The sequence below is a fragment of the Macaca nemestrina genome, chromosome 10 (assembly GCF_043159975.1).
Source record: "Macaca nemestrina isolate mMacNem1 chromosome 10, mMacNem.hap1, whole genome shotgun sequence".
Lineage (NCBI taxonomy): Eukaryota > Metazoa > Chordata > Mammalia > Primates > Cercopithecidae > Macaca > Macaca nemestrina.
The window spans coordinates 23695262-23756209 of NC_092134.1; the positions used below are offsets into that span (position 1 = coordinate 23695262).

A 60948-nucleotide genomic window follows, 5' to 3' on the forward strand; every position below is an offset into this window, starting at 1 on the left:
TACCATCTGTGCCTCCCGGGGACGAGCTGGCAACCCAGCCGCCGGTGCCCCCGCTGCCCCCGCTGCCCTGCCACCCGCCGGCCTGCCGCTTCATGGGGCACTGAGGGGTAATCAGATTCTGGGGAGGGGGCCCTGGGGGTGACCCCTACACCCCAGCTCACTCCCCAGAGCCAGGGGAGGCCGGCTTCTGAAGGTCTCAACCCTGGGGCAGTTTCCATTTTGCACCCGGGCTTGACATAATCATTTGTTATTGTTTAAATATTAGTTTTATTACTGAACAGTATTTAAAAATCAAATTTTATCCACAATTCCAGATTTCTGAATTATCTTTAAAAACTAAATAGAAAGGTTTGGATGGTGGGCCCACCACCGTGCAGGGCAACAGCTGGCTGGAGCTGGGGGCGGGGGGCTGCCGTGTCCTCCCTAAGCCTGGTTTGGTGGCTGCCTGCCTGGTCCCTGGAGGCTTGTGAGTTTGAGACCTCTGAGCAGGGAGAGGTTATCAGAGTGATGCTGAGATGCAGGCAGGGAACAAGACCAGGCCACAGCCCCCGGATGCTTCTCATGGGACTGGGAATAATATCTCAGGTATGAGAAGGAGACCGAGGTCCAGAGAGGGGAAGCCACTCACCTAAGTCACACAGCATTTAGAAATGCTGTGCTCTCCTCAACCACATGGGGCAGGTGGGGAGGTAGGGAGTCCCAATCCTGGCCTTGCCACACACTTCACCGTACTCCTCATCAAAGCCGTGACTCTTGCATCTATGTGCCCTCAGTCCTCCTTGGAGCCAACTCTGGTCAAAACTCACTACTGGCATCAGCAGAGGTACTAGCGTCTCCCAGGGCCGGCGAGGACACATTAGCAGCCCTCATGCTCTTTTTCCTGACCTTGGGATGCCCCACCTTGACCCAGCACCCTCAGCCATTCAGAGCCTGGGTTGGAGTCCCACCTCTGCCACAACCATACTGCGTGAGCCATCTCTGTGCCTCAGTTTCCTCATCTGCAGAGTGTAGGTCCTTGTGGCTCTATCGGGGAATGATCTTGATGGACCAATGTCCACCCATCAAGTGGTGGATGTACCTCTTTGAGGCAGATGGTAGGAGATGGTAACGTGGGGTCAATGAGAGCCGCTCTGATGCCCACCAAGGACAAGGCCAGCCGTGTGCACAAAACATTCCCTGCCCAGTGAAGTCAAATGGGGGAATGGAGCAGATGTGGCTGTCTTAGCAATAGAAGGCAGGTGCTCGGTTTGAGGGGAGTCTCTTCCTCCAAGGTCATGTCCTCCAACTTCCAGACCTGTGATCATTACTGGCTGACATTGTGGTCGCAGGTAGCCCAGCCAGATCCAACTAGTTGCTTAAGTCCCTCAGGACTGAAAGGGGTGGCTCTTCCCTCCAATCTCCCTCTGGGGACAGGACATGGCAGCAAAACCCAGCCTTGCCTAGTGATGAAAGGAAGCCCCAGGCTTTGGAGTCAGTCCTACTGGATTCAAATCCTGGCTTGGTCACCTCTGAGCTGTCGCATCGCCTCTCTGAGCCTCAGTTTCCCCCTCTCTGATAATAACAATAGTTCCTATCCCCTGGGTGCTGGGTCTAAGTACTAGGTGCCAGGCTACACTTTATTTATTTATTTGTTTATCTGAGACGGAGTCTCGCTCTTTTGCCCAGGCTGGAGTGCAGTGGCACGATCTCGGCTCACTGCAGCCTTGATCTCTGGGCTCAAGCAATCCTCCCACTTCAGCTTTCCAGGTAGCTGGGATTACAGGCACGTGCCACCATGCCCAGCTAATTTTTTTGTATTTTTGGTAGAGACGGGTTTTGCCATGTTGTCCAGACTGGTCTCCAACTCCTGGGCTCAAGAGATCTGCACGCCTTGACCTCCCAAAGTGCTGGGATTACAGCATGAGCCACAGCGCTCAGCCTGAGCTACGTTTTAGATGTGCATTATTTCCTAGTATTTCTACTTTACTGATGAGGCACCTGAGGCTCAGAGAAATAATGTGACCTGCCTAAGGCCCCACAGCTGGAAGTAGTCAGGCCACGGATCAAAGCCAGATCTGAGTCCAGAGTCCACAAAATACTGATTGCTAGGAGGATTAAATGAGAGCATGGGTGCTTCTGGCAGAGTAAACAGACACCATTATTTCAATGGATGGGGACACTGAGGCCCAGAGAGGGCAAGAGACCTGCCTACAGTCACCCAGCAAGCCACCTTGTCCTCTTTCATTTGGTTTTCTCCTTGCCTTCCCCTCTCCACGTCCTGCTCACCTCCCTTATCCCACAAATGCTTACCTCCACATCTGGGGCCAAGACAGCAAGGGTAATAAAGGAGAGCACTGTGCTTGAATCTAGAGACCTGTCTCAGGGCCAAGCTTCTGCACCTGATGACTGCATGACTTGGAGTAGGGACTTCCTCTCTGGGCCTCAGTTTCCTGCTATGTAAAATGGGGTTCGCCACACTTTCCTCCTGGGCTCGCCATGAGTATGGGTGGAGGAAGTGACATGAAAGCCTCCAGAACCACGGCCAGCATGCCGAAGAGGGACAGGAGCGCTCTGGTCAGTCACCTCACTTCCCTGGGGCCTGGCCCAGTTCCTGGCACATAGAAGGTGTGCATTTAACGTTTGTTGAATGAATAGTGCTCATGAGGAAGGGGCTGGATCGTGCCTGCAGCCCTTGGCGGCTGTGGAGTCTGGCAACTTCTTTCTCTGGGCAGGGAGGATGCTCAGGTGCCTAGGACCGCCTCAGTGCCCATTGAGCATCCAAGGGGGCCGCCATGGCCTCAGCCAGTGCATTACCCAAATGCCTCAAAATGGATATTTTCCTGATCAGATTTAAAATATGCATAACAGCTCGGGTGCAGTGGCTCACGCCTGTAATTCCAGTGCTTTGGGAGGCCGAGGTGGGAGGATCGCTTGAGCCCAGGACAACGTGCCAGCCTGGGCAACATAGAGAACCTGTCTCTACAAAAAAAGTAAAACAAATAGCCAGGCATGGTGGCATGAGCCTGTGGTTCTAACTACTCAGGAGGCTGAGATGGGAGAATTGCTTGAGCCCAGGAGTTCAAGGCTACAGCGAGCTGTGATCACGCCACTGCACTCCAGTCTAGGTGACAGAGGAAGACCCTTTCTCTAAAAACAAAAAAACAAAACAAAAGAGAGAGAGACAGAGAGATTAAAAAACAAACAAAACACCATATAACAGACCCTGTTAATCTGAGTGAGGGAGCATGGAGGTTTGGGCTCAGATGCCTGTAAAAGAGGACCAGTTAGCATTCCGTGTCTTACCCCCTCTGTGCAAGTAAGTGGCTCCCTGCTCTGTAAGCCTGAGTGCGGTGAGAATCGATGTGCTCAGGCCTCTCCTATGCCCTCCGTAGGTCTGGAGGGAGGCAGGGGCTGGTCTGGGAGGAGAGGGAGCCCCTCCCTCTCCCTCGGGCTGTGGCCCCCTAGTTGCTGCCCTGGTTTTTGGAAGGAAACAGAAACCCCAAGAGAGTCCAGCAGCTGAAGTCACGGGCCTGTCACTCGGCCACTTTTCTGCAGCCTCGTTTGTCGCATTACAAGGTTTATTGTGGAGAAAAAATAAGACAGAAGACTCTGGTTTGACTTGATAGCTTGAGCCAGTGTACCCGGGACCCGGGGCCCCTTGCCCTCGCCCTGTACCAGGCAGGATGGTGTCTCACCCCCCACCGGCCAGTACAGAGCCCTCTCACTCTGAGTGACGAAGATGGGCCCTGGTCAGACCCTGTGGTGCAGGTGGTCTCATCCAGCCAGACGGACAGGGTTCAAACCCGAGCACACTCCCTTGGGTGAGTCACTGGGCCTGTCTGAGAGCAGCCGTCTGCTTCTCTGCAAAACAGGAAAATAATTCAGGCCCACAACCCAAGACACTCTGAAACCCAGGACCTTGGCATCAAAGTTCATTTGTCAGCAAATGCAGCAGGCTAGGGATGGTGGCTCATGCCTGTAATCCCAGCACCTTGGAAGGCTGAGGCGGGAGGATCGATTGAGCCCAGGAACTGGAAACCAGCCTGGGCAACATAGCAAAATCCCATCTCTACAAAAAGTAGAAAAAGTAGCAGGGCGTCGTGGCGCACACCTATAGTCTCAGTTACTCAGGAGGCTGAGGTGGGAGGATTGTTTGAGCTTGGGAGGTCGAGGTTGCAGCGAGCGGTGATCTTGCCACTGCACTAGAGCCTGGGCAATAGAGCAACACCCTGTCTCAAAAAAAAGGGCCAGTGCCACAGAGGCTTACATACTATTTATGGCCTTCACTCCACTTAGTGGGACTCTTGATACCTTTCATATAGAGTCGCGGGTGGGTGGTGCTGCCCCAGATGCCATGTGGAATGAAACATGGGCCGGGGGGTCTCCCTAAAACCTGCAAAATCCTCAATTCCACGTCACATCTGGCCCCAGGATTTTGGACAAGGAATTGTGGTTCTGTTGTACCTCGTCTGCAGGGTTGCTGTGGGAATGAAGTGGAATGATGCCTGAGGGGTTTAGCACCCTGCCTGGGATGTTACATTTGAGGAAACTGAGGCCCAGAGCTGGGGGTGCAGGGGAGTCCGTGCTGGAAGTCATACAGCCAGCAAGTGCAGAAGCTGAGCCCGAAGACCGCTGTCTGGACTGCAAGTGCTTTTCCTGTGACAACCCTGCTGCATGGAGAAAACCAAACAGCAAGAAAGAGGACAAGGCGGGTGCTGTGTGACCTGAGGCAGGTCTCCTGCCCTGAGTCTTGGTCGCCCCATTCACAGCAAACGAGGTGATGGACTGTGTGATCTCCAAGGGTCCTCCTGACCCTGACACTTTTGGATTCTAATTACAAACAACTGAAGCATCCATTGGCAGACCATTGCCCTTGTCTGTTTCAGTTTTGAGGACATGAGGTGTGAGGTTCGGCCCAGTGCCAGGTTTTCCTTGGATGTGGGGAGGTGGGGGCTTCGGGCACAGTGCTGCGAGACCACACATCGTGTTCTTTGGCAGGTTGCTCCCTTTGCCTGTTTGTTGTGTAGGTGGGGGGTCTGAGGTGTTCACAGCCAGGGCTGAGGGGGCGGGAGGGATGAGCTCGGCCGGCACCGTTGGGGCGGATGTGACAACTCAATTCTGTCAATTAGGCAAGGCGGGGAGAGGGAGCTCAAAGAGGTCACCAGTCACCTCCCTGGGGAAAGAGTCTAGACATGGGCTAAGAGCAGGGTCCGGAAGTCACACAGAACTACGTGCAAATCCCACTCTGCCACGTGACCCTGGGCAAATAACTTCCCTACTCTGGCCTCAGTTTACTCACCAACTGAATGGGGATAAGCACAGCAATTAGCTCAATGAACTGAAATGATTCACAGGGATAGAGCACACAAAGCACTTAGCACCATGCTGGGCACATAGTAGGTGCTCAGTAAAGGGTTCAAGACCTCCCAAAGCCACGTGGAGGGGCTGGATTCTGAATGATCACTGTAGAAGACAGGGTGTTCCGCAGGATGACCGGCTGGGTCTCTTGAGCAAGTCATATCATGGAGAAAAAAAGGGGTGTGTGTGTGTGTGTGTGTGTGTGTGTGTGTGCACGGCTGTTGTGCTAGATTAAAAGAGAAGCCAGGGCTGTAACAGCCAGGTGTGTGGTATTAGACAGGGTGCCGGACACCTGGCCCAGTTGGAGGAAATGTGACTATAGCCTGGGCATTAGAGATGAAACATATTGACAGAGAAAGGTGACTGGAAACCAAAAAGGTAGGTAACAAAATAGCATGTACAGGATGATCTCACTTTATCGAACAGCATGTACACATGTATACACACACACATACACACACAGGGAAAGGTGGCAGCTGTTCATAGGGGTAATCTCTGTGTGGTAAAAACACAGTACTTTGATGTGATTTTTGCTCATCTATATTTTCTTTCTACAGTGTATAAACACTGTTTTTGTAATAGTAAAAATATTATAATTTGAGAACTAAAGAGCTCAGACTCTGGAACCAGAGTGCCTGGCCTCAAATCCAGCTCTCTGCCCCTTCCTAGAAGACAGGAGGTGCTAAGAGACAACCAAAGAGCTTGTCCAAAATTAGCTGGAAACCAGGAAGGGCTGGGGAAGGAAGCACCTGCGAGGTACGGGCCCGAGCCAGGTGTCTTCTGAAGGGCGCTAGCTGAGGAAACAAGGAGGAAAACAGCCGTGGAGGAGGAAGGAGCTGACTGGGCCAAGCACAAGCGAAGGGCAGGGCCGGCTCCCCACCACGCTTACTGACCTGGAGCCAGCCACCAATGCGACTGGCTGCCAGCAGGCCACAGAAACGTTCTGGGTGAGGAAAGACTCCTCACCAGGCCGGGTGTGATGGCTCACACCTGTAATCTCAGCACTTTGGGAGGCTGAGGTGGGCAGATCATTTGAGGTCAGGGGTTCGAGACCAGCCTGGCCAACGTGGCAGAAACCCCGTCTCTACTAAAAATATAAAAATTAGCCGGGCGTGGAGGCTCACGCCTGTAATCCCAGCTACTCAGGAGGCTGAGGCGGGAGAATCGCTTGAACCCGGGGGGCAGAGGTTGCAGTGAGCCAAGATGGCACCACTGCACTCCAGCCTGGGCAACAGAGTGAGACAGTGTCAAAAATAAAAAAATAAAAAGGACTCCTCACTGACAGAAACGACATCAGTGCAATCACAGCAGCTACTCTATCTGGAAGGAACCACAGTATTTCCTGCCTGCCTCCCAAAGTGAGACCCTTGCCAGAACCAGGGAATTCTCTGAGAACTTCAGGCTGCAGAGGCTGGGAGCGGTTCCAGCTAATGACTTGAAAGGCACTGCAGTTTCCCAGGCAAAGAGGGCGCCGGTGCTATGTGACTGCCTCTTTAGAGAGGAAGCAGGGAGGTGGGAAAGCCAGTGCGCATTAGGTGTGTTTCTCCAACACTGACCCAAGGGGTCTCAACCCAGGGGCTTTGGACCATCTGGGCAGGGCGTCTTGAGCCAGCTCTGTGCACCATTCTGAAGTTGTGGGGCTCTGGGAGACACCCTTATCTTTTAGCATAAGACAGTTATGAGTATTTATTGAGCACTTACCATGTGCCACGCACTGTGTCAAGGGCCATCTGTGTATTTTCTCATGTGATCCCCATGAAACCTCCATGAGGTGGGTATGAGTCCCACTTTCCCGATGAGGAAGCTGTGGCCTCCAGAGGTAAGCTGTCTTGCCCAGGGTCACGTGGCCGGGGGTGGGCAGGGCTGGAGTGCTCAACCACCACAATAGCATGCAGAGATGACCTTGGAGTCATCTGGCTTGGTATCTTCAGCCCTGTTGGCTGCATTTTATTACTTTTTAAAAATATTTTTTAGAGACGGGGTCTCACTCTGTCACCCAGGCTGGAGTGCAGGGGCACCATCATAGCTCACTGCAGCCTCCAACTCCTGGGCTCAGGCGATCCTGCCGCCTCAGCCTCCCGAGTAGCTGGGACCACAGTCGTGCAGCACCACGTGGTGCTTGGTCACACTTTAGAACCACCTGGGAGCTTTGAAAAGCTATCTATTCAAAAAGATACCGCTGAGACAGATGAACTCGGAACAGCTGGGGCGGGGTCAGGAATTCGCGGGTCTTTTAGAAGCTCCCCAGGTGGTTCCGAGGTGCAGCTCTGAGAGCGAGAACCACTGCAATAGGCAATGAAAAGGGGTGACAGCCGCATGTGCCAACTGTCTACAAGGTAGCCAGGAGTGTGACACCAGGCCCATATGGTGGCCACAGTGGTGGCTGGGTTGAAAGGCTGCTCTGGCCAAAGCACACCGGCAGCCGCTTCACTGGAGTGTCGAGTTGGCCCCTGCCCCAGGAGTGACATCCTGTCCCCAGGGGATGAGAGAGAGGGCTGCGAGGAGCAAACAGGCTCTGGGGGTCTCAGCCTCTGCCCCCTGCACCCATCTCACAGCTGCTGTGGACATCTAAGGAAGACTGGGGAGGCTTCCAGGCCCACCTCCTACAGGCTGGAGGCTGGCTGTCAGCCAGCGCCATCACTGAGGGCACAGCAGCCTCCGGCCTGGTTGCTCATTCAAATCGCGTGGGGAGGAACACATGCAGGCCCGAGCCCCACCCCGGTCAAGTACATCCGAATCCAGAAAAACAAGCCCGAGCACAGAAGGCTAAAAAATCGCAGTGAGCCTGCACACCGAGCCGAGCCCATCAGACACACATAGGGGCTAAGATGCTGATGAGCTGTGTGGCCTTGGACAAGTTACTCTATCTCTCTGAGCTTCGGTTTCCTGGTCTGTAAAGCAGGGATGAGACTAGCAATGACACTGAGATCGGGGCAGAGATGAGAAGGGGTGATGCGTAAACACGCCTAGCCCACAGTGAGCGTTCAGTATTAGTATTACTGCTTTATGCGGTGCGTTTTGAAGGGAAGGGGCAGGGAACAGCCATCAGGGAACAGCAATCAAACTCGGGCCATTTCTACAAGTTAAGCTGGGGCAGTTGTCCTCCCTTCACCCACACGTTCCCAGCAGTGACCCCAGGCAGGGCCCAAGGCTGAGCTGGGGGTGGAGTTCCGCTCCTGATACTCTCACCTTCCCCATGAAAACAGCAGGGAAGGGCGCCAGCTGCCCCCTAGTGGCCACGGGCAGACGCGCACTGAATCGCTTTCACTTCATCCTGAAATCCCTGCGCAGGGCCCCCACCTTTCCACTCGGCCTCTTCGCAGGTCCGCCGCTCCGAGGTTCTGGCTGGCAAGGCGCCAACCACAAGGGTTTCCTGATGGACACTGGCACTTCAGAAAGCACCAAGCCGACTGCAATATAAAGTTCAAACAGGGCCGGTGGGGGCTGGGGGGTGGGGGTGGGGAGTGCCAGGCACCCGGGCTATGAACATTTGAGTCTGTTTTCTCCATCCAGCCAGTTCATTTCAGAAAGGAAGGCATGCCCAGGAGCGGTGGCAGGTTCTACTTTCCTGTCTTACACAGGTCTGTGCTCTCGTGGGTGCTTGGGATTCTGGAGCTAGGAAGCTCAACTTCTCCCTCTGCAGCAGCAGCCTGGAGTTGTGCTGATGGACTGAGAGCCGTGTTCCAGTCCCTCTCCAGCAAGGGCCATCCAGGAAAAGCCACCTCATCCCCAAGACACACAACAAAGTGACCCCAAACCCTTATTTCCCTCCATTGCTGAAGAGCTCCATGGAGGAAACAGCTGGAAAGGGGACAGGGACAGAGGAGGAAGGTGCTAGTGGCCTGGAGTCTCCCTAGTCTACTGCTGACACAAAATCTTTTTATTCCCCCTTTGCTTTCTTTTCCACAAACCTCTCAGGTACAGATTGGAAGAAACTGCACATGGACCCTGCCTTATTTAACCAGGCCCACCACCTCCAGGACAGCCCCTGGGGAAGCCCTGTCCCGCTAGGTAGAAGGGAAGGCCGCAGCAAGTGCTGAGTGAGCTACCCAGACAGCAGGTGCTCTGGGAGGGAGGGGGGAAAAGGGGTAGGGGAAGGCTTCCTGGAGGAGGAGGGAGAGACCTGGCTCTGAGAGACAGGGGCGGTCTCTGCAGAGGGAGATAGAAGGCACATTTCTCCGGGAACCGGGCCCCAGCATCTGAGCATCCGACCCAGGTGGCCAGGGAGAACACAGGCCAAGGCCAGGGCCTGAAGCAGATGGGACCGTGGGAGCTTCGGGAAAGCAGCCCGTCTGTCTCAGGTCTGGAGCCTCAGAGGACCCTCCTAGGCCTCCTGCTCAGCTGGCTTCAGAGGATGCAGAGCGCAGACCATGCCTCCGTAGGTCCCACCGCTGGGACTGTGCAGAGCTCGGCCGGCATCGCCAAGCGGCTGGGGCCTCTCCAGCAGTGTCAGGAGCTGGGCGCCTGCTGGGCAGCACAGGGGCAAATTGCAGCCCCCAGAATAACCCAGAAAGGGGCATCTGGGTGCGGCTGCAGTGTCGTGGGCTCCTCTCAGAGGCCATCCAGGGCTTGCTGGACTCGGCTGTCCAGGGAGGTGGCTGAGTGGATGGAGACACCGGGGGCACCGATGCTGGTTTCCCAGCAGTCAAAGCCACAGCTGGTCAGGGCCTGCTTTGTGGCCTCCACCTCTGGCTGCTCCAGCCCTGTGGGGAGGGAAGGCAGGTCACCCTTGAAAACGCTGCTCTGAGGGAGAAGCTCATCATATTCAAGGCAAAAGCCTGGGCCTTCCTGCTGTGCCTTCCTGGCTGTGACCCCACCTGAGCCAACAGGCCCATGAGGCCCACGGTTACCTGCAGCCCCTCCGCGCACCGCAATGCCCAGCGTCGTACCCCCAGGGGTTTAGGGAGCAAGAATTAAAAACATGGGCTCTCAAGTCACAGGACTTGGCCTCGCCTTGTACTGGCCATGTGGCCTCAGACAAGTGACCTCCCCTCTCTCAGTCTCAGTCTCCTCATCTGGGAATGGGAATCGTGATGCCTCCCCCATGCAGACCCCAGGGAGGCTTAAAGGAAATAACGCAGGTAAAGTGCCTGGCACAACACCTGGCACAGCGGGCACACTCCAGAAATGTCAAGTTCCACCATTGTCATGGGCTCTGAACTAGGAACCAACAGTCGGGGTCGGCTGGAGTGAGGATGTGGCCACCTCCTGAGGCCTGGGAGCCATCACGGAGGGTGAGGGGATGCCTGGAGCCCAAGGGGGTTCAGTGCAAAACAGAGGGGAAAAGAAGGCTGAAGAACAGAGAGGAGGAAATAAAGACAAAAGAGAAAGAGAAGGGAGACCAGGAAGGAGGGGACAAGGAGCACAGAGGGAAACTGAGACAGGTGGGAACAGTTAGTGCCTACTGTAGATCAGGAGCGAGCCTGAGGGCAGAGGTAGGTGTCAGGTGGTTACTCGGTCTTGCTCTTTCTCCAGACCAACGGGAAGGAAAACCTTTTGTTCTGTAGCAAGATCAACCCCATCCTGACCACGTCAAGGGGTACAAGTGGGGCAAGGTGAGGCAGACGTGGAGAGTGACAATGCCCTGGTTACTTCCCAAGCTTGTGGGGACAGCCCCGATGACAGGAGCCCCAGCCCCAGCCCAGCCCTACCAGGCTCTCTAGGCGCACTTTCCTGCTTGAATCTGGGCAATGATCTTGCAAGCTAGATACTCTCATCCTTATTTTACCAAGGAGGAAAGCCAAGACCCACAGAGGTTAATTAACTTGCCCATGGCCACACAGCAGAGCTGAGACCTGTTTCCAGGTCTCTTTTTCCTTTCAAGGGAATTCTCCAGGTGGACCCCTCTTAGGAGCCCAGGCTGGCAGCCTGGCCCACCTACCCCAGGGATACCTGGCTTGAGGAGTGTGATGCCACAGCCACCACCGCCTGCACCAGTCAGCTTGCTGTGAAGTCCGTGGGCCCTGGTCACCTGGCAGAGCTGGTCCAGAGAGGCGTGGCCCACACCAAGGGCATTCAGATGGTGCTGGTTCATGTCAATGAGCTCCTAGGGGAGAAGGTTCCATCTGTTCCCACTTGGCCTGCCTGAGGCCAAGGTCCTGTGCCCACCCCTGAGCCTGCCTCGTCCATCTGACAGTTGTTGGCTGGAGACAGCTAACAGTTTCGCCTACCTGGCACGCTGGCCCTCTCCACTTGTAAAAGAATCCTTCTCCCCTGCAGCGTTTCTCATGGAGCTTGGGTAGAGCTGAGCATACCTTCACCACAGCACTCAGCACATATCCTAGGGCTGGTCACAGAAGCCTCTGGCACTGGTGACTGATCAAAGATGGGCATGTGGCCCAAGCTGGGCCAATCACAGTCCCCCCGCCCTCGTCCCGGGTTTTCTCTGCCCCTTTCCACTAGAGCTGCTAAAATAATTAAATTCAGACACAAGTCACCAAGATGACCTATCTTGCCACATGGTCAGAGATTACGTGGCAGATGGACAGATTCCTGACACAATGGTTCAGCCCCTGGATCGAGCTATACCTGAAGCCGTTTACCTCTGGTCTTCTCAGCTGGGAGCCAATACATTCCTTTTCTACAAAAGCCTGGTTGAAATGGATTTCTGTCATTTGCAAGAGAAAAAGTTTCAAATAATATGCCTCGCTACAGCTGCCTTGGGGACTGGTTTCAGAATAAGAACTAGGTTTAACTCCAGCAAGGCCATAAGCAGGGAAACAGCTGTTTGTCTAGGTTTCTTCAATTATGCAGGGTAAACTTCCTGCTCTAAGGATCCAACAAGATGCATGTGGATGAAAAAATAAAACTCACAGCTTTCACTGCCCAGGCACCCAGTAGTTAGATTTCATTTAACCCACAACGTGCTGGGGCTCTAAGGATGGACGCCCAGCCACAGTCCCAGCCATCAGGAAGTAAAAACCACGGGGTTTGGAGTCAAGTAGGCCTGTGTTCGAGTCTCGGTGCTGCCCCTTCTTGGTCGTGTGTCCTCGGGCAAGGTCTTCTGCGCTGGGTCTATCTCCCGCTTGTAAACCAGGGTCATAAGAGTATCTGCCTCAGCAGGGTGTGGTGGCTCATGCCTTTAATCCCAGCACTTTGGGAGGTTGAGGCGGGTGGATCACTTGAGGTCCGGAGTTCGAGACCAGCCTGGCCAACATGGCGAAACCCCGTCTCTACTAAACATACAAAAATTAGCCAGGTATGTTGGCGCATGCCTGTAATCCCAGCTAGGCAGGAGGCTGAGGCATGAGGATCATTTGAACCTGGGAGGTGGAAGATGCAATGAACCGAGATTGCGCCACTGCACTCCAGCCTGGGCAACAGAGCAAGATGACTCTTTCTCAAAAAAAAAAAAAAAAAAAAAAAAAAAGTATCTGCTTCTTTGCCCTGAGATGAAACAAGGTGAGTTTTCTGTTCAATGCCTGGCACAAGATATGTGCTATTAGTATTTTTATGGTTACCTTACCATCATCCCCACTTTACAAAAGGGGAAACAGAGGCTCAGAGAAGTGACTTGCCCACGATCACTGGGCTAGTAGGTACCAAGCTGGCACGGGAAGGCGGGTCTGCCTGACGTGAAGCTCCTGTCTACCCTGCCTCTGAGGGCACTCCTGATTTTCCTCACTTCTGTGTGAAGCTCTGTTCCGGGGCACCTGGATCGCCTGTATACCAGGAGCTGCCAATCACTGAAGCATCTCTGCGGAGGCCTACCTGGCTGTCCCGCGTGGGGACGGCCGGTTGGGCAGGGTTGGGGTGGCCCCCCCGACAGCCTGCCTCATACCGCGCCCCGCGCCAAGCTCAGCACTTTTGACAAATGAGCTGACAGGCCTGATGGCCTGGTGGCAGCCCCGGGTGCCTCTCAGCAGCCCGATGGGCTGGATGTGAGAGAAGACTTCTGGGGGCCGCTCTCTGCGCCTGAGCGCCAGGTGTCACGTTGCCGAGGCAGGTTCCAGACACCTGTCACATTCTGATCCAAAATCTGTCAAGGATCAGATGACAGGTTGTGACACAGGAGAACAGTTCGCTGGTTTGAGTGCAAAGCTGTCCAGCAGCCGAGTTGCACATTTCAGCGGCTGCCACAGCCAAAAATACACACAATGTATAATCAACGTGCTGTTCTGCGGCATTCTCCAGGGGCTCGACAGGGTGTATTTTAGGCAGTATTCTATCATTATTAATTTCCTACTCGGGGAGGACTGCGCTCCCTCCTCTCTACGTGGAAGGAATCGAGAGCTAGGAAGACAAAGACTGAGGGAATGAGGGCAGAAACGCAGGAATTCAATGGAGGCTCTACCCTGGCACATAGTAGGTGCTCACGACAGATCTGTTGAATAAAGGGACAGACAAGTCTGTCAGCTGGACCCCTGGCTCGGCCACTTACTAGCCGGATAACCTTGGGGGAAGTCCTCCTTCAGACCTGTTTTGACATCTGTGAAATAGGGGTAAGACACCTACTTCACAGGGAGGTGGGTGTGAGGATCAAGTGAAAAAAATGATTTGTAAAAAGCTTTTAGTGGCAGCTTCCACTCAGCACAGGGGCTACAGACTCGAATGCCCACAGGGGGACCAGGAGGCACCAGGCAATGACTACAGAGTAGGGGGGACTGTGGTGACATGGAGATCGCACACCCCTCTCAAAGGGGTCCCCTCCTGTCCCTTCACTGATGGCTGCTGCAGAGCCCCGGCAGCTGGGGACCACTCGATCCTCTCAATCCGCAAGGGCAGCCAGCTGGCTAACATCAGCCCATATTCACCAGGCCAGCTAGACTGTGTCCAGGGGCAGCCTGGACCCTTTGCTTCCCTAAGCTCATGGCACACCAGACATTGTGCTTGTGTGTCACCCATGAGACTCCAAGTGTTCTTTTTTTTGTGAGACAAGGTCTCACTCTGTCGCCCAGGGTACAAACTTGAACTCCTGGGCTCAAGTGATCCTCCTGCCACAGCCTCTCGAGTAGCTGGGACTACTGGCACGCACCACCATGTCTGGCTAACTTTTGTATTTTTTGTAGAGACAGCGTTTCACCATGTTGCCCAGCCTGGTCTCGAACTCCTGGGCTTAAGCGATCCACCCGCCTTGGCCTCCCAAAGTGCTATATTACAGGTGAGCCACTGTGCCCGTCTAATCTGAGCATTAAGACACTCCAGCGAGGCCACACATCCAGCAGAAGTAGAGCTGGGATTCACACACAGGCCTAACCACACCCAAAGTACGAGGTCACAACCTGTACACTAGAATTATGCAAATGGCAGTGGATGGGGTTATGATGATGAAAAAACAATTTTAGGACCTGTCTGACCCAAAGCAGGCAGTTGACAAGTAGTTGTTGAATGCACCCATGAAGCAGGAGAAGGACCAAGTAAGAAGTCACCCCTGCACCGACAGAGCTCTGTTATCAGCCACATCCCCATCTACCTACGTGGGCCGGAGCTCCTTAGACGTGACCCCAAACCTGTTCCACTGCACTTAGCACGAGCCAGGCCCTGACCTCCTTCCCTGCTCTCTCCCAATTACTCAGAATCACCTGGGAAGAGGCCTGAAAATAACATACGCTTGTGTGGCACACACAGACCTGGGCCCAGGCCAAGGGCTTCTGAGAGCATAGGCCAGAGGCAGGGCCTGGCCTCTATGTGCTGGCTTCCAGGGGATTCTGAGCACAGCCAGATTGCAAAGCCACTGCCTTGGACAGTGGTGTGGACTCAATAACCCTGGTTCCTGCAGACAGCCTCTTACTTCCAGTACGAGGTACTGCTCTGGGGCTGGAGCCTCCCCCATCTCTCCCAGCACACGCTCACACTCCAGGGAGATGGCATCTATCGAGGTCAGGAGTGGGGCCACGATCTCTGGGAACTAGAGAAAAAAAGAAGGAATGGCTGGTGAGGCCTGGGGGAGGCAGATGCAGCACAGCTGCCCCAGCAGTGGGGTGGAGGGAGGAGGTGTTCCCACAGCCTGCGCCCATCCTCTGGGGAAACTGCCTCTCTTCTGGGCCTGGTTTTTGCCTTCCCAGCTGCAAAGTCAGTTTGTCTAACGAGCCCGATCACTGTTGTTTTCCTGGCCAGGCTACGGGTATGGATGGTACCTTCCTTTCTGCCAAAACCACCTCTCTAAGGGGCCTCAAGGCCCACCACACCCCCTAGAATCCATCAGCCAGAGGGAAACCTGGAAAATCCAGATGTAACTGTGTCCAGGCCACCCTGAAACCTGCCCGGGAAGGGAACAAAAGTCACCTTGAGCAGCCTGTTTCTGACGCCAGCCACGAGGGTCCTGGTATTGCGAGGGACTTTGGTGTTGGTCAGCAGGATCTGGAGAGCCGGCGGCCTGCAGGGTGAAGAGGAGGAAGGTCCACACTGAACTCAAGGTGGAGGAGCCGGGTCAGGACTGGGAGCAGTCCGGGAAGCCGCCCCACCCTGATACAGAGGAAGAAGAGAGGCACAAGAGGTGACATTGGATTGGGGGAGCATGGGACTCCCACTGCAGGCCACAGCTGTGCCTCCATCCCAGGCCCCTTGGCTTCTAGCTCATCTATTCATTCAGCTTCAGCTGGGGCCTACAACATACTAGGCACAGCTTGGCCTCGGGGCCGGGGCCAGGGAGGGGAGAGGGGAGACAGGAGAAGTCTGAGAAGGTTTTCCTGGCATGACGTGGACACTGAGAACTGAGGAAGGTAAGAAGCCACCAAAGCAAAGCTAGAAGGGTGAGGATTTCTGGCAGTCGGAGCAGCCTGTGTGAGCCTGGAGGTGGTGGAACCCGGCACAGTCATCCAGTGAGAAATCCAAAGTGGCTACGGCAGAGCACAAGGAGGGGCGGAGACTCGCGTGCATGGGTCACCCTCACGAAGCTGGAGTTTTAGACCAAACAACAGGCCCTGAAATGGATCACGCAGAGGGAAGATGCCCAGGCTAGCTGATGCGGGCAGCGCCACGCATGGGCTCGGTAAATGCAGGCAGGACTGTCCCCAGCACACTGAGCCCATTCTTGCCCTACCTCGATGGTGCCCGGACGAGTGGCCCTGGTCTAAAACCAGGTGTAGTTAGAGTCAGTCATCCCCTTGGCTGCCCCCTGGTGCACAGACGTGTCCCAGGCAGCCACGCTGAGCTGACTCTCTAGCATGACCCCGTGGTCCTCACCTGCCCCCGAGGAGCTGCGTAAATCCCTCCTAAAGCCACAATCCCAGTTGTCCTTGTAGTGTCCAAGCCAACATTTCTTGCCATCCAACCTGCCTTTCAGAGGACTGTAGGCTGGGATGGAGGGTGGGGGATTTGGATGAGCTCTGGCCCGAGACAGCTGGAGATGGGCAGAGCCCTTGATACCTTTATTCGCTCTCTTCACAGTTCAAGACTGTAAAATCCAATAGGACTGGAAAGGGCTGCCAGAAACCTGCTTCATCTCACTGCCCATAAGCCCATGAAATTAATATCGATTCTCAGTCTTGGAGGCTGGCCCCCTTTTTTTTTTTTAACTTTACAAAAGATGAACTTCTATTTGGCTTTTCTCTTCCCTTCTAAGACAAGCCATTCCTCAAAAGCGCAGCGCTCTGGGAGGCCGCATCTTGATCCACGTCACAAACAATGCATTTTTTCTTTACAGTGAGGCACCACGCATGGTTGGCGGGGGCGGCGGGGGGGAAGCTCCTTAAGCCATCCGTGGGATTAACGTGGAGTCCGGCCCCCAGCTTCTCTGTAAAGCCGCCATCTGCTCCCGTGGCGCCCCACAGCAGGCAGCAAAGGTTGGTTTGCTCCATGCTCCCATCCAGCCAGGCGGGAGGAGTTTGGGTGTTGCATCTTCGTCTTTCTTAGACAAGTCCTCTGCAGACAGGCCTGTCACCAGCCCCACCAGATCCAGGGTTCATACGCCATCCAGCGGCCACCATTCGGGGGTAAGCCTGGTAAATGCTCCTGTGATCTTGGCTTGGCCATGGCCCCAGCCTCTTCTAGTCTCCTCCCTCCCCCGGGCTGCTCACTCCGTTCAGCCACCCTGACCTCCCAGCTACTGTGTGACATGCCAGGCAGCATGCTTCTGCCTCAGGATCTTTGCACCGCGCTTCCTCTGCTGGGGACCAGCCCCACCCCATAGCGGTGTGACTCATTCAGGTCCCTGTTCAATGTTCCTTTGTTAGCAGCCCCCAACCCCCATACAATCAGCCCCCCTTCCCTTTGTAGCCTCTGACCCTGCTTTGTTTCCTAAAGATGCTTAAGATTGCCTGACATGCTCTCACAGAGCAACTGATTTTTTCTCCCAACAAAGTATGAGTTCCACGGATGCGGGGCTTTGTTTTGTTCCCTGTGGAGGCCCCGGTGCTCAGCACACAGTAGGTGCTCAATGGTACTTGTGGAAAGGATGGATAAACTCGGCCAGCAGAGCTAAGCACTTCAGAGCCGCCGCTTCTGATTGTATGTTCAGGATCCCCTTACATAAACGAGGAGCTGGAGGTCCCGGAGAAGTGACTTGCCTGAGGGCGCCAGCTGGCAAGTGGGAGAGCTGGACTCAAACCTAGGCCTGCAGACCCAGCACCTCCATCCAGCACACCAGCAACGCCTGGCCATTCCCCCACCCACCCCCTTTGGAAAGCCTCCTCATTCATCTCCTGATGCCCCTAGTAGACTGCACACTCAGTGCCCAGCCCATGTCTTCATCAGTTTTCTAGCTCCAGGGCCTAGTCCAGTGCTTAGGTCACAAGCACCACTCCAGTGTCTCAGGAGACACTGAAGGAGTGAAATGCCACCACTTCCATGAATGATTCCCCAGGCCCGCAGCTGCATCTATGACGCCGTCACTGTCACCCACAGCAGCTTCACAACCCTTCAGGTGTCTTCTGACGTTACAGTGACCGCCTTCCCCATCAGACCGTGGGCTCCTGAGGACAGGCCGGGGCCCAGGCATTTGAGAATCCTCCACACAATCCAGCTCTGGTTGCATGTGGATCCAGTGCAGCAGCAAACCAGCTTCCACCTGGGCCCCCGAGGCTCTTGTGGCAACGACTGCCGGAGCAGCCGGAGGAAGCTGGTCCATGCTCCTACTGGCTTCTGTGGAGTGCAGAGGTCGGTGGCAAGGGTGATTTTGCCTTCCAGGGGACACTGAGCAATGTCTGGAAATGTTTTGGATGGCCACGCTGAGGGTGCTACTGGCATCTAGTGGGTAGGGGCTGGGGATGGCGGCAATACACAGGGTGGCCCCAGCACAAAGAATAAGCCAGCCCCCAATCTCAACAGTGCCAGTGCTGCCAACCCTGATGCACAGCCTTGGAAAGGGAGGCGAGGCTGAGCTGGGACAGGAAGATCCCAGAGAACCAGCCAGGGGCCCAGGTGTGGCGCTGTGGCAGGTCAGGTTATTGAGCCACTAATAGAGTGGCCCAGCTGGTGGGGGCTGCAGGCCAGAACCTGCCACTCATCCATGAAGACCACCCTGGGTAAAGAAGAGAGAACCCCAGGACCCTTACAGATGCAAAAAGGCCCATGGAGGAGGCAAAGCACCCTGGGACAATCACCACCCCACAACTTAATCGAGGGCTTAGGGAACAGCCAAAAAGGCACCTGGCTCCCCTCTGCCATCTTTCACTCCGGGCACCCGACAATTCCGCCGTGGGTGCAAACAACACAGGATGCTGAACTCTCACATGCACGTCTGTGATTCCAATGACTCCAGCGGGAGGGGCCCAGAAACATAAAACAGCCTGAGAGTCTCCAGATGTCACTTCTGCTCCGAGTCCCTCCTAAGCCTCCCTCTGACTTCCAGCCTGCCTCTGCCCTGCGTGCCTCCATCATGGTGTCGCTCACATTGTCCTGTGGCGGCTTCTGTGTGTGTGTCTGGCCCCAGCCCCCAAGCAGACTGAGAGCCCTTGGAAACTGCACCTGAGCTTCATCTCTCCATTCCTAGACCCCAGTGCAGCATCGTCGGGAACACAGGAAGTAATGGATTCTTGTTTACTAAGCGAATACAGGAATGAATGAATGAGCAGCTGAGGGTCTACAGGCACAGCCATGCATGACTTTCCCTTTCTGATCTCTCTGCAATTTAAGAGCTGAAGGGGAGAAGGAAAGACCAACTGCCAGGTCTCCCCCACCACCCCACCCTTCCTTGCAGCTAGTGGACTGTGAGGTCCACACCGGGGGACGAAGAGCCAGGGACACCTGCCTCCTATGGTACTTCCCAAAGGTGCAGAGCTCTGCTCCCTGCACACATCGATGCAGCCATGGCTGAATGTGCTGCTCCACCCCCAAGTTACCTCTTTAAGGATGAAATCTTCCCTTGTTGGTATCGGAGGGCTCCTCCTAAAGAGAAAAGTCAGCAGGTCAGAGCTGTGGGAAAAGCTAACACACCTGTGCTACTTGGGAGAGAGGCTGAACTTTGGGTTGGGTTCACTTTGCCCCATTCAGGAAACAGACTAAGTAACGAGTCAGCCCAGCTTCAGTTACAAAAGGTGCAGGAGAGCAAAAGGTCCCCGAAGCCCCACCAGGAAGCCCTCGCCAGGCCTTGGATTCCTGGGTCCCCCTCCTTCTGGACTGCCCAGCTTCCCCCGACAGGCCACATGGTGAATGTGGGGCCCGGGACACAGCATCTGGGCCCTGTAAGCAAGAGTCCTGACCAGAGGGGAGGCCACTTGGGCGGTCTGCAAACTCCACGGCAACGGCTCTGCATCCTGAACCTACAACTCCCCTGGGGAGCTCGTGGAGGCTGCAGCTTCCCAGGCCCCAGTCCTACCCCCGAGATTCTGATTCAGGGGGTGTGAGGCAGGGCCCCAAGATTTCTCCCCATCCCCCCCTCATTTTTCCCAGAATTCGTTGATTCAATTCCTCCCAAACCAGCACAGACCCTTGGGCACCGACCATTGTAATAAGCATTTTTAAAATAACAAAAATAAACCCGAGGCAGCACCTACCCCAGGTGCTGACAGCATTGTCCACTCCAGAGGGGTTCCCGTGAATCACTCTCTCCCCTTGGAAAGCCCACTTGTTAATTAGCTCCAAATCCTCCTTGGTCCACCTGAAGACACAGATGTTCATCTTTACTGTGGCAGTGAGGAGTGGGGCTGGGGAGGGGTCACCTGGGGCTGTGCTAGGGGAGGCCAAGGGGCATAGGAGTTTGGGCCCTTGAGCTCAGAAAGAACAAGTCCGCTCTGAACCTCTCCAGCTCCAGAGCGTGCTGAACCTGCCCTTCCCTCTGAAGCCAACCTGGCGCAGTGAAAACAGCCCGGGCTTTGGACTCCCATGGTCCTACTTTGCCTCTTTTTTTTTTTTTTCTTTTGTTAAGACGGAGTCTCACTCTGTCGCCCAGGCTGGAGTGCAGTGGTACAATTTCGGCTATCTCCTGGCTTCAAGCAATTATCCTGCCTCAGCCTCCCGAGTAGCTGGGACTACAGGTGCGCGCCACCACACCCAGCTAATTTTTGTATTTTTTAGTAGAGACGGGGTTTCACCATATTGACAGGCTGGTCTAGAACTTGGCCCGCCTTGGCCTCCCAAAGCACTGGGATTACACGCACGAGCCACTGCATCTGGTCCCTACTTTGCCTCTTACTAGCTGAGTGACTCGGAGCCTGTTATCTAACCTCTCTGAGCCTCACTCTCCTCCTCTGGAGAATGGGAACGCTACCCTCCTCAGAGGCTATCTGCATGTGTGTCTAATGATGGCAAGGTGTCCACAAGCAGCAGGTGGCAACTGCCACTATAACAGACCTCTGCATAAGCGCCCACACCTGAACCAAGCCTGCCTTTAAGAAGAACGGGCAGAGATGTGACTGTTTCCCAGGGCTCTGCAAGTAGATCCAAAGCACGATTATTATGAATTCAAATCCCAGGAGCCCCAGACACCCCTCGGGGGGCCAGGCTGGTCCCAGCCATGTCTGGATCTCTCCCAAGCATGTGGCCTTACTGCCTTCCATGGACCAGGTGTGGGCTCACAAACACTTTAAGTGAACAGACCCAAAAAACATGAGTATGGAACAAGGCAAAATGACCAACTCCACTTCCCCACTCTTTGCTCTCAGCTTTTGTTTCCTTTCTGTAGATTCCCTTCCTCATGAAACAGTAGAAGCTAAAGGTGGTTTTGTGACCTCTGAGAATGATGTGGCTCAGTGGCAGAGTTAGGGAGTAAGCGGTTAGCCTGGTTTTGTTTGTTTGAGATGGAGTTTTGCTCTTGTCCCCCAGGCTGGAGTGCCGTGACACGATCTCAGCTCACTGCAACCTCTCCCTCCTGGGTTCAAGCGATTCTCCTGCCTCAGCCTCCCAAGTAGCTGGGATTACCGGCGCCTGCCACCATTCCTGGCTAATGTTTGTATTTTCAGTAGAGACGGGTTTTTGCTGTGTTGGCCAGGCTGGTCTCGAACTCCTGACCTGAAGAGATCTGCCCACCTCACCCTCCCAAAGTGCTGGGATTACAGGCATGAGTCACCGTGCCCAGCCAGTGAGCCCTTTTTGAAACCCATCCCACCACTGACTCGCTGGGCATCTGTGAGCAACCACTCCACCTCAGACCCTCTGTTTTCTCATCCATAAAACAGGGGTAATAGTGTCTATCTGGCCAGGCGCGGTGGCTCACGCTTGTAATCCCAGCACTTTGGGAGGCCGAGGCAGGCGGATCACAAGGTGAGGAGATCGAGACCATCCTGGCTAACATGGTGAAACCCCGTCTCTACTAAAAAATACAAAAAATTAGCCGGGCATGGTGGCGGGTGCCTGTAGCACCAGCTACTCGGGAGGCTGAGGCAGGAGGACGGCATGAACCCGGGAGGCAGAGCTTGCAGTGAGCCGAGAACACGCCACTGCAGTCCAGCCTGGGGGACAGAGCAAGACTCCGCCTCAAAAAAAAAAAAAAAAAAAAAAGGGTCTATCTCACTGAGGATATTGAGATGGAAAAAACACACAAGCGCTTTGTGTAATGCCCAGGAGATAGGATGTGCTCCCCAAAAAATAGGCCATCTGGGGTCACAGCGCCTGGGGTCCTGGTTCAATCACTTACTTGCTGTGGAGCCCTGAGCAAGTCAATTACCTGCTCTGAGTCTCCTTCCTCATCTGCCAAACAAGGATTTTTACGGACTTGGCAACTCACATGGTAGCTGTGAGACTATGATTAATAATGAGTCAACATCAGTTAACATACTAGATTAGCATGTGCCAAACATTGTGCTAAATGCTTTCTTAAATGGACCATTGAAAAATGGTCCATAATCCTCCCAATTGTGCCCTACAGGGAAGGTACGATAATTATCCTGCTTCTTACAGAAGCGGAAACTGAGGCTTGTATGGGTCAAACAGCATCCTGGAAATCACCATGCTACTCACTGCTGGGTCAGGACCACATCTGCTGACTTGGAGCCCAAGCTCTTAGCTACTAACTTAATGGTGCCAACAAGATACACTCATTCATTCAGCATTGATTGAGCAACTGCTATGTGCCTGTGACTAAGCTCCTAGTCGGAAGCAAAACAGACAAGGTCCCTGACTCCTTAGAGATTAGAGTCTAATGGAGAAAGTGAAGGTCAGTAAGCAATCAGGATTCAAATACAAACAAATCCATGACACTGCAATATGTGACTACAAAGCAGGTGTTTCTGTAAGAGTACTATGGGCTGAATTGTGGGGGCGGGGGTGGGGTGCTTGAAGGACAAGGGGAGCCAGCTGAGCAAGGTGTGTGTGGGGTGTATTCCAGACACACCACCTGTGCAGCACTGGAACCACACCAGAGCTGGCTGGCCCTTTCCAGGGACCAACAGGTGGCAGCGTGCGTGGGAAGAAGTGAGTGATGGAGGCGGGGGAAGGTAACTCAGGCAGTTGATCTAGCCCAGGGCCTGGCCCTCTCAACAAACGTGAGTCTTCCTCCTGCTCTACACAGTTTGTTTTTTAGGAGGCTCAGATTTGAGTCTTCAAAGGAGACTGGGCTCCAGTCCTTTCCGACTTAGAAACACATGATGGGCAGGGTGGGGTGGGGTGGGGGGTCTACTCTCCCTAAGGGTTCTGAGAAGGAATGACTGGCCTTCAGGGCAAAGTGGGAGAAATGGTTGGAAGCAGCATAAGAACACACACACATGCATGCACACACACGCACAGTCACCCTCTGCCTTTTGAAAGGCAGGGCCAGTCTGTCGGCCTGTGGAGAATCACTTGAACCTGGAGGCAGAACTTGCAGTGAGCCAAGATCACACCACTGCACTCCAGCCTGGGTGACAGAACAAGACTTCGTCTCAAAAAAACAAATGAACAAACAAACCAAACCAAGCTCAGAAAACAACAACAGCAAAAAAACAAGCCCAGGAAGACGACAGAGCTCTGCATTTAGGGGCCTCATCCACAACTCCTGGTCCCGGGACAAACTGCATAACCTCTGTGCACTGGGTGGTTTCTCAAGGCACATTCTCCTAATGACGGAAATGGTCTGTGGTCAAGCCTGTCTTGACAGGCCTCACTGAGTCACGTGGTCCCCCACCAGTAGGAACACAGAGAGGTGGCACGCCCTTCATGGAGATGGCCCCGGAGGAGGAGAAATGTCCTAGTCTAATGGACACATCCCCTAACGTGGATTTCTCAGCACACTCTAGTGTCTTTCATAACCGTGTGGTAAAACTGGACAGTCACCCCTAGGGCACCGTCATTACCATACAGAGGACACTGTCCTAGCGTGAGTCAATGCAGAGGTGCGAGAGTTCATCTAACCCACTGCCCTCCAGATCTGGACTCCAGCTTTTTCTACCATACCATGGGCGCTTGAACCCAACAGAGCCAAGATGGGGGTGAGCAGAGGTGGTGGAGAGCAGGAGAGAAAAGCTCAGACTCTGAGTTCAAATCCCACTCTGCCAGCACTAGCTGTGTGGCCCTGGGCCAGCCATTTGACTTCTCAGGGCTCAGCTTCCTCATCTGTAAAATGGCCACCAAGACCCCTCCCACCTCACAGGGAGGTGGTGAGGTCCCCGTGACAGAAGCCATGCCCCGTCCTGCCGCGTGGGAGGGACAGTGGCCAGGTGAGGACCACGGTTACCTGTTGACGCGATCTCCATCCTTCAGCGGGTTTGGGATCTCCTCGCACACAGTCAGGAGGGCCGCTGCCAGACACACCGAGTAGGCGGCGCTGGAGCCCAAGCCCGCCCCATGGGGCAACTCTGACCACACTACGATATCCAGGCTCGGCAGGGCCCTGAAACACACCAGGGTGCAAAACGTGACTCTCCTACAGGGCAGTGGGATGCCAGCACCGAACCAGAGGCCGGGACTAGGCCTGATTCCAAGCATCTGGTCCAGTTTTCTCAACTTGGGGAGACTTCACGACCCCAAATGTATCCCTACTGAACATCAGGAACTCAGGGTGAATCAGACAACTAGGAAACAGGTACCAAGTTCATTTAAATCCCTGGGTCACCCAACCAGAGCCCTTCCCAGAAGCACCTGGCAAGCCGTCAACCCCTTTCTCTCACCTCCTTCCTGTGCTCACATGCTAGGTGTTTCTGTGGGCCTGCTCTGAGCACATGCTAGCCCCTCTGCCTGCAATAGCCTTGCACCTCCTTATCCCCCAGAGAAATCCCTACCCATCTTTCAAGGCCTTATCAAATGTCGCTTCCACTGTGAGTTTCCCTAGCTACCCTCAAAGACCCTCCTGGCTCCCCTTCTAGGACCTCCTGCACGCCCTCCTTCCACCACTGCCTCATCACAGCGCACTAGGATTGTGTGTTCACCGGGGGCCTCTCCCACCAGACGGTGCTCCCCAACCATGTGTAACGTGGGTCTGCTTTTGATCACCAGAAAGGTCCGAATCACTTTATCTTACATGTATTTCCCTCAAGTGAGAACTGTCAAACTTCGTGTTTGGTAATTTCCAAGAAGTACTTCTCCCATTTCCTAAATACGAAAATTGCAATACTGAATGCGTGTCTCCAAATTCCACACACTCACCCCACCCAGACTGGAAGATTCTGGAATGCCCTTTACCCACTTAAGGGGACATGCCTCTCAAGTTGAAATTCTCCTTTGGACAGCAATTATCAGGCCATTTCCAAATGTGTCCTGAGCACAGGGCCTGGCCACTGAACCAGCATCTGCTGCTCAAGGGAAGGGCTGCCCCCTGAGGTTTTCCCTTTGGGTTCTGGACAGAAAAAAAAAACAGAGGGGCTGGTTGGGGCCGGGTGTGGTGGCTCATGCCTGTAATCCCAGCACTTTCAAAGGCCAAGGCAGTTGGATCACATGAGCCCAGGAGTTTGAGACCAGCCTGGGCAACATAGTGAGATTCCATCTCTACGAATATTTAAAAATTAGCCAGGCATGGTGATGTGCACCTGTGGTCCCAGCGACTTGGGAGGCTGAGGTGGAAGGATCACTTGAGCCTGGGAGGTCAGGGCTGGAGTCAGCTGAGATCATACCACTGCACTCCAGCCTGGGCGACAGACAGATCCTGTCTCAAAAAAAAGGCATGCAGGCCGGGCGCGGTGGCTCAAGCCTGTAATCCCAGCACTTTGGGAGGCCGAGACGGGTGGATCACGAGGTCAGGAGATCGAGACCATCCTGGTGAACATGGTGAAACCCCGTCTCTACTAAAAAATACAAAAAACTAGCCGGGCGAGGTGGCGGCGCCTGTAGTCCCAGCTACTCGGGAGGCTGAGGCAGGAGAATGGCGTAAACCTGGGAGGCGGAGCTTGCAGTGAGCTGAGATCCGGCCACTGCACTCCAGCCTGGGCGACAGAGCCAGACTCAGTCTCAAAAAAAAAAAAAAAAAAAAAAAAAGGCATGCCATATTACCATGTCTGGCAGGGTGCCTGGCATGTGGTGAGGACAGCCAATGGCTGCTGCTCTAGAAGAGAGCATGTGCGTTCTCCAGCAGCAATGACAGAAACCCTTCCTGTTTCTCCATGGGAGGCTGAATCTGGACTCCCTCCCCAGACTGCACACACACCTCTGCTTCCGGCAGATGGACAGGTATAAGTAGAGAAAGGCCAGCACAGCCAGGCTCTCGGTGACAGCACAGTCATCAGGCAAGCCTGCCACCTCCTTCAGCTTCTCCACTAGCTCTGGGGTGGGTGTTGTGGCATCACCTTGCTCTGTTTCACAGGCAAACAAGCAAACACAAGTGGGTGAGAGGGCCTCTGGTGTTTTACAAACAACAGAATACAGAAAGTCAGCTAGTCACTGGAATCGGAACATGGATGGACATGAATTTATGGTCTGAACACCACACCCAAGTCTGTTCATTGGCTTTAGGCAGACTTAGGTTTGAGTCCCAAGTGTGCCATTTACTAGCCACGTGACTTAACCTTCCTGAACCTGTTTTCCACCTTGGTAAAACAGGAATAACAACAGTGCCTCTTCACAAGGTTGTCATGAATGTAAAGTTAAATAGGGCGTGTAAACTGTTTAGCATAACACCTGGCATGTAGTAAGTGCTTAATTAACAGTAGTTTTAAGGCCAGGTGCAGTGGCTCACGCCTGTAATCCCAGTACTTTCGGAGGCTGAGGTGGGCAGATCACTTGAGCCCAGGAGTTTGAGACTGAACTCTGGGCAACATGGCAAAACCCCAACTCTACAAAAAGTACAAAAACTAGCCAGGCATGGTGGTGCACACTTGTGGTCCCAGCTACTTGGAAGGCGGAGGCAGGAGGATCGCTTGAGCCAGGAGGTCGAGGCAACAGTGAGCTGTGGTCGCACCACTGCACTCCATCCTGCATGACAGAGTGAGACCCTGTCTCAAAAAAAAAACAAAAAAAGTAGCCTTAACACACACACACAGACACACACAGAGAATGCTGGCTCAATCACACAAGGGCCTAGGTTTCACCTTCCATTGTATAAAACCAAAAATCAAAGGAGTATTAAGTTACCACCCAAAATACTTCCCTCTTCCAAAAGCTAATCATCAGGAATAGGACAGCGTAAATGCGAGGCGTTGCCTGGGCAGAAGGGGAGGGTGAGGCAGGTTTTTCCCAGGGATGTGCAGGAACCTGGGCCAGTTTCCTCTGAGACACTGAGAAAGCAGAGCCTGTCTGGCCAGCTTACTTTTACAAATCACTCGCTGAGCCTCAGGTCAGATTCTCAAGGGACTGGGAAATGGAATTGGGCGTCCGTGTCTTAGGAAATTTCAGGCACTGATTAAGTGCTGGGTAAATATGTGTTGAATGGATTAATGATATACTCAAATGGCCAAGTCATGACATTATTGAGAACCCGGGTATTTCAGAGCTCTGTAATCGAGATGGAACAGTTGTTAAGAGCCTGGATGGTGGGGCTAGGAGAAACCTAGGTCTGAATCCTTTCAGTATCACCAACAAGTGTAACCTGAGCCACTAGACCTCTGAACTTTAATTTTCAAATCTGTACAATGGGGACGAATACCACCACCTATTCCCAGGGAATGCTGGAGAATTCTAAGTGTGCTAACATATGTGAACACACTTAGTGCCTGGCATGCCTAAGTGTCCAGTAAGTGCTAACTGTAGTAGGAGGGTGCAGTGGTAGGTGCCTATATTCCCAGCTACTCAGGAGGCTGAGGCAGAAGGAACACTTGAGCTCAGGAATTTGAGACCAGCCTGGGCAACATAGTAAGATCCTGCCTCTAAAAAAAAAATGTTCAATGTTTATGACTATCAGGAGGGAGCAAAAGGACACTGAACAAAAGATGGTAGATCTTTGCAACCTAGAAAATGGTGTGTCTCCCAAGGCTCCGCAACTCACACGCCCTTACCTACATACTGCACCTGTGTCGCACCCCTAGTGCCCGCCTCCAGTGTTGTCAGATCCTCACGGCAGCCCTCAGTCAGGAAACATGCCTCTGCTCCCAGGCCCAGAGGGTGAAGTGACCTGCCCAGGGTCACCAAGGGAGTCGGAGTGGTCCGAGACATGGTCCCCCACACCTGGCTGCTTCCACCCCAAGCTACTGACATACACAAGTTGCAGCTGGTTCTCACGGGACATTTCTGGTCTGGCTGGGCGGCCCTGTGCACTATGGAAAGCAAGTTCCATGTGTTCTGGCTGGAACGCTCCAGACGCACGCTCCAAAGGAGTGCCTCTTAACTGAGGCGTCCCCAGAATCGTCCAGGGAAACCCTTAAAAAACTCCTACCACCACTACCAACTCCCAATAAGACAGGGGCAGAGCCAGAAGTCCATCTGTATTGGTAAAAACAAAAACAACATGCACAATCACAAAAACTCCTGGGTGATTCCAAGATATGATGAGGTTAAAAAGTGTTGCTCTACGCCAGGCACAGTGGCTCACACCTGTAATCCCAGCACTTTGGGAGGCCGAGGCGGGCGGATCAAGAGGTCAGGAGATCGAGACCATCCTGGCTAACACGGTGAAACCCCATCTCTACTAAAAATACGAAAAAAAATTAGCCAGGTGTGGTGGCGGGCGCCTGTAGTCCCAGTTTCTCAGGAGGCTGAGGCAGGAGAATGGCGTGAACCCGGGAGGCGGTGGAGCTTGCAGTGAGTCGAGATCGCGCCACTGCACTCCAGCCTGGGTGACAGAGTGAGACTCCGTCTCAAAAAAAAAGAAAAAAAAAAAAAAGTGTTGTTCTAAAATGAGGATTTTGGCCAGGCACAGTGGCTCTCACCTGTAACCCCAGCACTTTGGGAAAGTGGGAAAACTCCTGAGGCCAGGAGTTCCAGACCAGCCTGGGCAACACAGCAAGACCCTGTCTCAACAGCAAGTGAAATGAGAATTTTCAGCTCTCCTTCCATCCCCATATGGCATATGGGAGTGACTGTAGTTTCTCACGGGGAACGGGAAGCAGGTATCAATGGTTCAGGTGCAGTCTAAGAAAAAAACCCAAAAAGATTCTCATTTATTCCACCCTGGCTGAGAAACACTGTTCCAAAAAGCAAGGCTTCAGCCCAGGGAGCAGACAGTAAATTGAGAACAGAAAACACACGTCAGCTCTGGGGCAGGTGCGGAGGACTCCACTGATGGAAAAAGCTGGCCTGCTTATGAGTGGATGAAATCTTCACAGTGCTGCCAAAAATCAGCACACACACCTGACACACAAAAGAAAAAACAGGTATTTTTGAATGGTTTATATGGCCTGACCCAATTTTGGTTAAAAAACCAAGATATCTCCCTGTCTCTATCAATCTTTCTATCCATCTACAGAAAATCACCCAGAAGGATTAATGCCAAAATGCTTGCAGTCATTACTGGGGTCAGAGAAAGGAGAAGGGGAATAATAAGTGATTTTTAAAATTACAATGTCCCGCCGGGTGCGGTGGCTCGCGCCTGTAATCCCAGCACTTTGCGAGGCCAAGGCGGGCGGATCACGATGTCAGGAGATCGAGACCATCCTGGCTAACATGGTGAAACCCCGTCTCTACAAAAATACAAAAAATTAGCCGGGCGTGGTGGTGGGCGCCTGTAGTCCCAGCTACTCGGGAGGCTGAGGCAGCAGAATGGTGTGAACCCGGAAGGCGGAGCTTGCAGTGAGCTGAGATTGCGCCACTGCACTCCAGCCTGAAGGACAGAGTGAGACTCCGTCTCAAAAAAAAAAAAAAAAAATACAACGTCCCAGCATTGACCATATCTTCCAATAATAAGCATAGGTAACTTTTACTTTTATTAATTTTTTTTTTGAGATGGAGTGCAATGGACGATCTCGGCTCACTGCAACCTCCGCCTCCCAAGTTCAAGCGATTCTCCTACCTCAGCCTCCTGAGTAGCTGGGATTACAGGCGTGTGCCACCACACCCAGCTAATTTTTGTATTTTTAGTAGAGACAGGGTTTCACCATGTTGGCCAGGCTGGTCTCGAACTCCTGACCTTAGGTAATCTGCCCGCCTTGGCCTCCCAAGGTGCTGGAATTACAGGCATGAGCCACTGTGCCCAGCCTACTTTTATTAATTTTTAATTATACAAAATGCCAATATATTCTCCTCATTTAAAACATGTGTCCCTTTGTCTACTCTCTGGCCCCAGGTCTCTCCCAGGAGAACTAATTGCCACAGCCAATCTGATGTCTATGTCCCCGAGATCTTTTCTATCATTTATACACATATTTATACTTAAATACCTATGTTTGCTGTTTTGCATTTTTTTTTCACTCAACAATAGGCCTTGATGATCTGTCCACAATGGCCCACACAGATCCAATGCATTGTTTTACACTTTTAAATTAAACAAAATAAATAAGTGAAGCTAATTTTATAAGGTCAGGGTAGAAAACACGCTGGCAATAGCTGGCCCCTGGCTCCCTTGGCGGGGGACAGCCTGGAATACCTGGCCAGCTGCCCTCTCTGTAGGCTCTCAGCACCTCTGGTAAGGCTCTTACGATTTCTCCTCCTTGCACTCACCCAGAAAGCTTGTGTCCAGTAGCTGAAGCCTGGCCACATCCCAGGCCCACTTGATACCAATGTTGGGTAAGCTGAGGTCCACTTTCCCATTGCTGTGGGGTTGAAGCCGGAGAAATGTTCTCAAGTTCAAGGCTACAGCCAGTGCTACCTGTAGAATAAAGGACAAAAGCAATAAGCCTGAGGGTGAGTGGCAAAGGAGCCAGGGCCCACATGCTAACAAGAGAGCAAACATGAGCACAAAGGCCACTCCCAGCCATGCCCTTGCCAGACACTGCTAACCAACTTTGGCATGCTCTCCCACTAAGCCTGGGGACAGCCACCATCGATCAACTAAAAGTTAACATCCACTTTGCCTTCTTCCTGAAAAATTTCACAGGTTCTCAACACCAAGGAATCACTTCCCCATAATCACCATGTTTTCAATGAGAAATATAAGAACATAAAGAATAGCAGTGAGAGGCCAGGTGTAGTGGCTCACATCTGTAATCCCAGCAGTTTGGGAGGCCAAAGCAGGAGGATCACTTGAGCCCAGGAGTTTGAGACCAGCCTGGTGTCAAACCACGTCTTTACAAAAAAAATAAAAGAAAAAATTAGTGGGGTGTGGTGGTACACACCTGTGGTCCCAGCTACTCGGGAGGCTGAGGTTGGAGGCTGCAGTAAGCCGTGATCACAAGATTGCGCTCCAGCGATCTCAGGGAAAAAAAAAAAAAAAGCAGAGTGCAGCAGGAGTAGAACCTAAGACAGACTTAGGTTCACAACAAGCTCTACCAAGGTATATAGGACTTGGATCAAGTTACCACTTCTCTCCTAAGCCTCGGTTTGCACATTTGTAAAACAGGGTAATAAAAGGGTATGCCTTCGGGGTAAGGGTAAAATGAGGTAATGGATGTTTCCGACTCCTTTGCTAGATCATCCTTCCAACTTCTCTATGTCTTAGTGCCCCGGAGCTCAGTTCTCAAACCTCTTCCTTCTGCATCAAAGCTCACTCCTAGGTGATCTCATTCCACTCACAGGGCTTCATATCCCATCTTTTTGCTATCATACCGAGTGAGGCCTGAGAATCCCTTCAGTGGGCATAAGATACCTTTTCCTTGCCTGGCTGGGGAGAAACTGACATCTCTGATCTGCTCCCAAGCTGTGCTTCAGGTGTCCTGCAAAATTAGTATCAGGGAGAAGGGGTACCCAATCCTTAAAGGCTCTAACGGCTTTGTACCTTTCCATGTACCACGGCATGTTCTCCATGAAGGATGACTTTCCCCGGAGCAGACACCAGTAGGACTTCTGACAACATGGCTCCTGGGAATCCTAAAAGGGAAAGCCAGTGAGAAGAGCAAAGATCTCCAGATGTCAGAACCATCAGGAAGAGATCTTAGAACACCTAGTTCAAGCCCATCATAATAACAAAAAAGGTAGACACCGTCCAGCACTTGCTATGTGCCAGAAAGGCAATGCAGCAATCAACTGGACACATCCAACAGATCTGGGTTCAAATCCCAGCTATTCCACTCCCCAGTGATGTCGTCTTAGCTAACTCACTTAAACGGCTATGAACATCGGTTTCCCACCACGTTATATGGACAGAAAATAACCGTACGCACCTCAGTGGATGTTAGGAAGGTTAAATTAACTCAAGGGAAACACTTAGCAGTGTCTGGCACCTACTAATCATTCAATTACTGAGAGCTACTTATTACTGGCTCTGTTCTTCGTTTCAGCTTTTACAACTACTACTACTGAAAGTAGAAATTACATGAAATCATGGAGCAGAAAGAACTCTTTGCTGGACATTTAGGCTGTTTCCAACGTGTCACGATTATAAACAAGGCCACAGAAAACACCCAGTACGCCTCGTTCTGCACACTTAAATGAGTATTTCTGCAGGACAGAGTCCTAGAAAGGGGCTTGCAGGGTCTACAGGTGTGTGCAATTTACACTTTTATAAATAACGCAAAATTATTCCCCGCTTAAGGTTTTACGTCGATTACCTTACACTAAGATTCAAGTGCACTACGAGCTAAGTACTATCGTGATCCCCACTTCTTAGAAAAACTGAGGCTCAAAGCGGGGATTCCCCTTGCTTGTCCCAAGCTCAAAATCACGACTGTCAGATTGAGGTCGCCGACCCCTCGGGGCTGACTCTCAGAGCTGGAGAAACTGAGCCACAGAAACTGGGCGTCCGGCTCAAGGCCGTCCTGGGTCTAGGACCTCGCGCCACCCGGCCCCGCGACCCCGGCCTCTCACCTGTCGCCGCCGCCGCCGCCGCCGCCGCCCACGCCCCGGCTGCCGCCACTCCGCGCCGGAGCCGGAGCAGCTCCCGGACTCCTGCAGCCTAGAGCGCCCGTGCCTCAAGGGGAGGAGGCCTTGGCCTTCAGCCCAGCCAATCAGAGCGCGCAAGTCTGGCGTACTTTTACCAATAGGCTTGAACATTGGTGGTGATGCAGCCAAGCCGGCACGGGTTTTCCCGCCCCGCTTCTTCCGTCAAACCAATGGGAAACAAGTCCCTGGGAGTGTCCCGCCCTGGGGCGAGAACCTCGAGCCAATGAAAATTGACAGCTGAGCGGTGGCGCGGCCAGCTGTGGGTGGAGTCACTCCGGGGCCTGGACGGGAACCTGGCGGGGTCAGCTCCCATCAAGAAGCCTGGCTGATGGCTGCGTGGGGCCTGGGGAGTCGTCTTGGCCTGCGCGGATGCTTCGGCGCCGCCAGGCTCCTGTATCCCCGTTTCCAGAGCTGCAGCCCTCAGGGCGTGGAAGACGGGGACAGGTGAGTGGCTGGCAGGAAGGGTAACTCGAACACCTGCTTTGAATCGTGGTGTCGTCGTCATGGGTACGTCACACCGTCGTGAGGTCACGGCGGCACCCGTCCGGTGACGTCTCCACGCTGTCCTGACGTCACCGTGGCAACGTGGACCACGTGGGCGCCAGAGACCAGGTAGTCTTTGCCTAAGTCCCAGTGAAACCCAGCTGTCATCGGGCAGGGCATGGCATATCCCGTGTGGGCCAGCAGGGCTCTCGACTCAGATTGTGACCAATTTCCATAGCAGTTTATCCCCCAGGTCCCAGATACACCAGCACCTTCTAAAGATGGCTTTCCTCATACACCTTGAAACTTGCACCCAACCCAGACCTCAGAACCTCTAGAGTACCGTGGATTAATAATGGATTAATTTAGTTCACAGATCCAGGAAATTAACCTTCGAATGGCCTTGTAGTGTCACATTTTAATTTTGAGCTATGTCATTGAGTTGTTTACATTGTTATTTGAAAATGCCACTTTTTGAGCTGTATTTTGGCAATTCTTCATCTCTGAGTACACTCGAAGCCTCATAGTATGGAAGTGGCTCAGGCTTCTTTTCCTGCAAGAGGCCCTAAGTTGGTGGAGTGTAAGGTAAGAATTTGGGTAGGATAGAGTTAAGAGTCCTAGCTACTTGGGAGGCTGAGGCAGGAGGATCCCTTGAGCCCAGGAGTTCAAGACTGCAGTGAGCTATGATCATGCCACTGCACTGCATTCCAGCTTAGGCAACAGAGCAAGACCCTGTCTGTGAACAAAATAATCATAGGCCAGGTATGGTGGCTCACACCTGTAATCACAACACTTTGGGAGATTGAGGTAGCCGTATTGCTTGAACTCAGGAGCTCAAAACCAGCCTAGGCAACATGGTGAACCCGTCTCTACCAAAAAAAAAAAAAAAAAAAAATTAGCCGAGTGTGGTGGTATACACTTGTGGTTCCAGCTACTGGGGAGGCTGAGATGGGAGGATTGCTTGAGCCCGGGAGGCAGAGGTTGCAGTGAACCTAGATCATGCCACTGCACTCCAGCCTGGGCGACAGAGCGAGACCCCATCTCAAAATAATAATAATAATAATAATAATAAAGAAAGAATTTCAGCAGGATAGAAGTTACAGTTTGTGCTCTGGTCTAGGATAGTTTTGAGCATCCCACTCCTGCCTCTTCCTGGATGATCTAGGAAAGTGAGCCTCATCTGATCTACAGTTTCCTCCTCAGTAAAATGAAGAGAATAGGTGGTGCCTACCTTTGGGGTTGTGGAAAGATACCAGGATAATTCCAGACGGTAATGCCTGTAAACTACTTGGCACAGTGCAGGGACAATGGCAAAGGATCAATCAAGTCCTTCAGCAAATAGGTATTGAGCCCATGTTGAGCAAGGCGTTATGTCAGCTACTGTACACACTGTCACCCAGCTCTGGTCTTGCCCACAAAATGTTTGCTATTAGAAGGGATCTAGGGGAAAGAAATCAATAAGAGATGACCATCTAAGCAGTAAGGGGTAAGTGCTGCCTCTGAGGTTACAAGCAGCAAGCTGGGACCTACTGAAGGAGCTGACCCTCTGTGTAAACCATCCCCACTCACCAGATACTGATGTTTATTTCTCATTAGGCCACAGCCTTCCTCGAAGACACCCAGGATCCCCAAGATTTACACCAAAACGGGAGACAAAGGTAGGGTGGGGACAGGTGAAAAACACAGAGAAATACTCACGGCATACACCATTTTAAAGTTCTTCCAAATTCTTTGCAGCCACTTAAAAGTATAATATGTGACCAGGCACAGTGGCTCATGCCGGTAATCCCGTCACTTTGGGAGGCCCTGTCGGGAGGCCAGGAATTTGAGACCATCCTGGCCAACATGGTGAAACCCCATCTGTACTAAAAATACAAAAATTAGCTGAGTATGATGGTGCATGCCTGTAACCCCAGCAGCTACTTGGGAGGCTGAGGCAGGAGAATTGCTTAAACTTGGGAGACAGAGGTTGCAGTGAGCCAAGATCATGCCACTGCACTCCAGCCTGGGTGACAGAGCGAGATGCTGTCTCAGGAAAAAAAAAAAAAAAAGTCTCAGAAAAAAAATATATATATATAAAATATGTGACAGATCTCAGTATACATTACAAAAATGTTATGTGAAATGAAAAACACTCGAGATATTAAATGACAAAAGCCTGAATCTATCTGGATAAGGATGTGCATATGTATGTGTTCAGGTATATGTAGAATAGTCTGAAAGGTTACACCTGGGACTGTTCTGGGAGAGAGGTTGTGAGAGGGGAACAAACAGAAGGACTTTCACTATTTATATACTTTTATTCTATTTTATTGTTTTTTATAATGAGTATATATTACTTTAATAGTTTTTTAAATGCTAGAACATGTTATATAGAAAAAAGTAAGATGCAGAAGAATGTACTGCTATGATACTTTTTTTTTTTTTTTTTTTGATACAGGGTTTTACTCTGTCACCCAGGCTGGAGTGCAGTGGCCCAGTCACAGCTCACTACAGCCTCCACCTTTCAGGCTCAAAGTAATCCTCCCACCTCAGCCTTCTGAGTATCTGGGACAACAGGCACACATCACCATGCCTGGCTAATACTTTTTAATTTTTTTTGTAGAAATGAGGTCTTGCTGTGTTGCCCAGGCTGGTCCTGAACTGCTGGGCTCAAGGTATCTTCCCACCTCAGCCTCCCAAAGTGCTCGGATTACAGGAGGCATGAGCTACCGCACCCAGCCAGTATACCATTTTTTTGTAGTATAAAAACATGCAGATCACTAGTATGCATTATTTTTTGGATATATACTTGTATAGGAAAAGTATAAAAGCATTCACGGGACATACTCAATGCCACTGAATGGTAAACTTAAGAAGGGTCAAAATGGCAAAATTCTGTTATGTTCATCTGTTACCACAATTAAAAAGAAGGAAGAGGATATTGGAAAGGACTTATTATAGAGTTGGGCTTCTATTGGGTGGTTTGGGGGAGGATTCAAGGAAGTGGGGCTTTGCTGTGGATTGAATCCTGTTAGGAAGCAGGGCTATTTCTGTAATTGGGTATCTTTTTTTGTTTTTCGAGACAGGGTCTAGTTCTGTTGCCCAGGTTGGAGTGCAGTGGCATGATCTCGGCTCACTGCAACCTCCACCTCCCAGGTTCAAGTGATTCTTATGCCTCAGCCTCCCAAACAGCTGGGACTACAGGCATGCACCACCATGCCCGACTAATTTTTTCTGTTTTTATTAGAGACAGGGTTTCGCCATGTTGGCCAGGCTGGTCTCGAACTCCTGGCCTCAAGTGATCTGCCCGCCATGGCCTCCCAAAGTCCTGGGATTACAGTGTGAGCCACCACACCCGGCCTGTAATTGGGTATCTTAATAATTTGTCTCTAGAAGACAGAAGGGACAAAGAGGTACTAACGCTGTAATGGATAAAGATGCAACAGCCACTCACATTAGCCAGGGAAGGGGGATGTTTGGTCATCTTTTGGCGTTTGGACAGTCATCTGTGCTCAGACGTTATTCCAGAGTGGCCTTGTCTTGGTCTTGAACCGTCATAGTCGCAGAGTGACCTGTCTGACGATTTTCTGTGAAATGGTTTGTGTTCAGCAGAACACCACAGTCTACCTGTGAGTGCCAGGCCAACACCTGGCAACCCCAAAGCCTGCCCAATAGCAAAAGCCAGCTCCAAACTGTCAGGGGCAGTTTTCACTTTCTCAGAGGTTGGGGGAGAAAGGCAGGGACTGTGAGCCAGGCAGAGGCACAGAGGACTTTGACATCCTGTGAAATATAATGGTAATGTATATATGATATAAAATATGTAACATGTTTTATTTCTTTATCAGGATGGCTAGTGTATGATTCTTAAGTTTAAAATAAAAGCACATCAGGAAAGAAGTGAGGATAGTGGCTAACCCTTGGGGAGTGGCAACTAAAAGGGGGTACATGGGGGCTTTCAGGGTGTTGGTCATGTTCTGTTTATGAAGCTAGGTTCTGATCACAGAGGTATATTCAGTTAGTAGTAATTCACCAACTTGCACACTTATGATTTGAGTACTTTTCTGTGTATATGTTATACTTCAGGTTGAAAGTTCTTTAAGGGGTGGTGCGGTGGCTCATGCCTGTAATCTCAGCACTTTGGGAGGCTGAGGCAGGTGAATCACTTAAGGCCAGGAGTTCAAGACTAGCCTGGCCAACATGGCGAAAACCAGTCTTTACTAAAAATACAAAAATTAACCGGGCATGCTGGTACACACTTGTAATCCCAGCTACTTGGGAGACTGAGGCACGAGAATCACTTGAACCTGGGAGGCAGAGGTTTCAGTGAGCCAAGATCACGCTGCTATACTCCAGCCTGGATGACAGAGCGACAGTTCAAAAAAGAGAGAGAAAGTTCTTTAGAAACTTGAAAGTTAAAACAAACAAACAAAAAAAACCCAGCCTATCAGGAAAACAGAATCTTAATTTGGGTGGCTAAACATTTTTTTCCACAGGGTTTTCTAGCACCTTCACAGGAGAAAGGAGACCCAAAGACGACCAAGTGTTTGAAGCCGTGGGAACTACAGATGAATTAAGTTCAGCTATTGGGTAAGAAGAACAGGATTGGCCTTAAGGTTGCATTTGAGTCGAGTATGGGTAAACGTAATGAATGTGAAGCTCCCACGTGTGCTGGACAGCTGCCTCGGAGGTTGTCAGCCCTTACTGAACTTTCCTCAGCGCTGAAGCACAGGCTGGGCAGCTCCACAAGGCTGCAGGGCTGCAGACTCCTTTCCCTTCTGGCCCTGCCGGTGCCTGCATGGCCTCTGGCCCATGCCATGTGAAGCTGCCTCCCTCTCATCCCTCACTTTTCAGGTGAGCCTGTGTGTGCCACTGAGGTTAGTATATTGAGTGAAAGAGGTGAGTTAGTATAATGCGCAGTACATCCAATGTGATCCCTTTTGTGAATGTTGTTTTTTACATAAGCCAAAGTATAGAAGGTGGACTCAAGGATGGGCCAGGTCAGGATGGGCAGGTCATGCTGTGGTCACAGACAACCCCCAAATCTCCTGGCTTAGGACACCAAAGGTGGACTGGCTGCTCCCACTTCACCCCCATCACAGGGTGGATGTGCTATGGCTCCATGTGGCCTTCACTCTGGGACCCAGGCTGCTAGGACAGCTGCTGCCTGGGGCGATTATCAGTCATTGTGGCAGAGGGAAAAGAGGTCATGGTGAAGCTCATAGTGGCTCCTGAGGCTGTCAAGGGATTGTGCAGTGGCGGTGTTGTCGCCAGCGAGGTTTATCCAAGGTGTGATTATTGCCGATTGAAAACTCTTCCCACTACCCCGCCATGATGACTTGAAGTATAGTCAACATTGGCAGTTTCTCACAGTCTTTATGGAGACTCAACTTTGTTGGTAAATAAAAGTTGAAAAAAAAAAAAAGTGTGAGCAGTGGCTCACAGGTCTAATCCCAGTGCTTTGGGAGGCCGAGGTGGGAGAGTCACTTGAGCTCAGGAGTTTGAGACCAGCTTGAGCAACATAGCAAGACCTCGTCTTTACTAAAAAGAAAAATTAAAAAGTTAGCCAGGCGTGGTGGTGCACACCTGTAGTCCCAGCTACTCAGAAAGCTGAGGCAGGAGGATCACTTGAGTCTGAGAGGTTGAGGCTGCATTGAGCCATGATCGTGCCACTGCACTCCAGTCTGGGCGAGAGTACAACTCTGTCTCCAAAAGACAAACCTTCCTTGGGAGTGATGCCTTCCATTTACTCACATTTCAGTGGCCAGAGACTGTCATGTGCACGTGCCTGACATCAGCGGGGTGGGAGGGGCAGCAAATATTTGCAAGCAGGAGCACAGTCTGCCCAGCGTGCCCTGCAAGCTGGTGACAGGGGGAGCAGCAACAGTCTCAAGTGCTGGATCCTGGTATCTGACTCTGGGCCTGTGGGCTGTAGGTGTGTGGGAGCCAGATAGACCCAGCTACAGATTCAGCACCGCTGCAGATCATCTCTGGGACGTCAGGCAGATCAATGTGAGCCTCAGTTTACTGTTCTGTCAGGTAATCATCATGATAATTCCTGTCTCACTGTGTTCTTGTGGGGCTTAAATGAGATGATTCCACGTTTCACCCTGAGGACAGTGCCTAGCATAAGTAATAGCAATGTTAGCTATTATCATTCTTTTTTTTTTTTTGAGATGGAGTTTCACTCTTGTTGCCCATGCTGGAGTGCAATGGCACGATCTCGGCTCATTGCAACCTCTGCCTCCCAGGTTCAAGCAAGTCCCCTCATTATTACTGTTCTTAACACTTACCTGTTCCTGGCTACCATTTCTCCATGGCGGGCCTGGCTAGGTGAGATTTTCGGGACAGATAATGGGAGGTATAGATAGTCAGCCAGCTGGGTAGAGAAGGCAAACAAACCCCTTGGTGTGTGTGTGGGAGGGGGTCCAGAAGGGGGCAGATGCAAGACCAAGTGGGCAAAGGGAGAAAAGGCCAGTTCTCGCGTCAGCTATTCTAATGAGCTCTAAATCACGAGCCATCATCTCTCAGTTGAGGAGGAGCAGCAGGTCGGGGAAATCTCGGTTGTGGATTCTTCCTTGGTCAGATATTGGCCAAGCATCTGCTGCAAGGCGCTGCTCAACAGAGAACCTCAGCCCCACCTTCCTGAGCCTCAGAGTGCAGGGAGCAGGCAGCACTCACCGGGCAGCTACACGCGTGGGAGCAGGCTTGGGGCAAGCGCCCAGTGGGGGCCTGCCACTGGCCTGGTCACGGAGCGTCCCTTGGCAAGCAGATACTTCTGCACACCTCCTGTGAGGCAGGCATGAGGCATCCGCTATGATGGAGACAGACTGTGTCCCAGCCTGCACGGCCCTTCCCTTTGGTCCAGAGGGAAGACACATACCAGGTGGGAATCACACTGGTGTGTTTAGTTCTAACTGTAAGATGTGCCAGGAAGATGGGCTGGATATTCTCCATTGGCCCATTCAAATCCCTTCTCTTCACCTTCTCTTTATGCATGGGAGGCTGGCCTTATCACCTGGTGGCTGTGCCACCTTGATTCCTTGGTCTTCTGGCATTCAGGTGGGTCCAGCCAGTGGGAGGCACCAGCAGGTGATGAGGGAGAGAGTGCAGAGAGATCAGGAGTGTGTGTGACCCCGTTCCCCAGCGGTGCATGGTTCTGGTGGCAGCTGGGCTCCCTCCCTCCCTCCCTCCCTGCTGAGTGACTCCAGAATCCAGCTCCCTCCAGGGTGAGTTGCACCTTCCCTGACCCTTGCCTTCAGGCTCCTGCATTTGCCTGAAACTCTGCCCACACCTCTGTGAATTGTCCCTTCCCAAAGCCCTCCTCCAGGAATCCCTGCAATGCACCACTGTCTGCTGCTGGGGCACTGACTGGTGCAGGAGGGAAGTGCAGGGTTCTGAGGGAGGCAGAGCCAGGGTCCTGACCTGTGTCGGGGGCAGTTTGCTTCCCTGCCTTACGAGGGAAGTCCTCCCCAGCCTTCAAAGTCTCCCCTCCAGCATCACTTCCTCCAGGAAGCCCTCCCTGCCTCTCTAGCTAAGGTCAGATTAGGCTTCTGTTGCTCTTTTCTTCAGAGCACTGATCTCAGTTTGCACCTTCACATTCAGGAGTATATCTAATCTGATTACCTATCACACTCCTGAATATCACACTCCTGAACATGAAGGTATAAGCTTTGCCTGAAGTCCCAGAGACACTCAGCAGCGGTGCAGAATTTGCACCTGGGTCTGTCTGATTCCCACTCACCTATAACCACAGGGCCACGGGTCAGAGCTCAGGATCCATCACTTGAGACTGTCACTGCTCACCCTGTCACCAGCTTGCTGGGCAGAGCCTGGCTCAGCTTCTGTTCACCAGACTCTCGTGGGCCTGGTCAGAATAGTTGTTCAAAAGGAATTATTGACTGGAAATAATGAGTATCCGAAAAGGCATTTCAAGAAACAAATACTACCAACCCCCCAAGTGGAAGGCTATAATGTTCTTATTGTCAGCAAGAAAAATAATGTGTTTATTATATCTAAATTAACTAAATGGCCCACCACCTGAGAATCTATTGTTTACGGCAAGACAGGGCCTAGGGACATTACATTACAGGCGAACGCTTTTTCCTTTTCCTTCATAGGTTTGCTGTGGAATTAGTCACAGAAAAGGGCCACATATTTGCTGAAGAGCTTCAGAAAGTGAGTAACACCGTCTTACCCAAGCTGGGAATCTTCATCCCTGGTGGCCATCACGGGACTCAGCATCCAGCCATCAGTTCCTCTTTGTGTCACCTGGGGCTAGTCATTCTCCCTCCGTGAGCTCCGTTTCTTCATCTGTGAAATAGGGACAGGCCAGGTGTGGTGGCTCACACCTGCCATCTCAGCTGCTTGGGAGACTGAGGCAGGAAGATCACTTGAGGCCAGGAGCCTGGGTAGCACAGTAAGACCCCAACTCTACAAAATATTTGAAAATTAGCCAGGCGTGGTGGTGAATGCCTGTAGCCTCAGCTACTCAGGAAGCTGAGGTAGGAGGATCTCTTGAGCCCAGGAGATCAAGGCTGCAGTGAGCTGTGATCATGCCACTACACTCCTACCTGGGCAACAGATTGAGACCCTGTCTCAGGTCGAGCACCATGGTTCAATCAAGCTTGTAATCCCGGCACTTTGGGAGGCCAAAGTGGGAGGATCACTTCAAGCCAGGAGTTCAAGACCAGCCTGGTCAACTTAGGGAGACCCTGTCTCTACAAAAAAAAAAAAAAAAAAATTAGCCAGGTATGGTGGCATGCACCCATAGTCCCAGCAACTTACAAGGCTGAGTGGGAGAATCGCTTGAGTCTTAGAGGTTGAGGCTGCAGGGAGCTGTGATTACACCACTGCACTCTAGCCTGGACAACAGAGTGGGATCCTGTCTTAAAAAACAAAAAACAAACAAAAAAAAAAACCTCTGTCTCCAAAACAAACGATTGGAGACATATAATCTTCCTTCACAGGTGAGTGGTGAGGATTGCACTAAATGAGGGAATTTAAAATGGAACGGTTCTCAACCCAGGGCCATTCTGCCCCTCAGGGCCTGCTGAGCAATATCTGAAGACTTTTTTAGTTGTCGCATCTGGGGTGGGGGTGTTGCTGGCATATAAATATCCTGCAATGCACGGGACAGCCCCCATCAACAAAAAATGACCCGGCCGTGAATGGCAATAGCACCAAGGCTGAGAAAGCCGGTGTGAAGTGCCTCGCTCGTGCCTGATGCAGAGGGAACCTGGAGAGGCCCAGCTGCAGTGAGCCCTCAGCCAGTGGGACTCATGTGTCACAGTGTCACTGTTCTGTTCCCTAAGAAGGAGGGGGCCTCTGACCCACACAGAGAACTTCAAGCACGGAGGCAGGGTCGCCACCTGAGAATGCCCAGGGTGCCGCACTTTACACCTCCACACAGACCCAGATCCCCAGAAACCACTCCCCGCAGGGGCAGCCCTTCCCACTTCCGTTCTGAAGCCCAGGCTGGAGCCTGCTCAGGCCCCTGGGAACAGACAGAGGGGAGTAGTTGGGGCTGCCACAGGCCGTGGCTACAGGAGGATGGGAAGCCTCAGCCACCAGAACATTCAGTGTGGTGGAGGAAGGCTTTCAACCTCCTGAGGAGCCGCGGTAGCAGCGGTCATTTCTGTCTGCTGTATGCGTTGGTTCGCAGCTGCCATGTCACCTCCTCCAGGGCCTTCCCTGGCCACCTCACCTCCAGCTGGGTTAGGCACCGCTCCTAGGTTTCCACATCCTCTAACCACAGGAATCACAAGGGGAGTTAACCTGTTCACCCATCTGCCTCCCACCCAGCCTTGGCACTGTAAGGGCGGGGACTGTGTCTTATTCACCTGGGAGCCCCACCTGGCCTGGTAGCTGCTCGCAGGGCCTGTGGATGAGGTCGGGCAGCAATGCCATGGCTCTCCTCGTATCACCCATTTCACCCTCACAGATGCCCGTGAGGTGGAAGTTAATGTCCACAATTTATAGGGAGCCAAACTGAGCCTCGGAAAGGCTGACTTGCCCAGCCCCCACAGCCAGGCATCAGTGGAGCGGGAATCTGATTCCCAAACTGGTGCCAGTCCAGCCCCTGGGGTACACGCTGCACTGGTGCCAGTCCAGCCCCTGGGGTACACGCTGCACTGGTGCCAGTCCAGCCCCTGGGGTACACACTGCACTTGGCCAACCAAGTGGGTAGTGTTACCACTCCCGCTTTGACTGTGGAAGCACAGGGACCCCAAGCTTGCCCAAGGTCTGCTGGTCAGAAGCCCTAGGAAGGTTCCAGCCCAGTGCTGGATGGGCAGCGTCTGCTCTTACACACCATGGCCTGCTTCTTGAATGCTGTCACAGTGGCCATCTTAGAAGAGGTCAGAGGTCGCAGACCTTCACCCTCCTGGTAGCCCACCATCCAGCTCGAGTGGACCCTGGCTGGGCACAAAGTCAGAGGTGGTACTTGTGGTTTTCACATGCATGGGAGCTGTTGGACATTTGTCATGCAGGGGCCTGGAGCCCTTGCAGCAGACCCCAACAGACCACTTCTGTTCCAAGCAAACCTACCCCCTACCTGGACAGAGCACAGGCCTCACCCAGCCAGGCTTCCTGCTCCCGGAACCCCCAAGCGCCTTGGCTGACTACATTCTCCAAGCTCCTTGTCCTTTAGAGTTGAGAAAGCACTGTCACATGTGATCTCGTGGCCCAGCTGTCAAATGTTGAGAAAAGAAGAAAACCTCATAGGGCTTAGGCGCACGGGAGACGCGGGCAGAGCCTAGACGTTTCCTCGTAACTGTCCCTGGGTGTGTGATGAGCGTCATCTGCTTAACCCGGCTGCTGCCCCCACACAAGCCTTTTCCTCCCTCAGACTGCAAAAGAGCCACAGCAGGTCCCCCTCAGCAGGGCTGGGTGTCCAACAAAGATGTTGTGCTGAAGGTTCAGAGTTTGCCTTCAAATGTCAGCCAGTTCAAGGTCTGACAGCCTGTATGAGTCCGTTCTCTCACTGCTATAAAGAACTACCTGAGACTGGATAATTTATAAAGAAAAGAAGTTTAATCTGCACATGATTCTGCGGGCTGTACAGGCTTCTGCTGCTGGGGAGGCCTCCGGAAACCTACAGTCATGGCGGAAGGCAAGGGGGAAGCAGGTGCATCTTCACATGGCTGACAGGAGAGAGAGTGAAGGGGGAGATGCTACACACTTTCAAACCACATCTTGGGAGAACTCTATCACAAGACAGCACTAGGGGACTGGTGCTAAACCATTCAAAACCACCCCAATGATCCAATCACCTCCCACCAGGTCCCACCTCCAATTCTGGGGATCACAATTTAGCATGAGATTTGGGTGGGGACACAGTGCCAAACCATATCAGCCCTTCACGAGCTAGCTGGCACAGGCTTTGCCGGCGTGTTAGGTGGCGCCTCTGCACATGGAACCACATTCTCTCTGTCCATCCCATCCCAAATAGATCTTGACTGTCACCTTCTGTTGCCTCCCAGATCCAGTGCACATTGCAGGACGTCGGCTCGGCTCTGGCGACTCCGCGCTCCTCGGCCCGGGAGGCTCACTTAAGTAATTCTCAACCTCCTGTGAGCCCTAGGGTCCGGGGACTCTCCTAGGGGTTACCATCTGGGAGCCCAGGCCCCCAGGGACCCACAGGTGGGCCAGTCAGCCTTGCTTGTAGCCCCTGGGAGGGAAAGTACCTTCTGAGCCAGTGGAAGCAGTCTGCGGGACAGCAAGGTGGAAGGGCAGCGGGGGCGGTTCCCGCCATAGTCTGGTGGGTGATGGCCTCATGGTAGTTCCCTCTGCTCCTTGGCTCCTCAGAGTACACCACGTTCGAGTCGGGGCCCATCCTGGAGCTGGAGCAGTGGATCGACAAGTATACCTGCCAGCTCCCACCACTCACGGCCTTCATCCTGCCTGTAGGTACTGGGCAGGCCTAACGGGGTGGCTGCAGGCAGTTGCATTGACAGACACACATGGGCTCTGAATAAGTCCCTCTGTTCACAGTGACAGACGCTGTCCTCCAGTTTCCCCAAGTCCCTCCAGGTCCTCACCGGTCTCTTCCAGCCCTGCCCACTCTGGAGCAGGGTGCCCAGTGGGTGTGCCCTGGCAGGGCTCCTGGAGGCAGAATGCTTCCTGGTTTGGGGGGCAGGGCTGGACTTCAGAGGAGCTGCTGTCTGCAGTGGGCACACCTTTCCCACCCTGCTCAGGCAATGTCCCTTTCTGCTTTCAGTCGGGAGGCAAGATCAGCTCAGCGCTGCATTTCTGCCGGGCCGTGTGCCGCCGGGCTGAGAGACGGTAAGAGGGCCCAAGGGAAAGGGAGAGGAACAAGGGGGAGGGGAAGGGGGAGGGGGAGAGGGAGAGGGGCCTCTGCACCGCGGGCAGGAGGCAGGCACAGCAGGGCCATCTCTGAGCCATCCGGCCACACATCAACAGACCCTGTCTGGGCCCTTCCACTGTGCCAGACGGGGACCAGGACAGACCAAGTCCCTGTCCTCAGAGCACTGTGTTGTGGAGTGGAGACAGTGACACGTGACCAAATGGACTATCAGACAACACAATTGCACCTTGCTGTGAGCCCTGTGTTCTGAGAACAACAGGAAGTTATTGCTGGGTTCCCAGCCATGTTGGGATGGGTAGACATGAAAGGACCCTGCTGGCCTCTGGGTGCATAAGGCCCCTGAAAGGCCTGCACGGCTGTGGGGAGCCCAGGTGGACGCTGTCAGCAGACTAGCCACCACCACCCCAAAGCTACTGACAGCCTTTTCAAGGAATCTGTAGAAGGAAATGAGCAAAGTCTCTATCTACACCACTCAGACCAGGCTGCCAGCCTGCTTTTACAGAGAAGAGAAAGCAAGCCCTACTTTGATCCAATGGACAGGTACCTTGCGTTCATAATTTCATTTACTCCTTGTTGATATCCCTGGGAGAGAGGTGGTGTGGCCTCCGCTTTGCAGGAGTCAGGAAGCTGTGGCTCAGAGAAATGACACCGTGGCCACAGTCCCCCAAATGGTAGCAGAATCCAGATTGGAGTCCACGTCTGTCTGGGCCAAGCATGAGCTCTTCCACAGTCCCACATCACTAAGGTTTTGTTCTTTATGAAAGGCTCTTGGGCCCAAATAGCTCCTGTAACAGAGCAAGCTTTGGCTTCAAAAGAAACAAAAATGTTATTTGTACAAAGCCATCCATCAGCAGTGCTCATAATAGCAAGAAACTGGAAACAACCCAAAGATCTAACACAGGCATAGAGCAGCTGACAGGCCCTCCGTGCAGCAGAGTTACGCAGCCGTGGCAGTGGCCAGGTGCAGATCGTCCTGAGGTGGGAACGCGCGCCCGGGGCATCTCGGGTGAAGAAGCTGCTCGCTGAGCGTGCGGTGCCCATTAGAGACAGCCTGGAACTCTGACAGGCCTGGACGCACACCCTGCTGGGCCGCTAGCCAGGTGCATGGCTTTGGGTGGGGATGAGAACCCTGAGGCTGGGCTTTAGGTGGCTGGCCTGCCAACAAAGTGTATGCCACAGGGTGATACCTGGGAAAGGCTCAGCAAGGGCCCGCCACCACACTGGTGCCCAGCAGATGGCTGTCCAGTGTCTAATGTATCTGCACATAGACGGGCATGGACCCTAGGAATCCAGAATCCTGTGGAATCAGGAGCTTGGTCTGCCTGGGTCTTTTTCTCCCCTGTGAAGTTGTTCTAAGTCATGATGTACAAGCATGATGTACAAGGGGCTTAGAGTTTAGCCCATTGGGAATTAAGGCCCCCACTTCCTTTGAAGGCTGGAGGCTGACCACCCCAACTTCACCCCACCCAGACTCAGGTCTAATGGTACAAAAGCTGGCTGACTGGCCGGGGTGTGGTGTAGGCCAGGCGGCTCCCTCAACTCCCCAGCTGTGCTCTAGTCCTCCTTGGCCAGGCCCTCCTGCGATGTGCCCGTGGACAGGGGGCTGATGGCCTGTTTAAACCCACCTGTGATGGATTTGTCATCTCCAGTGCTGGCCGAGCTTGTGCAGGCTCAGGTTGAGCGGTAGTGGGATGTGAAATGCTGCTCAAGGTTTAGGCCCCAGGTCAGAGCCTGTTAAGCCCCATAATGTCACATGACTCAGTGTCTCCTCCCTTTCTAGCGTGGTGCCTCTTGTCCAGATGGGAGAGACCGATGCGAACGTGGCCAAGTTCTTAAACAGGTACTCGCGTGGAACCTGGGGGTCCCTCTCTGAAAGCCGAGGCTCGTCTGTGGGAAGTAGCAGTGGTGCAGTGTTCCCACACCCCCTCCTTCATTCCCTTAGTGTTTATGAACATCTGCTCTGTGCCAGGCACCACGGCAGGCACAGGAGAGGCAGTGGCGAACAAGGTGGACACTGTGCCTGTCCCGAGAAGATTCAGATCTTATTGGGAGAGGCTGCTGTAAAAACCAGGAAGAAAAACTTATGTACAAAGTGGCCTTGCGGGAGCGAAGGGCGTTCTTAGAGGCTGGGTGCTCAGGGAAGGCCTCTCGGTGGTGGCCGACCAGGGAGCCAGGCTTCAGGCCCTCTCTCAGCCAGTTTCCTCTCCCCGAGAGGGCCTGGAGCAGTGTGAACCAACAAAAGAGAGCCGGGCCAAGCTGAGCTCAGGGGCCCCCCGTGCAGGCCCCAGTGAGCCAGGCTAGCCCAGGGAGGGCTTCCTCTGCCTTGCTGCCGGCCCATGAGGCTGGAGCCACGCCTGGCCCAACGCCTGCTCTGCTGGTTCCTGCCCCAGCCCTGGCTCCTGTGGCACCAGTGTGAGCAAGGTCAGAGCCTGGGGGCAGGTAGAGAGCTGGGGGAGTGGGTCTGCACCCCAGGAGCTGTCCTGGGTGTCTAGAAAGTGACCTCAGGCCCCTGACTGGCCACTCCTCCCACAGACATGGCCTGGCTTCAACAGGTCCTGAGCAGCTCCTTTCCTTCTGGGAGTGGGGTTTCACCGGGAGTGAGGAGCAGGTCCATTTCACCTTCAAAGCAGCAACCCTGGGGGGACCCTTGCGGTCCCATAGCATTGCACGGGACAGGCCATTTCATCTCTTCAGTGAGGCTTCACAGAGCCAACAAGCAACAGGTACGCTGCTGCCCTCCAGGAGCACGCAGCCCAGAGGTAAAATACCCCGAACCACCTCCCCTTCGCTGTCCCTGAGAGCCAGCTGTGGGGCTCAGGGCGCCTGAGTCAGGGGAGGGCTCAGGAGGACGTGGTGTGTAGCTGGCCTCTGAGGGCAAGACTGGAGCAGAGAGAGAGGGAGGAACGTGGTGCCCAGTGCTGGGAATGAAACAGCAAAAGATGCGGACAGCAGGAGGCAGAAGAGCTGACAGCATAAGTGCCTTGTGGGGCCCATGGCGTTGTCCTCTAGTTCCCTCCATTGCTGCCCCTGCAGAAGGCCTCATGCACAGATGGCCCACTGCTGTTGGCTCAAAGGAGGAGGCGGGAAAGGGACTGGGCTCTGGTCTCTAGAGTGCCCCAGCCTGTGCTGCTCACCTGGTACCTTTGGCAATGTTTGGAGGCATTACCGGTTGTCACACTGGGTTCAGGGGTGCCACTGGCATCTGGCGGGTGGGGACCAAAGGTGCTGTCAGCATCCTACATTGCACAGGATGCACAGGACAGCCCCGAACACAGAGAATGATCCAGAATGTCAGTAGGGCCTAGTCCAGCAGTGTCACCATCACCCAGGATGGGAACTAGACCTACAGAGTCCCGGGCCTGGCCCAGCCCTCCCGAATCAGAATCTGCACGTTGCTTAGATCCCCCGGTGATGCCTGTGCACACTGTAGTTTGGGAAACACCCAAACTGATCACGCACATGAGCCCTGATCACTCAAAAGTGCAGAAACCAGCTCAGAGAGGAGTCCAAAGTCATCTGCCCCATGGGGTAGGGCTGGGGCAATAGCCTCATCCTGCAGGAATGGCCCCAGCCTTGACACTGGAGTAGAGTCCTTGGCATTCACAGCAGCTGGCCTCGCATGCCATCCATCAAGTGCAAGGTGGTGGGCCCCCGCCCTCCCTGCACGGTGTGCCCAGAGCGCGTCATTTATATCTCCTCCTTGTAGGCAGATATGGGAAGACCCAGTTAGCATTGATCTCTCATTTCAAACCACTCTGTTTGCTTCTCTCTCTCTGCCCCTCCAGACTCAGTGACTATCTCTTCACACTAGCCAGATATGCAGCCATGAAGGAGGGGAATCAAGAGAAAATATACAAGAAAAATGACCCATCAGCCGAGTCTGAGGCACGCTGAAATCACAGAAAGTGGGAGCTTGGAGGATCCCCCCGTGGCAATGGTCATGGAGAGAGGAGCTTGCCCTTCTGGGGTCCTGGTTCCTGAAGAGCTCACCCAGAGAGACTGAAAGCAGCCTTTCGTCCCAGCTCTGCTTTGCTCCACACCTCCTGCCACCTTCCTCAAGGGACTGTGGCCCTTTGGGGATTCTGTCCCTGACCCTGCTTCCCCAAGCTCTCCTGGGTCTTGGAGGGATGTGGGAATGAATTGGCATTGCAGGAAAGACAGGTAAAGTGATTGCTGCAATGAGAAGGAGCTGTGCGGAAAAAGAATAAAAGTGAGAAAGGCTGGAGCTGTGTGTGTGTGTGTGTGTGTCCTCCCACTGCCAGCTCAGATTGTTCAGAGATTTGGTGTGTGTGTGTGTGTGTGTGTGTGTGTGTGTCCTCCCACTGCCAGCTCAGATTGTTCAGAGATTTGGAGTGTGTGTGTGTGTGTGTGTGTGTGTGTGTGTGTCCTCCCACTGCCAGCTCAGATTGTTCAGAGATTTGGAATGGGACCAGAGGCCCTTGAAAATGTAATTGTGATTTACCTGTGCCAAAGGGGCTTTAAATGTCACATTTGTAACGGGGAAGGCGGACAGGATTTGGAAGTTTAGTTACCTCTGAGCCACCCATCACCGCCAAAGTGTGGGGGAAGGATAGCTGCAGATTGACAGGCGAGGCTCAGAAACTCCTGGCTTAGATTGAAGTGTGTGTGGTGGGGGTGCAGCTTAGAGGACCCCCTCTGAAAGGGGTGGAGACCCTGCTGAGAACAACACTACCGCTTGAAGGTGAACATTCCCTGTCCAGTTGGACTGAGTCGAGGGTCTGCGGTGCAGCATCTTCAGCTTAAGAAAATGAGGTTGTCAGTTTCCAGTGACGCTGACATCCACCAGACTGATTTCTCTGATGTTGCACTTGGCTGGCTTATGCCTCTGAGATCCATGCACGGCTGTATTTATTTCAGTTGTCACCGCTCCTCCCTCCTGCTATGAAACGACACTTGCCAGTGCCAGCAGTGTCCTTGGGAAAGGCGATATTTATGAAGGGCAGAAGAGGCAGCCCCAAGAACCTGAAGACTGCAGGCTGCTAATTGCAGGAAATGACTTTGGAAGGACAGACTCTTGCTGAGTTTCAGGGCTGAAATGCCTGGCGAACTCCATTCAGCCATCACGTATTGACTGAGTGGCTGCTTAGCATGGGCCACAGAGCGAGGCTCGGGTCAGCTGGTCACTCAGGCCATCTTTCATGCTGGCAAGTCAGCAAACATTACATTCTCAGTCATGTGCATATTTTTGCCTTCATTCTTACCACCTTGCCTGCAAAGTTTGCGGGAGGGCCAGGTATATTCATTTGTGTCTTCTGGGTCCCTTCATTGCTGACAGGCTGTGGTGGTCCTCTCGAGCCTTGGGCAGGGTGGGTGAGGTGCAGATGTCCAGGAGTGTGTGCATGCCTTCCAGGAGGTGGCTTTGTTCAGCGCCTCACTGCCCCCATAGTCACTACCAGGTTTGGTACGGAGTCGGTGTTCAGTGTGTGCAAAACAGAGCTGAAAACAGACTTTGGGAGGCCGAGGCAGGCAGATCACCTGAGGTCAGGAGTTTGAGACCAGCCTGGTCAACATGGCAAAACCCCATCTCTGCTAAAAATACAAAAAAAAAAAAAAAAAATTAGCTGGGCATGGTGGCAGGTACCTGTAATCCCAGCTATTCAGGAGGCTGAGGCAGGAGAATCACTTGAACCCAGGAGGCAGAGGCTGCAGTGAGCCAAGATCGTGACACTACACTCCAGCCTGGGTGATAGAGCGAGACTCTATCTCAAAAAAAAAAAAAAAAAAAAAAAAGCCCTGAAAACAGGAAAGGCTTGAGTGTTCAGAAGTGAATGGTGGTTAACCACGCAATCACTAAGGCTCGGTCAGGGAGTATGTTCAAAGAGCTTGCAGCGAAACACTCAATTCTGTCTACACCTCAAAATCTTCCTGGAATATACGTGTATATATATATATATTTGGAAGTTTAGTTACCTCTGAGCCACCCATCACCATCAAAGTGTGGGGGAATATATATGCTATACATATATATAATAACACAGCAGCCCTGTATGCCTAGCCATGGGGAAGCACAGCCTCCAAAGGATAAGGAAAGCTCTTTGAGTAAATACAACATCCTAAAGTGACAGTCTTTGAAACAAGGCCGTTTGCCTGTTGCCAAGTCCTGTCCTTCCAGGACTGGCTGTCACAGGCCGGATGTTAACAGTCGCATTCTCAGACCCCTGCCTCTGTATCTGTCTCCTGGTTCACCAGCAAACACTTCTCTGAGAAACCACCCGGGTGCAGGGCAGACACCACCACTCAGCAGGTGTTTCTCTCATGTGCCACCAACCTGGGAAAAATGGAGCAAGCTTGCTTTGGGGGCTGGGAGGATGGGGTATTTAAAACATTTGCTCTTCTGCAGCGCCTTTCAAAAGCTCTATCAAGAGCCCAAAGCAAAAGGAAAGACGCGTACCCATCTGTACACTGAGCAAATATCCTCGCATATTTTGAACCAGGTGGGAAAAGTTAATAAAAGCCCTACAATCAAGAAACATGACTGTGAAGCCCACGCTGCCAGTGTTTGCACACCATTGCCAACTCTCAGAAACAATCCATCCCATTGCACGGAAACATGGGTTTTGAAACACACAGCAGCCTGCTTTTATTTAAAGTCGTGATTCCTTGCTTATCATAGATTTTTTTCATAATTTCGTTTTGGAAAATACTGCACACAAATATTACTTGATCACTGAGTTTGTGGATTGTGGGCACTTCCTTACATTTTGCACCCTTGAAAATGCCTCCCCCTCCTCCAGGTCAGGCTCCCTGGAATGGGGTATTTAGTGTCATTTCCAGAGACGAGCTGGCAGTTGGCTGTTCCCTCGGAGAGAAGCCCGCAGTAACAGTGACACCAGCCCGCACTGTGGAAGGGCTTGCTACATGCAGTGCCCTGAGCCAAGTGTTCCACAGACATTATCTCATTTGAACCCCATAGCAGCCCTGGAAGGAGGCATTAGGTGGGGAACCGAGTTGTCCTGGGGAGTCAGTACCAAGATGTGGGCCCTGGACGCGGCCTCGTCACTCACAGCCCCGTGCTCCTCGGCTCCCACCCACTGCCGCTTGACAGTCGTTTTAATCACTACCTGGGCTGCGGTGAACAATGCCAGGCTCTGATAGATCCTGCTGTCTTCATTTCTCAACCTAGTTTCCCTTAACTGATATTTCATGGCTATTGTTAATGTGCATTTTTCACTGAGTAATTTCCACAGCCCGAACTTGTAACACATCCCAATGACAAACGTCCCTGGTTCGGAAGCCCCCGTCAGCGGCAATGTCACCCTTGCCGCTGCCTCGACACCTTCCGACAGCCCATTCAGTTTTATGATCGCCCTGTCCCAGTGATCACTACTGAACCTTTAAGAATCCAGATGCATTTCAAGTTTAATTGAATAAAATTCTTTGTATAATGAATTCCGCGTGAATGCTACATAAATCAGTGCCTGGAAGGATTTGTGGCTCATGCCTCCCCTCTGGCGGGGCCTGGGAATCTGGCAATACCGACACAAGCTGGAATAAATGCGTCTTTGCAGTCAGTCCAGCTAGGGGAGGGTGGCACAGTTTGAACTTGCCTTGGCCTATTGCTTTTCTTCTCTGTGAGTCCTCCTGGAAGATGGTGCTAAAGTCCCACAGAGGCAGGGACAGGCAGGTTGCGGAGACCTAGAAACTTTGGGGACGTCCCTCGTGTTCTCCCATTCCACAGAATCAGAAACTTCTCAAGCTGTGGTTTGTCACCTTTGGAATGCACACACACACACATTCACAAATTTGCATCCAGTCATAGGAAGTCCAAGGAACCTCCTGGTAAGAATCCATTTTCTAAGGGAACCCATGCAACCCTCTTTGGGAGCTAAGCTGGGATTCCCAAGGTCACCTTCAGCAGCCTGTTTCAGGGTCAGATAGCCCCAGCCTGGAAGTGTGAGAAGGTGCACTTGGGGCTGGCTGGGAGAGGCTGCCAGGTGACCTTTGATGCTTGTAGGGTTGTGGGGTGTGGGGAAGGACTGTCAAACAGCTGGCTTGGGCATTGGTCCCAGGCAGGCTCAGGTTCAAGGCCAGCTCTGTCACCTCCTACCTTGGTGACTGGCCAAGTCATTCCATCTCTCTCGGTCTTGCTCCTCCATCTGTAGAATGGGAATCATAACATCCACCCTATTGGTCACTGGGATTGTTTAATGAGGTAATACTTAAAAGAGTAATATCACCCCCTGGCAAATGTTAACTCCTGTTATTACGGTTGTTTGCTATTATTACTATTTGAATTCAGATTCCATCTTTGTCACTTCCAGCATCTCCTTAAGCAAATGGTTGAACCACTCAAAGCCTCTTTATCTTATAATGCGATAATAATACCAATTTCCAAGAGTTCAGAAATAAGCCCACAGGCCCCAGACATGATAGCAGCTCCAAAAAAGTAGCTTTGTTGTTCAGTCATATTTGACCCTTTCGAAAGCACGTTCTAATAGCTCATCCCCAGGTGACGCTGAGGACAGCCTGGCAGCGCCTCTGGTCCCTCAGGCTTGCCGAGAGGGTGGGGGAGACAGGTGGCCTCCAGAGGTGGCCAGGCATAATCAGATGAGAAGGCGGGGATGTGGCTCCAGCAAACAGGGCCGAAGTGAAAAGGAGAGTGACTTGCAGAACAATGAGAGCTGAGCGCGGTCTCAGACATCATTGCTCTCATTTTATAAATGAGGAAACTGAGGCCTGGAGAGGAGAACTTTTTTTTTTTTTTTTTGAGATGGAGTCTCGCCCTGTCACCCAGGCATGGAGTGCAATGGCTCACTACAACCTCTGCCTCCCGGGTTCAAGTGGTTCTCCTGCCTCAGCCGCTGAGTAGCTGGGATTACAGGTGCGTGCCACCACCCCCAGCTGATTTTTTGTATCGTTAGTAGAGATGGGGTTTCACCATGTTGGCCAGGCTGGCCTCAAATTCCCGACCTCAGGTGATCTGCCCGCCTCAGCCTCCCAAAGTGCTGGGATTACAGGTGTGAGCCTCGGTGCCCGGATTTTTTTATTTTATTTTATTTTATTTTATTTTTTGAGACCAAGTCTTACCCTGTCACCCAGGCTGGAGTGTAGTGGCGTGATCTCAGCTCACTGCAACCTCCATCTCCTGGGTTCAAGTGATCCTCCTGCCTCAGCCTCCTGAGTAGCTGGGATTATAGGCGTGCACCATGATGCCTGGCTAATTGTTTTTGTATTTTTAGTATAGACGGGTTTTGCCATGTTAGCCAGGCTGGTCTCAAATTCCTGGCCTCAAGTGATCCACCTGCCTTGGCCTCCCAAAGTGCTGAGATTATGGGCATGAGCCACTGCGCCCAGCAGAGAGGAGAACTTAATAATAAATCTTAGTAAGGACCACACATAGAGCACTGATTACGTCCAGGCATCTTGCTAAGAACCTTACATTCAATAGTTCATTTAATTATCTCAAGAGCCCGTGAAGGTGGAACTCTTAATATTATCACCCCCAACTTACAGATGAGGAAACTGAGGCCCAGAGAGGAGATAGGAGTTTCTCAAGGTCAGACAGCTCCAGGAGGCAGAACCAGGCTTTAAATCAGGGCTCTGTGCTTCCAAGCACCATGACAGGCATTTCCTCAACTCCTAGCTCTATGCTCAATTGTACCACAATGCCAGGTGCTCATGTCTTTCTAGTTCTCAGAACCCTACAAGGTACGTACAGTTATCCTCCCCATTTCACATGTGAGGTAACAGGGGCACAGAGGGTGAAGTCACTTGCTCAAAGTCACATCACTTGCTCAAAGTCACACAGTGTCCACAGGGGTGATGCTGATTATAATGATATCATTATCAATAGCTGAGACTTACGGAGATTTCCTTATCACCAGAGCTTTTGAAACCATCTCAGCAGAGCTAACCTTGGAGAGCACCTTCCTTGCACGCTTGGCATGTATTCCCCACAACAGCCCCACCAAGTGGACATTAGTACCTTTGCATCGTGGACTCAGAAACCGAGGCACAGGGAGACGGCACCTTGGCTGGTGTCACGCGAGAGGAAGAGGTCCAACTTGGATTTGAACTCAGATCTGCCTGTCTCCAGCATGCTCCCTGTGGGCAGCGGCAAAGCCAAGACAAGGACCCTGCTCTTCGGGTCCCCCTGGGGTGGCCACCCTGGCACAGTTGGCAGTGAGGGTGTGACTGGCAATCAAGTGGGGCAGGGCTTCTTCTCGGGGGAAGAGAAGGGACTACCAAAAATCCAGGAGGGGCTGGGCATGGTGGCTCTTGCCTGTAATCCTGACACGTCGAGAGACCAAAGCGGAGGAACGCTTGAGGCCAGGAGTTTGAGATCAGCCTGGGCAACATAGTGAGGCCCTCTTTCTTTCTTTCTTTCTTTTTTTTTTTTGAGACGGAGTCTCGCTCTGTCGCCCAGGCTAGAGTGCAGTGGCACTGTCTTGGCTCACTGCAAGCTCCGCCTCCCGGGTTCACACCATTCTCCTGCCTCAGCCTCCCGAGTAGCTGGGACTACAGGCGCCTGCCACCACGCCTGGCTAATTTTTTGTATTTTTAGTAGAGACAGGGTTTCACCGTGTTAGCCAGGATGGTCTTGATCTCCTGACCTCGTGATCCACCCGCTTTGGCCTCCCAAAGTGCTGGGATTACAGGCATGAGCCACCGTGCCCGGCCAGAGACCCTGTTTCTTAAAAAACAAAACAAAAAGCCCAGGATTGATGTGAGCACCTGTAGTTCCAGCTACTCGAGACTGAGGCGAAAGGATCGCTTTAGCCCAGGAGCTTGAGGCCGAGTGAGCTATGATCGTGCCACTACACTTCAGACCAGGCAACAAAGCGAGACCCTGTCTCAAAAACAAACCCCCAGGAGGAACCTAGTTGCCACAGCTACAAGTGCTCTGATGAAGAATGAGAAGCAAGTGCCAATTCAAGGCGGCACGGGGCAAAGGCACCCTGGAGAACGGAGTGCGTAAGTGGCGTGAAGGTGTCCAACTGACTCAGGACTGGGGCGGGGAGCTAGGTGACCTCTTCCCCCTGCCCCTCACCGCTGAAATGCCTCCCAGTGTGAGCTCCCAAGGCACCGGTCCTTCAGCCCTCATCACTGGCCATCTGCAGTGCCCATGGCCCTCACTGGTCAGCAGGCGCCTTTATTTACAATCACCTTGGAAAGGTCGAGCAGACATATGTTGCTAAGGGTCGTTTATTCTTGTTTATAAAATTTATGGCTTCACCTCGATTACACACTGTCAAAACAGAAAGAATTGGGCCCAAAGTCTCTTGCCGCATGACTGCCTCAGACGTGCGTACATCTGTTAACTCCGTGGGAGCTGTAGAGGGAAATAAGGTTCACTATAACTCAAAAGCTTGCTGCCCTGCCACGAGGTGTGAGCATCAGGCCTTGAGAAAAGACATCCAGGCGTGCACGTGGAGAGGGAGGAGGTAAGGTCTGTGAGTGGGCATGCCAGGTGGCCTCAGGACTCTGCCCCGGCCCGGCCAGGAACTCTCGCAAGGTGCTTTGACTGGGGAGTGGAAGAGAAAGAACTGTATTTCTATGGTCCTTAGGGGTCCAGCTGCAGGATCCCAGCAGCTGGAAAGAGTTCTGAGCCTATGGCTTTCCACCTGCCGACTTCAGCGGGGAGAGAGAAATGTTGACTCTCTCACGGTTTCGGGGAGTGGAGATTGGTACGAACTTTCAGGAGGGCAATTTGTCAATGTGCGTGAAAGTCCTAGAGATGTGTGTACCTTACGGTCTTGCAATTCTGTGTCTGAGAATTTTTCTGAAGGAAATAGACACATTGGTGGAGCTACAAGAGTTTTTTTGGCTTTTTTGTTTTTGTTATTTCAGTGCAGGAAATAGACATACGGGTGAAACTACAAGGGTTTGTGTTTTTGTTCTTGTTTTTTCCAGTGCAGAAAAGTGCAGCTCATTGCAGTGAAAAACTGGAAACCAACGCCCAACAATAGGGAGCTGGATAGTTAAATAAGTAAAATATTAACCATAAGGGACTGTAAGAAATACCATAAAGCCACTGAAAATGATGGTGTCTACATATTTACTACCATGAAAGAGTGTTCACTATCATTAAGTGAAAAAAGAAACCCAAATTACAAAATGTTACATATAGAATGACCCAAATCCTAAAAAGAAACATACATGTGTTTATATACACCATAGAAAAATGCATGTGTTACTAATATGTATCTCTCAGTGGTGGGAAGATGGGCGGTTTTAACGTTCATTTTCATTTTGTCTGGATTTTCTAATTTTCCTACAATGAATTTGGGCTGGATTTAACAAAGGCTTACCGTGTGATACACATGAATGAAAAGAAACCGACAAGTGGTTTCTCTGCCTGTAAATAAATCATCTACCTCCTGTGGGATGGCTGGAGACAAGAGAGAAGCTCCTTGGAGGGTGATACTCCATGCCACATTCCAGCCCCCTCACGTGGAGAGGGTGCCCTCCAGTAGCCAAAGCCATCATGGTCCCCTGAAGTCTGGAAGCCTGGAGAATGTGCACCGTGTTCCCTGTTGGAGGCAGCTGGCTGTGCAGAGTCCAGCCTGCACATAGAAGCCTGGCTTCCATTCTAGGGTAACCGAGGAGGGAAGAAAAAGGAACCTGCCCCCACTGAGCTGCCCCGGGGGATCACTGCACCAGCTTTTCCCCGCTCTGTTGAGATGTTGGCATCTCTCTTCCTCCTCTGTTGGTTGATGCATCTTTATCTTGTACAGGGGTTGAGAGTAGACAAATAACTTTCATGTTTGTGATCTCATAGAGATTTTCATCCTGGATTATCACCGTAACTTTTCCTGGATAAGTGGCACCTCAATAGGTAGTGTGATGAGCCCAGTGTGCCAGTCAGCAAGTGGCAAAACCCACCTAAATCCCAGCTTCTGGTGTCAAAATTCAGTTTCCTTTCTCTTCTGTTCTGCTGAGAGCAGGGAAGGACTTATCCCAGGGGTAGGAAAGAGACGCTAATTCCAAGTGATTGCCTGACAGCCTGTGCTGGGTCCAGATTCAACAGGGAGGGGTTTGGGAATCCATTACTAATGTCTGCCATGGCCTCTGGGAGAGGTAGTGGGACAAGTGGCCTCTATTTGACATTTCTGGATTCCTAGGGCACAGCCCTCACAGATCTCAAAGGTGTGGGGACTTCAGAGGCAGCGATGGTCTCCAGACTGCTTGAGAGTGGTCAGGCTGTCCCTCTCAACCAGCCCCCCAAACAAAAGCAGCTCTCCCAACCCCACCACTCCCCAAGAAACTAACTAGCAGAAAGGGGATTTTTCAGAGCTCTCAGGCGACACTTCACGGTCATTGATCTCTGAGAACCAAATACTTATAAATCTGACTAATTAATTAGCCCTGACGAGCTCACCGCCATAACTCAAGAATCTATAATTACATTTCACATTAAAGCATGAAAAGTTAAGACTAAAGCCGGTGAGAAATGGTGACATTCCGCACCCCCACTCCATCCCCAGTCTAGGGACTGCAGCTCCGGAAACCACCTCCTTTTGATTGCATTGTTCCCTGGGGTGCTGTTCCCAGTTGTGTGACAAACCAGTTCCAGCTCCCCTCCCCTGAGGTGGCTGCAAACATTTTGTACAGGGGACATTTTTGGGTTTACAGTTTAAAGTGTCCTGCAGCCAAACACCACCAAGAACACACCTGTAGTCGAACAAAGTCAGATTTATTGTCTTGTTGCAACAAGGGAGCTCGCGCACCGTGGGGTGCCTCAGGAAGAGGGTCTGCGCAAGGACTTATTATGGGGTTTTGGCATGTGTTGGGGTTTGGAGGAGGGTTCAAGGAAGCGTGGCTTTGCTGTGGGTTGGCTGCTGTCAGGGAGCAGGGCTATTTCTGTGACTGGGTATTTTAATAAACCTTACCTAGAAGGAGGGAGGAATGAATGTGGCTAAAACTATAATTGAATACACCAGAGGGTCAGGGAGGCGTAGGCCCCAGCCTCGAGGAGCGGGCACCGGCTTGGGTGCCCCACCGTGCATGCATGCATGTGTGTGCGTGTGTCTGTACGTGTGTGGGTGTGTGCGCACACGCACCCAGGACGTGATCGAGTTCTTGGGATGGAACTCGATGATCCCTGCGTGGCCAGCACTGCATGTATGACCTCGTTTGGTCTCAGCAACCAGGGAAGAGTGATCATCCCCATTTTGCAGGCTTGGAGAGATGAAGTGACTTGCTCCGGGTCGTGATGAGAATAAGGCTGAGGCTAGATTCGAATTCTAGTCTAGTTCTGGAATCTGAATCCTGATCCCTGCCCTGGGGCCAGAATGGGCGGGATGCCTTTTTGGATATTTGCTGTTTGGGGACCTACCATCCAACTGCTTCAATTTCTTTTTGAGGATTTACTTCTTCCCATGAGATACAATCTCCATGGGGTTGTCTCATTTTCAACACACCAGAAATGATCTTATTGGTTTCTCCTTTGGTGTCTGTCTCTCAAAATACACTGAATCCAGCTGGGTGTGGTGGCTCACACCTGGAATCCCAGCACTTTGGGAGGCTGAGGCAGGAGGATTGCTTGAGCCCAGGAGTTCGACACCAGCCTAAGCAAGACTGCAAAACTCTGTCTTTACAAAAAATACAAAAATTAGCCAGGCATGGTGGTGTGCACCTGTAGTCCCAGCCACTCGGGAGGCTGAGGTGGGAGGATCACCTGAGCCCAGGAGGCAGACCTTGCAGTGAGCCAAGATCATGCCACGTTGCTAGCTTGGGCAACAGAACGAGACCCAGTCTCAAAACCAACAACAAAATGAGATTGAATCCCAGTGCCTAGAACAGGCTGTGCACACAGCAGGTGCCCACAAATATTTATTGAAATGAATATGAAAGAATGAATGACATCAGTGCCTTGCCCAGTCTACTTCAATCCTGAATTTTCTCTGAATTTCCCTAAAGACCCCTGAGTGCACTGAGCGAGGATGGGTTACTGGCTAGAGCTGGTTCATTCACGCCCACAGCATCCTGAAGACAGCCGGCTTCAGGCTCTACTGCCCAGGTCCCCTGAACTGCCCTGGCTCCCGTTCTGCTTGTGGCCTGGGCTTCCAGCCCTCAATATTGGCCAATACATTTCTTTTCTTTTTTTTTTTTTTTGAGACGGAGTCTCGCTCTGTCGCCCAGGCTGGAGTGCAGTGGCGCGATCTCGGCTCACTGCAAGCTCCGCCTCCTGGGTTCACGCCATTCTCCTGCCTCAGCCTCCCGAGTAGCTGGGACTACAGGCGCCCACAACCGCGCCCGGCTAATTTTTTGTATTTTTAGTAGAGACGGGGTTTCAC

The 60948-nt window shown here is 52.4% G+C and overlaps 2 protein-coding genes and 1 non-coding gene across 6 annotated transcripts; 2 read left to right on the top strand and 1 right to left on the bottom strand.

Annotated features, from left to right (window-relative positions):
- Positions 1-8314: 8314 nt before the first annotated feature.
- Positions 8315-32911, bottom strand: LOC105493445 (mevalonate kinase). Of its 4 annotated transcripts, XM_071071158.1 has the most exons (12): positions 32824-32911; positions 31796-31887; positions 30583-30730; positions 26204-26348; positions 24302-24457; positions 20211-20314; positions 19557-19602; positions 19183-19257; positions 15562-15652; positions 15068-15184; positions 11230-11383; positions 8315-10040 (listed from the first exon to the last, which is right to left on the bottom strand). In XM_071071158.1, exons 2-12 carry the CDS (start codon positions 31871-31873, stop codon positions 9889-9891), a joined length of 1266 nt encoding a protein of 421 aa, XP_070927259.1. In that variant the 5' UTR covers positions 31874-31887; positions 32824-32911; the 3' UTR covers positions 8315-9888. The 4 variants fall into 4 exon arrangements, with proteins under 4 accessions (XP_070927259.1, XP_011759397.1, XP_011759398.1 ...); XM_011761095.3 differs by lacking the exon at positions 19183-19257 and having other exon boundaries at positions 32824-32910; XM_011761096.3 differs by lacking the exons at positions 15068-15184; positions 19183-19257.
- Positions 32912-33164: 253 nt separating this feature from the next.
- On the top strand, positions 33165-53098 carry LOC105493446 (metabolism of cobalamin associated B). The gene is made up of 9 exons (XM_011761099.3): positions 33165-33342; positions 34978-35039; positions 37857-37950; positions 41481-41538; positions 44844-44916; positions 45169-45266; positions 45581-45645; positions 47469-47528; positions 49474-53098. Exons 1-9 carry the CDS (start codon positions 33227-33229, stop codon positions 49580-49582), a joined length of 735 nt encoding a protein of 244 aa, XP_011759401.2. The 5' UTR covers positions 33165-33226; the 3' UTR covers positions 49583-53098.
- Positions 38605-38745, top strand: LOC112428857 (U4 spliceosomal RNA). The gene has a single exon (XR_003020924.2). It is a non-coding gene; the product is annotated as a U4 spliceosomal RNA (small nuclear RNA).
- Positions 53099-60948: the final 7850 nt, after the last annotated feature.

Bases quoted from the DNA above. Each gene is read 5' to 3' on its own strand.
- LOC105493445 (XM_071071158.1), bottom strand. From the start codon at position 31,873: ATGTTGTCAGAAGTCCTACTGGTGTCTGCTCCGGGGAAAGTCATCCTT. The intron at 19,258-19,556 runs GTAACTTGGGGG...GTATTCGCTTAG, and splicing joins AAGATTTCATCCTTAAAGAG to TAAACAAGAATCCATTACTT. The intron at 15,653-19,182 runs GTGCAGTTTCCA...TTCACCCTGCAG, and splicing joins AATGGAGAGATGAAGCTCAG to GCCGCCGGCTCTCCAGATCC.
- LOC105493446 (XM_011761099.3), top strand. From the start codon at position 33,227: ATGGCTGCGTGGGGCCTGGGGAGTCGTCTTGGCCTGCGCGGATGCTTC. The intron at 33,343-34,977 runs GTGAGTGGCTGG...ATTTCTCATTAG, and splicing joins GGCGTGGAAGACGGGGACAG to GCCACAGCCTTCCTCGAAGA. The intron at 44,917-45,168 runs GTAATTCTCAAC...TTGGCTCCTCAG, and splicing joins GGCCCGGGAGGCTCACTTAA to AGTACACCACGTTCGAGTCG.